Genomic DNA, 72,089 nt, shown 5'->3' with positions numbered 1-72,089 from the left:
TAACTTGGACAAGATCAGATGATAGGCCTAATCAAAGAGGTAGTGCAGGAAATAATATAAAACAACGCATTTGGTGGTTCAAAAGATGCGAGCATTACTTAATTTGGTTTTGTTTATTGAAGAATGGAGTTTCTGTTAAGTTGGGCAAAATGTGTCGGTATTTGCAACCCAATGCTGTCGTTTATCTGGGTACTGCGGGTTATATTGGAAATACTATTGGATGCGTCGCCTTTTCTTTGTTTGGGAAATGCAGCCGTTTAATTGCTCCTGTCATGTCATCTTCTCATTGGACATCTAAATTTGTTTAATTAAGTTTTTTTTTTTTTTTGTGGTAAACATTTAATTAAGCCTTCAATGGATCAAATATATATCTAAATCCGCAAACCCCACCCTGAGTTTGTGTGTTTGTGCATTGCATGTCTCAGAAGGATGGAGGTTGTATCTTTCTCACCAAAGAAGGATTTATCTTCCTTTGTACGAATCCACCGTTAGATTGCACAGTGGTCGTTTTAAGATATTTGTCGGTAGTATATTATAGTATGGGTCAGTTAGGGTCATTCTAGAGTTAACTATGGTGCCTGTAATTGGATCCTTTTGGTAGAAAATAAGCTCGAACATTTTAGTAAATATAAAGCATCCGAGCAAAAAGTACAAAACAAAAAGCAAGACATATATACGGAAAGCTCATGAACCATTAGACCTGCACTGTGGGAAATTGTGGGAGACATGTTAGACTATTTGATAGATTATATTTCTCACTGTTAAAAATAAAATTCATAAATGCAAAATAGATAATGGAAGGTAATCTCCATCTCTTATTTCCATATACTGCAACCATGTGATGCGTACGTCGATATTGTTATCATCAAGTAAGCATTGATCTCAATCCTTTTGGTTAGAGATAAAACTATCAATTGTTGCTATTGGGCACTTGAGAATGCATGGATAGGCAGCTTGGTGCTGATCCCATCTCCTATAACAATTGCCGTTTACCAGAGAAATAGCACCCTAATGTCCAAAGCATTATCCAGAATACATGCTCTAAAAATGTATTTAGTTTGTGATTCGAATTAAAATCGAAATAGATTGAAATGTAAATCAGAATTATCATATCTTTCAATATATTTGATTTACGATTGGAATCAAAATTGAGATCGAAATGAAATCTAAATATTATAAGAAAATAGATATTAGATTTTGCTAGTTTAGGGCATTATCATTCTCTCCTAGAATTAAAATAGGAATAGGACTTCATCCCAACCAAATAACTATAATGGGAGCCATCCATTTCCATTTTAGGATCCACCACCACTCCACCTTAACTAAAAAAATTAAAAAAACAAATATACCCTTAATGTTGCTTTTTTTTTTTTTGCTAAAAAAAAGGAGTTAAAGGGGGGCGACCCGGTGCATCTACCTCTCCTGGACGTGACCATTGTGTTCCAACCCACATTAAAGAATGTTCGATTCAGGATCGAGTTTAGATGAATAGGCGGCCTCCTCTCCACCATATGAAGGAATCCAACAGGTGAGTACATCATCCTACTACCATCGAGGACCAACAGATCAGATGTCATTTTATTTGCATCCTATTTTTTAAGCAAAGCCCGATATCCGCCGTGACTCGAATCTGGATCACGTCGTTGAAAATAAAGGTCCGTTCTGCTAGGATGCCACCTTAATGGCAATAATATTGCTTTGTTCAACAATGGCAAATATTTAGGTAAGTTTGAAATTGATGACAAATAAACTTTTGCATAGTGTCATCAGTTTACTAATCGGAATAAAAGAATTAGTAACTTTATTCTATCTAAAATGGGAATAGGCTGGATTATAGACTTACAAGCATGGAATCGAGTCAATCATCAGATTAAAAGTTCATTTCACACCAGATCAAATAGGATTAGGGTTACTTACATAACATGGTTTTTGATGTTGAAAACCCTATAATTTGCATAGGGTGGTAGACTTACATGGTACCATATTACAACACTTGGAATAAAAGATTACTATTTTAATATTTGAATTTACACTGTAACATCATAAATTCATTTTTCATATACATCTTCGTAAATTATTTCCCATTATATGTTTACCACCGAAGCCACAAACTGTTCTACGATATTGGTTTAAGCAGCATTCAATCAACAAACTTGCATATAAATATTTACAAACTGCATACATACCATTTATATATCATCTCTATCCTTATTAAGCATATTTCAATTATTTCTATTTTAAATAGCTTGTTGCTTCAAGAGATGGCATGTTGATTGGAGGTTAGATATGAAAAAAAAAAAAAATTTATGAAAATATATGCCAAAACAGTAAATTTACATGGATACATACATATATTTGAAAAACCCTAACCAACGGGCTTTTACCCAACTTGGCTAGTTCTCTCTTGAACTTTGTTAAGCTTCTTTTCTTCCTCAGACATCCAGGAATGTCGTAATTACCATATCCATACCCTATTAATTAAGGATGTATTTGATTAATTATTAAAAAAAATATTTTTTTTATTTTTTAATATTTAAAAAATAAAAATCAAAAAATAATATTTGATGATATTATGAAAAAATAAAAAATAAAAATAATTATTTTATATATAAAATAAAAAAATTTTATTTTTCAAAATTTTTTTTTATTTTTTTCCCTTCCACTGTATCAAAAAGTAAAGAATCCAAACCCTTCTTCCTCGTCAAACTCTTCACCTCCCTACCTCCTTCTCTCTCTTTCTAAATCTTTCTCTCTCATCAAGCTCTTCATCTGTTGCCCCCAAACGTTGCTTTTTGCTTTGTAACAACATAATTATCAAATATATTTTTTATTTTTTTATTTTTATTTAATAATAAAAATTTAAAAAAATAAAAAATATTTTTTAAAAATTAAAAATCAAAAAATATAACCAAATGTACTCTAAATAAATTTCGTAACGCCACATAATACATCATACTGCTTAACTTTCAATGCATAACATGCCATCTTCAGCTACACAAGGTGGGATGATAGTCCTAAGACGAGTTTAAATCTCCAAACTCCGAATCCAGCGCCATGCGCCTTGTAGCAATATACCTGTGAGGGGCAGGCTTGGACACTGGATCTACTTGACTATGGTTTTAACACCCAGTTGGCAAAGCAGTAATAGAAACTCATACAACCATTCACACACCACCATTTTTGAAGTCCAGTAAATAATAACCCTGCTGTTCTCAGGTGGGAGCAGATTTATATACAATAGGAAGCCTAAATAATTAGTACATTCAGATTTTCCTAGTTAAATGCATTTGAAGATAATATCCACAGAACCCAATCTCCTAAAACATACCAACTCAATTGACTGAACCTATATTTACCACACCAATCAATACTAACACATACCAACCATACCAACTGATATATAGTATGGAAAATGTACCATATGAATATTGCCGAACTGGCCTCCATGCTGGATGTACCTACACTGTAACAGAATGACAGAAGTATGGGTCACGATCGAGATGCCGAACCTTAAACTGAACCAAATGGTAGTGCCTGTTACTGAGTATGGGGTTTGGATTTGGATGAGTTCCACACACTCTGGGCTCACTTATGGCTATAACACAAGTAGCTGAACACAACATGAACCCTTGTTTTTTATCCCATAGCAAGCATCAGATATCCTTAAAAAATAATTAAATGTCCAACCATTGCTCATCTGACAAGAACACATTACTTACGCTAATTGAAAACAAAAATGAGGGCAACTAAATGTCAGCTAAAAAAAAAAATCGAAGCATCCAAAGGGCTGTCCTGTTTTCGTGAAAAGAAACAAAGGCACAAATTTTGTTCACTAACAAGGGAACTCTCCATTCTGATACAGCATCCAGAGGTAAATCAACCGCATTATAGGCATCCATCAGCCTGCGGAGATTAAAACCTAAGCCACAAGAGTGCTGGCGGTGGTAGATTCGCTGCAAGAAAGCAAACCAGCAGGTGTTAAGAACGCCACCAGCAGCAAGCGATGATACATATGATATGAGTGGGTATGATGTCACAAAATGCTAATGGGCGATCACATATTTATTATAATCAAGTCCATAACAAACATACACAGAAAGCCAGAAACAGCTAAATGTTCATGTTTGGAAAAGGACAAGAAAATTTGGTAATTAAGTCCTGTCATCTCAAAGCCATTAACTAAAACATTATGAAAGATGGACTGCAACAAATTGAGAAAACTTGCTTCCAATGTATTTAAACTACAAAATCATAACATGGTCCAGCTGTACATGTAAACATGGCATCTCAAATCTCAGACAAGGTGTCTACCATATCAAATTTCAAAACTCAATATAGCTACATTTCTATATAATGCAAAAGATATATATCTAATAATGTTGCCACAAGTTCATATATCTATATGATGCAAAAGCATGCATGCATGTTGGACATATAAATCCATATAAATGAAGGCATGCTTGCACATGATTCATGATGGATCAATAGCTGTCTCAAAGTTCCGACAAAATTTTATGTTGCATCAGAGTTTTTTCTTTTCATACGATACACAGGCTTGAACCCTCTACCATTGAGAGTCAGGTTTTGACCAGCTGAGCTAAAAGTGTGCATGAGGCCAATGCCAATTCTCGGGCTTTCAACAATTTGCCAAGGCCTCACAAAAAGACGAGCTAACTAGCACAATGGAAAACTGCACCAAATTTGAGTTCAAGAGTGTGTGTATGAGAACTTGCAAAATCCATAATTCACTTGCCTCAACCCATAGAACAGATAATTCAAGATCAGTATCAGATCTGATTATATGTTAACCTCTTCCCACCCATACCTTTTGTTCTTATCCTAGTCCCACATCCAGTGCAAATAGCTAGTGTGAAAAAGATGTCAAAACAACTAAAACAAACAAAAAAAAAAGGTTAACAAGGGGCACTTTATCAAAGAAAACTCTCAAGCTTTCCAACTAATCTTACACTGCAACCAGCTCTATCTAGCACAAATGTAATATAAACCCAACAAGCACCCTCTACCCTCCAATTTTTCAAGACACTAAGTGACTTATGATTTAATAGGGTTCTTCTCAGATAAAAAGTAATGAAAGGATCAAGATATTTTATGTCAGGTTGATCACAAGATGCTAATGTAATATTAGGATTTAGGATGGCTGGAGACATTAATATAAACATGTTACACACCAACAAATAAAGTAAGGTCGGCCAGTTGATTTTGAACAAAAAATCTCTTGTTATTTGATTATTAAAAACAACATTAGCCAGTCATAAAAAGGTTTTAAAAAACAAAACAAAGCCATGCAGCATTTGTTTCAAACCCACGATTATTAAAAACAACACTAGCCAGTCATAAAAAGGTTTTAAAAAACAAAACAAAGCCATGCAGCATTTGTTTCAAACCCACAAATGGAACAACAGAACAACAATACAGCATCTACCAAGTAACAAAAAATGTCACAACTATTTATGCCAAAGAGGGTTTAAAATAAATAAAAAATCATCCAGCTTGTATTTTAAGCAGATTAGGATCCAAATACAGATCTAAACAAAGTGAATAGATGGGAAGTGAGAAAACAAATATCGGCCATGGCTGGCAAAGAAATAAAGAAAAATCCAATTATACAGATGCACAAAATCAGTTTACAACATCACACCAATTCCTGGATAAAAATAAGTTATCAATCATCTTAACTCCTGCAATACACATAATAGAATTCTCAGCATTTAAAGTGCATTTGTAAAATCTTCATTGTTTCACTTTCTTTTTTATTTTCTTTTAACAGTCTCTATCTTTGGCACAATTCAAGATGCTAGAGGAGACAGTGCAAATGTCACACTGTCAATCATTGGAATGAACCAATATTTACATAAATATAGGTGAATTTTACTAAAAAACAGATACCAGTAAGGGCATGTTGGAAGCTTCTAATTCCAAAAATCATGATTATCGGTTTCTGAACTTAAAATTCAAATTTTAAAAATTGGAATTGTTCAGGAGATCTTTCGCAAAAAGAAAATGATAGGTAATGGGGAAAAAAAGAAAGAAAGAAAGAAATGTAATATGATAAGGAGACAAAACACAAATTTTATGACTTAGGAGCTTTTATAAAATTATATGATACAAATCAACATCTAGTATTATAGAACCATAGCATGTAATTCTCACAACGTTTAAAATCAAGAAACTTCATAACAAATATAGTGCATCCGAGCATGCACTAGGAGACCATTATCAATAAAAGGCTTATAAAGATTTGCTATCACAATATCAATGTTCAATTCCTAGCATGCTTGAATCCTGAAATGCAATAGTAACCTGAAATGCAATAGTAACTTTTTCTTGATTGAAAACACATGAATTCAAAACTATATCCTTCAAACACTAATTATGCCCATGAATTGATACATCAATAGAATGCTTAGAATACTCTATAGAGTAAAGATCATGCACCCCTTACCATGACACTTAGATTTCACATATCCCTGGACTCAGAGTTAATACCACATTTGTTTACTGCACTTCTTAATGCTTCTGCTTTCTAAGTAATCCTACTGTAAATGCACTTTTATAAATCCATTGCCATGCAGAACACCCAATAACACAGATCAATCACCTCCCATATATATTTATGTAAACAAATACCACAACTCTTATCACAATTAAATTTGCAAATTGAAAGCAAAGTAAACCAATTTTATCAAGTTGTTGCAGCAAAAAATTCCTCCTCTTTTTCACACAAACCAGCCAAACATAATACAATATCACGCAACACCAATTGCAATCGGGCGTAATATTTGTTCGCAAACCAATACAACCTAAACAGAATACCGCCTAAAGGAAAAAAAAGAAGTGAAGAGCGGAGAAAGAACTCACTATTTCCAGACGGGAGGGAGCTTCTTGGTCCTCTTGTAGTAACGAGCCAAGCGGTGGATCCTGCTCTCCACAAGGATCAGTCTGAACTTGGAATCCTTGTCCTTTCTGTTCCTCTCCAAGTGCTTCCTGATCGCCACCGCCTTCTTAATCAAATGGTACAAATCCTCCGGAATCTCCGGAGCGAGCCCTACCAATCACAAACATAAAAATCACAACTTTATGCCAAAAACACCATAAAAATCCAAACAAAAGCCCAACAAAACAAAAACATAATACCATGAGCCTTGAGAATCCTGAGAATCTTGCTCCCAGTGACGCTTTTCACCTGGGCAATACCATGAGAATCACGGAGAATAACACCGATCTGCGACGGTGTCAGCCCCTTCTTCGCAAACTTGCAGATGTTCTCTTCCACCTAGAAGATCCAACATATCCAAAACCCAATCAAAACCAACAAAAGAAAAGAAAAAGAAAAAAAAAACTAAAAATTGAGAGAAACAGAGCGCTTGCTCACGTCCTGAACCGAGATCTTGAGCCAGCTCGGAGGAGTCCTCTTGTACGGCAACGCCGACGATGAGATACCCTTTCTACAACCCAATAACAAAGAGATCAGGGAGATGATATAAACGAAAAAGGAGGAGACTGCGAGGTAGAGGAATTGGAAGAAGTAGAAGAAGAAGAAGGGAGGATACCCGCGGCTGTGCATACGACCCATGACGACGGCGGCGGTGGCGGAGCGCTCCTGCGGCTCTCTCGATTTGGAGTGAAGAAGAAACCTACCCGGCACCTAGGTTTTCTGGTTCTGGGATATATATATATATATATATATATATATATATATATATATATATATGGGAGGAGAAGAAAAAACCGTAACCGTCGGATCTCGGTGCCCACGGACCGTAAAGCACTGCCCGCCCTCCTATTCATCCACCTGCACAGTTCTTGAAGCCACCATTACGCCATCTGACGGTGGATTCGCGAGAGGGAAGGTGAATTCTTCTTTCGCGCCAAAGATGCAGAAACCCCAGTTCTACAGGATTTTCCTACGCGACCCGAGAGAGCTGAACCCAACTTGGGTCTTTTGACAGCCCAGTACTGCCAGGATCCGTTTGCTTGGATACGTTAGATTATAAAAAAACTAACTTAAGACTCCGTACGATGCACAATATATATTTATTTTTTTAAATAATATTTTTATAGATTAAAAATTTAATAAAATATAAAAAATATCACGAATGATATCAAATATTTTGGATGAAAATATAAATATTTAAAAATATTTTAAAAAATATAATATTAAAAAAATTATTTTATTTAATTATTTTATTTTATTTATTTTATATATATTTTAAATTTATGTCAATTTTGAGACATAAAAAGATTATATTTTTTAAGGTTATATTTTCTAAATCATCTGCCGTAATTTTCATCGGATATTCCCATCTTCAGCAAAAAGATAAGGCATGGAACAGGCCGTGTAAGTGCGTGCTTAAAATTTTCTCACCCATATGGAATGCCTTCGTTGAGGAATAATTACTATTAATAATTAACTTGAATATTAAAAGTTTGAAAATTTTTAAATATTATAAAGTGTGCCGAACGAAAGAAGCTCCTCGGTAGTGGCAGAGCGACGGACTTCTACTGGCTGACATAGGAGGGCTTCATCCGCTTCTTCCTCAACTCGATTGCCCTATTCTCCCCGCTGCCAGCACTCTCCATCACCATCGTGGATCGTGGATCATGGCGGCATCCACGTCGATGTTGACCCCTCTATGGACCCCCTCCAACCGGATCATAGCGGCATCCCCGTCGTCGGCCTCTATCCTTCCGTGGACCCCCTCCTACGGCTCCGTTCGCACATGCATAAGTGCTCCCACACTTATTTCTCCTTCCCATCTCTCTCTCTCTCTCCCCCCTCTCTCTTCTTTCTTCCCCTCCTCTCTCTCTCTCCACAAATTCCAGTTTAGTTTTCTTGCTAATGGTGGGGGCTGGTGGAATGAGCTGCGAGCTCCTCAAAACCCGATGAGGACCGAGGCCGAAGAAAATGGACGATGGCGGCGGAGAGAAGATCCAAAAATCCGACATCCTTCTCCTCTACAATGCTGTGATCGTCTCGTGGTCGATGGCGATCGCATCCGCATCCTCGGCCCCTCCCCGGACCTCTTCCACAAACTAAGTAGTTGCAGAGGGCGAAGGTGCTGATGGTGGGGGCTGGTGGAATCGGCTACGAGCTCCTCAAAACCCGACGAGGACCGAGGCTAAAGAAAATGGATGGCGGTGATGGAGAGAAGACCCAGAAATCCGGCATCCTTCTCCTCCACAATGCTGTGATCGTCATCGTGGATAGCGCCCTCGTTGTCGACGGCGATCGCATCCGCATCCTCGGCCCCTCCTCGGACCTCCTCCACAAATTCTCCCCTCTCGCCAACAACATCCTCGACCTCCATGACCGCTTCATCCTCCGCAGTCCGAACCCTCCCCCAAAAAAAAGCAGCCGGTTAGTTGCAGTTTGCAAGCACTCCCAACTCTCCGTGGAGCTTGTTTTCGTCGCACCGATCTGATTTCAAAATGTCGTCCCTTTCTCAGCTAATTCCCCCCCTCTCTCTCTCGCATTCTCTCGAACCGACCCAGCCATCGCCATGGCTTCTCCAAAGCCGCCACTACCCTCGTCGGTCAACAGCCATGATGCCGCCCCTCGCCCGCTCTCCCTCCACCGTCCTCCATGAAGGCTCTGTGAAGGAAGTAGAAAAGAAAGTCATAAGCTTCTTTGTTCAGCCGCTCCAAGGCTCCCACCCGATTGGACTCCCATGAATGGGAAAACTGAGGAAAAAATGAGAAAACATGGGAAAAATCAGTGAAAACGAAGAAAAGACCAAAAAAAATTAAGGGTAACACATTTCCTTTTATTTTTTTTCATCTTTTCTCTGTTTTCATTGATCTTTCTTATGTTTTCTCCTATTTTTTCTCTATTTTCTCCATCCTCAATCAGGTGGGAGGCTTGGAGCGGTTGAACAAGGAAGCTTGCAAATTGCGACTCTATGAAAGCGACTGGCGCCCCCTCCATGGATCCTCTCCGATAGCTCCGTACTGGTGGCTTCTTCTACTTGCCCATAGAGACGAAGCTCCAGGATGACCCTCTCTACCCTCTGCTCCATTCCATTTGAATCCTCTGCCTGCTGCATTGCTTCTCCAACAGCAGCCTCATCGCCGGCACCTTCGACGATGGCTTCAGCGAGCGGGAGATTCCGGAGTGAAGAAACCATCAAATGGAAAGCTTAAGCAATCGCTATTAGTTCCACATGGCTCCCTCTCCTTTTCCTAAAATTTCACGTGTCAAATGGAGACTTCTCCGTTGAGGGGCCTCCATTTTTGCTGCCACATGGCGGATGGAGGCTTCTCCGTTGAGAGGCCTCCATTTATATATATATATATTAGATGTGATAATTTTTTAAAATTATTTATTTAAAAAAATAATTATGAAAAAAATATATTTTTTATTATGTTTGATTGGTAAAAAATTATTTCGAAAAATAATACTAGAAAAAGATTAATACATTTGGTTGGAGGTAAATTTATATAGAAATATGATCAAATTTATAAATATACCTTCAACATAAAATAATTTTTTTAATACTAGGATAGCATTATCATCTCTAATTAATTTTTATATAATAACTATAATCATGTAGTCCTTTGCATAATGTCATTTTGCATGTTAATTTTGTTGTAAAAGCTCTTTATTGAATAAATTAAAAAAATAACAGAATAAATTTAATGATTATATATGAAGATTTATTGGGGATATTTTTATCAAGGATGGATTACCACCACTCAAGAATTTATCAAATACCAAATCTTTCTGATATTTGTTTTATATTCTCTCTCCAAAAAATAAATATGGGGTCTACTAATATTTTTACCATCTCTCTCTTCTATTTTTATATCAAATATGGTAATCTAACATGAAATTTATTTTTTCATACCAGATTATCTCCAACCAAATGACTTCTAGCATTTGTATCCATCAAAATTTCTATATCCTTTGGGCCTATAATGGTAGAATCCTTCTTGAACCATTTACATAAAATAGAAAAAGAGTATAATCCTCCACCCAAGTAACTAACCTCTCCATGAATTCTCACTTCACCTCACCTATTCTTAAAATACTCAAATATTCCCAATGTAATATTTCATTGTTTCGATTACCTCATATTTGTGTACATAACTAATGTGGGTACTATGATAGGTTTGTGTGTTTTTTCTTGGAGTATAAGAGCTTGGAAGACTAATCATGTCTAATCCAATAATAGTTTTATCCTCAACATACAATAATATTTTTCAAAATCGATCACAGTACGTGACCTACTATTTTATCAAGCTCTAATCCTTTCATGTTTTTGTAAACAAAAAATGATGTATGCACATTTGTCTGGATGTCTGATAGGTTAATCAAAGAAGAATGCAATTGAGTCTTGAGATGCTAATAGCCAGCAATGTGCTTTTATACTAGAATTCTTTTTATTGGGACTTGCCTAGGGTTTCTATCATCTTGGACTCTCTCTCGATGGAATCCTGGAGATTATTGGTACTTGTAGTAGAATTTAAGAATCTTTGTTTATCAACAAAGTATGCATGTTTGATAAAAGGAATTAGAGCTTTTTATGATGATGATTTTGGAGTTGATCTTTCTCATCGAGCTTTTCTCTATCTATTTATGAGACTTTTCTCCTCTCCGAGCTGTATATTGGATTATCAGATGACTAATTTGCTAAATGTTTATCAAGTGGCCGTAGCCTGTATGCTAATGACTATTATTTTTTGAAAATTATGTATTGATTTGCCTAAAGATGTGTATTGAGTCATTATTTGACAAGTTAACTAGAAGGATATATAGAGCGTGGTGATAAATCTAGTGGCAGAATATATAGGTACAAGTATGCTACTATTGTTAGATTAGTCAAAAGATGATGATCAAAGAAAGTAGATGAAAATAGTATTGGTCTAGATACTTTGACATTCAAGAACTTTTAGCACCGTCATACTATTGTTCGAATAAGATAGATTGGATACAGATAGGGATATAGCCTAGGCTATAGTGGTAGAAATTTAAGTTATCACTGCTCATGAGATAAAGTTCTACTAGTAGATTAAAATTTAAGAAAAGATAAAACTTATTGATTTAGATATCCAAAGATCTTTCTACAATAAAGTACAAATCCCTTATTTATATTAAAAAATAATAAATATCCACTCCAATGATTGTTACCACATTTGCTTCCACTTGTGGCTTTGATAACTGACATCAGTCATCCTCCCACTAGTCTATGTTCTGACCTTATATCACTTATTAAGCTAATAATCACAGTCAATTAGTTGAAATCCTTGTCATATCTCCATTTGGCTTACTTTGTATCAATACACTTTTCAGTCATTCTTTTGTATTGAGGTTGACCATTGCCATACCTTGAGTTTTCAGCTTACTTATCAATATCATGGATGCATTCTCCTCCTTTGGCCTCTGCCCTTGTATTTAGTAAAATTTATAATGGCTATATTTCATCAAGTATAATAAAGGTCTTATAACTACCATCCACTTCGACTTTATCCAAACTGGTCCGCATAAAGCATTATACTAAAAGTATTTTTTAACGACTCTTTTGCAGAGACAGAAAGAGAAAAGTGCCTATAATATTACTGTTTCAAGAGCAATATCTCAATATTATACCTGTAAAATTATTCTTCATACTCTAACTAATTATAAATACCGTCAGAATATAACATATATCTCTACATGTGATACTTTGTAGGAGCTATTGCTAATTTTTTGCCCCGAAAATGAATCCCATAGTGAGCAAAAATAATGGGATGGAGGAGTGTGGGACTTTTTGACACCTTAACTTTAGTGATGGTATTTCATTTCTACCAAAATACTTATAACTCCCCACTAAAACACTATATAGAACTTAATTTTAGGGACCTTTTTTTCCTCTTTTGTTTTTTACTTGGATAAAGATATAAATCAAGGGAATGAAACTAGGTTACTCTCATTTCTTTATTTGATGCTTGGTTAACTATTCAATATGATGGTTATATATTTTGCAATAAGTCATTATCTTTCTTTTGCTTCAAAGATTCAACTTACATATATTTCATGCTCTAGCTACTCATGTAAGATTACACTTAATTTTTACTGCTTCATCACTTATGAAAGCATGTTGTTTTAGCTTTTTGCATATGTTTGACTTTGATTTCTTGAACTTGCATAGACTCTCTTGGATGCTACAGGACTTGGTGAAAAATTTATCACTATTGTTGGTGCTACTTTTCAACTATACTTTCTATGTTGAAATAACAATGGCTTTCTTATAAAAAAAAAATGATAATGGCTTTATTTTTTGATATTTTTAAAATTTATCTTTTAGTTTTAGAATTTCACTTCTAGTTCTTCTAATTATATGAGTAGTTTTGGATTAAGAAAATTTTTTTCTAAAAATAAATTGGTTAAGAAAGTTGGATTTACAACAACTAAATGGGCATGATACAGTTACTAGTTGTCATTTATGGTACAATGATCATTTATATGAATCATAACTTCTCCAAATTGGTTGCTAGAGCAGAAGATTTATGAAGAGATATATTAAGCCCAAGTATTTTATATCTGCAAATTGAGTATCAACTCAAGAAAGAGAAGACCATTTGTTTGCTATGTGGGATTAAAAGATTCTTTATATAGTCATAATAAGATTGTTGTTATGCTAAATCAAGACTAGTAATCTGCTTTTTTATGATTCACAAAGAATAATCTATTTATTCTTAGAATTATTTTCACTCTTTTGCATTACTGCATTTTCTTTTTATGGTCTATAGTTGGCAATGCAGCAACACATTTGTTTTTTATTTTTTTGCTCTGAAGAGGGGTGTGAGGAAGCCAATGCATGGTTTACATTTCATATTTCTACCATAAGTTTAAGAGGATAGGAATTAATTTATACAACCTGCTTCTTTTCATTTTGTATATAGTGTATTTTTTTGCTTTATTAAGTGATGTAATTTTTTTCTGATATGTTTGATTTAGTATAATACATGCTTAAGATTAATACAGATTTTATTATGTCATGTTAGATAAGCTAAATAAAGCTAGAGACATCAATTTTACTATCATAATTATCCAATAATTAGTTATAACCAAAATTATTATATATGATTTAAATCTCATGTCTTTTGTGATGTGGCTACTTATTTTAGCTACTCATCTATTTCCCAGGCCTGATCAAAAAGTAGAATAATTCATTAACAAAAAACTTTTAGTTAAATAGAATATGCAGATAAGATGGCCTTTTACTACTTTAGAGATTTTAAGTATATTATATTTTAGCTAACCACCTAAAAACCAAGTGATGTTATCGGGTAGAATTGTGATTTTTTCTATTTACTTATGCAATTCTTCTTTATTCATATAACTCTGTAATATATTATGAGTTTATATATCAACAAATTGCAAAGAATGAAGGAAAGGAGCCAACACATTTAGAAATATTAAATAAAAACTCAAACTCCCAAAAATGGATAATATCTAAATCAAGAATTAGCAAACATAATTGTATGTCTATTATTTTAAATAATACAAGTCTCAAAACTATTTTAATTGATATATATATCTGGTTGTTATAGTGAGTATGTTAACCTTGTTAGTATTTATGCTGTTTTATAAAATTAACACTTTGAAAGAGCAACACAAGAACCAAAAAGCTTAAATTATCCGGTTTCTCAAAAGGATGTTGTATCCCAAGTCTGTAGTGCAGATAAATATGATTGGATTTGTTGTTTTGGTCAAGACCCTAAGCCTAAAGATGTTTTTGGTTCACTAACTAATAATATTGATGCTATAAAGATGTTGGAGGCTAAGAAGGCTATAAGATTTGCTAATGAAAAGAGGAATAATCAATTGCGAGAAGATATGAAAAACATGCGGTCCCAAATTGATATCTTAACATCAATTATTGAAATATTATAAAGGCAAATGAATAGATGCCAACAAGGTCATAGTGCACCTAGTATACCTGCTAGTGAGAGTTAGGATGCCTCTTTGATGGTGTTTAGTTTATAGATGTTCAAGTATGGGTATTAGAAAGTTGATATTTTTTGTATATAAGTTGATGCTAGATGGAATATATAGATTATATAGTTTGGCACCTTTTAGAAATATGATATATTTTGGATATAATTATTTCATGTGATGTATGTTTTGGTTATGTTGGCCATCTGCTAAATATTATTGCATGGCATTTTTTTTTAAAGATAGGAACATAGAGTTTTAGATGTATTGGAACATGGAATACACACGCGCGCGCGCACCCACAAATGTATGGTTTTGTTAAATCTAGATTTTAAATATTAGCAAGATTCAGATGGATACTCGATGAATGAAGTTAAGTGGCTATGAATGAATGGCTTTGGCTTTTTTTTTCTAAATATGATATCCATAGGTTTCTATTTTTACTGGCAAAATATTACTATCTCTATTAGATTTAATAGAGGTAGAATAAAATTGTTGCTATAGGTTGGAAGTCAAAAATTTTATTTTATAGAGGTAGATTTCTACTGTCTCAAAAAATATAAAAATTTATCTATAAAATATTTTAGAGGCAAAGTTAGTTTTATCTCAATAATTGATTTTTTTTTAGCGACTCGCCACCCCCTTCCTCTAGAACTATTACTAACCTTCCTTTATAGAGATAGAGTTAAGACAGATTTTTTCTATCTCAATTTCTTATTGAAGGCAAAAAATTGACTTATAGAGAGAATTTTTTTACCTCTATAAGCCAAAACTATTGTAGTGAAGCTTGCTCATGGCTGCCTACTAGGTTGTTGAGATAGGATGTAAACAAGCCTATAGTGCATTACTGAATCTTTTGATGAATAGGATAAATTAGTTGGTGTCTTTATTCCTACATAAGCTATATCTTACAATTCATTCCTCCATTATTCTAATGCCTCTATGACCATTAAGTACCACACCATATGTCTATGGCTTTAGGTTCTATATGTCTGACTATGTTCTTGTTCTAATATAGACTTATGACATTATGATAATTTCTATATTGGACAGCTTGATCCTCAATTACATCTACGTATAATAAAATATTGTGTTCCCTATTAAGGATATGGTCCACGCTATCATTATTGATATGTGGGTTTGGCTATAAACATACTAAACTCCAGAATGTGGTAAGGGATAATTTGTAAGCTCATGCACCTAGTTCACAATTTTATCCTTGATAGTGTTTTGTGAGGTAGATTGCCCTTGTTGATTGATCAGTGTGATATAGCACATTTAGTTATCAATGCAAAATTATTATCTATCTCGATAATCTTATAGGTTTGATACCAACGTTATCCATAGTTATGAATAAATATTAAGTATCTAGACATATCCAATTCTCCTTATAGATAATACTCCGTCCACTTGGATAAACCTTCTAGAGCACTTGTGGACTCATTTTTGGCTTTATACCTGAATTGTGATCCAAATCTTACACTATCGCATAGTCATGGAAAAGAAAAGATCCATGCACTGATCCAATCAATATTTATAATTACATGTAAACAACTTTCATGGTATACGCTACTATAACATCACCATCCTTCCCATTTTTTCTTAAAGCCATGGTCCAAGAAAGATGGTCATAAAGGGACCATATTTAAGGGTATGCATTTTTTGTCTATTCCAATTTTGCCTATACTTGTTTGAGTTTGACCATGTTTGACTTCCATATTATAAATAGTTCAAATCACAAAGAGTTCTTTGCTAAATAACTAGTCCTAAATATCTTGAGTTTCTTGAACTTTTTTGAAGCATGAGTATCTTGTAAGCACTAAGCTCTAGATGGAAAAAAAAGAAGTAGAATGGTAGATAAATTCTGATATTCATGTGAGAGAGGACAACTTTAAGCTTCAAATAAAGTTATATTAGAATATTCAGATATCATTTTGAGAATAAGTTGAGAAAATATGAAGATATTTGTATTAAAATTTTTACTTCTTATTCTCTATATGCACTAATGGAGATGCTCATAGTTGAAAAGAATGGAAAATAGGATAGTTTTACTTGATCTTAGTCATCGGGATCATAGGGTTAATCTATATATGAGTACCATAAGTGTATGGTATGTATAGAATCGATAAGTTTGTTATATATCGTAGAAGTATATGATATATGTGATGAATGCATGCGAATTGATTGTAGACATTGCATCTAGACACCTCCAATGTATATGGATAAAAAATGTAGTGCTCAAAAAAGTTAGGTAGATCTTCTTTCATAGTTGATTAATACTGGATCTTAGATAATGCCTTCTCTTAGTATCACTTCTTTGAATAAGGAGGAACATTAGGTGGTTGATTAATTTGATTTAATACATCTCGTCAAGCTGAACAAAGGATGCTCCATGTAGAGCTTGGATTTGAGCATCCTAGATTGGCAAAAGAAAGTTCTTTAATAAATCAATCAGCTATTCGATTTATTTGAGAGTCTGCTTGCTCGCATTTTCTCTTCTTTCTCATCAAGCCTCTCTTTATCTATTTATGATGTTTTTCTCCTCTTTGAGATATATAGTAGGTTGCTAAACAACTAATTTGTTAAATGTATATCACTTAACCATAAGTTGTATGCTAATGAATATTATATTTTGAAAACTATATATTGATTTACTTAAAGATGTGTATTGAGTCGTTATTGGATATACATCAAAGAAGCTTATACTATGTATCAGAAAGTTATATATATCAATTAACAAGATCCTCTGAACATTATATATCAATTTGTCCGGAGGTATGTATTGGGTCACTAAATGATTAATATGCGGGGTGTGCATGGTCATTTACTTTACGTATATTGGTGAATACTATATTCTGAAAATAGTGTATCGATTTACTTGGAATTGTACATTATGTTAATGCGGGATACATATCCAAGAAGCTAAAAGTATATATCAATAAACCATCAAGTATATATTAGTCTCAAACTCTATGCCATATAATTCTAAGTCCTGTATTTGCAAAAGAATGCAAAGTTCTGTAATCTTTAAAATAGTCCTATCATTTTCATTTGAATTAAAAACCTCATGGATGAATGGAGAGAGACTTGATAAAGAAGAAAAGAGGATGCAGGCAGGCGAACAGCCCTAACCCTTCATATGCGAATTGTGGTTTTCTTTTTTATTTTTTCTAAAGTTATAAGATGGATATACTTTGTTGGTAAGAGAAGTTTACCTAAATATCGCTCTTGAGTTTCTATATTAAGATGCATGTTAAAGAGAGGTGATCCAAAAAAAAGAAACTCACTCCATATAATTCTCTTTGGTGTATGCATGAGAGAATTTTTGCTCCTACCCTCATCTTTCCTTTGTGTCCTCCGATCTCCCTCTTTCTGGCAACGGCCTGTACTACCTCTCTCTCTATTTTCATTGCTCCAGCATTTATCATTGACCATGTCCCCTCCGCCTTTACTTAAGCTAGCACCACTCGCTTCACTGATACTAGCACCACTCTTTCCCTCACCTCCTTGTCACCGAGGCTAGCTCCATGAACCTCGCCTTGTATTGACTCCTTCCTCTCAACCATTCCCTCCTATCCCTCCCTTCCTCTAACATCAAGCACATCGGCAACCCTCCCCCTGACCCCCACCTCCATGGCTTCTCTTATCTGAGCCTTCTACCTCTTTAGGCCACAAATTTTCTATTGGCTTCGGTATCATTGCACCCTCCTGCCCTCAACTTCTTCCTCGATTAGACCATCATTGAGATGCTATAGACCCGAACTACAATCAAGTTGGTAGACTATATTTAAGGAATAATTGAGAAATTCTATCTTACACCACGTGCACCATATGGTGATGCATCACACTAATCACCTGTGTTCATTCCTACGAGCCCCATTCATCATGGGCTTGTCTCGATGATTAGCCACAAGAACAAGCAAGTGTGATTAGCATGATGGTGATGCATGTGGTGTAAGATATAATTTCTTGAAATAATTTTCTATCACAAAATCTCATATATCGCGAGAAATTATTTGATAGGCACAATGCACTGACTTAGCAATGGATCAGATCTATGATATCTCACCACGTAGAGCCCATATTTTCATCTAATATGATAGATACACTCTAATAAAAAAGCAAAAAAAACTAAACAAACCATAGCTAGCATCTTGTTGTGACCAGAGCTGCTCTGATATCGATTGCCGTCGCGATATCACTTGCTCTGGCATGACCTCTTGGAAAGATTCCTTATGCGGAATACAGATCTTCCAAGTCTAGGATCGGTTCTCAAATCTAAAATCGGTACGCCGATGATGATGTCGATACAACAGAAAGAAAGAAGAAATAAAATAAGAAACATAATCAAATACGTAGATTAAGCCAAGGCTTACATCCACGGGGCATACAAGCTTTACTATGAGAAAAAAAAATTACAAGAAGAGATCACACCCTCAACCCTTGTACACCAATCTCTCTCTCTCAACAAGAAGCACTCCCTCACAAAGAAGCTCTCAAAGTAACTCAAAAAAATTTTCTGCCGCTCTACCTAATACTTTGCTCTGCCACCGACCCTCGATGCTCTGCCTATATCTGCTCTGTCGGCTGCACGTTCTCTGCTGAACATACCACTACCACATCGTCTCTGTCTACCCACAGGGCCTTTTAAAGGCCTCAATCCATGTCCAAACTATGTCTAAATCCAAGTTCAATGTGATCTAAAACTCCTTACAGCACCCAAACAACCTTCTGGCCCGTTGGATCTCACTCGGACGTGTTCCAGACCGTCAGATCGCATGACATGCACCAAAACCATCCAAGATATCCTGTACACTACGTAATATAACCGTAGACCGTGAGAAACTTCTGAAAAACTAAGTTTCTACTGCATGGACCGCACGTGGACCACGGTCTCACCTGGCGTGGTGGACCATGCCATGCATCGCATGCTGCGCCTGCGCTGGGTGCGTGCGGGTGCCTGGGCTGCACGCCCGCCTGTACCATGCTAGCTAGCGGGCCGAGCCCATGGCCTGCTACAGGCCTGGCTTCTTCTGTGGGCCGAGGGTGCCTTCCTGGGCTTCTCCATGCCATGGACTTCACTGTAGGCTCTCTGTGGGTCGAATTCAATGCATTTTTCTCAACACATCCTATATAGCTTGTGTCTTGACTCCTCCATCGCCCCTTCCACTCTCTTTGATCTCGTGACCCCAGAATCATAATTCGAGAGTATGATAGTGGTCATATAATTATAAGACTGGCCCTATAAGCATGCAAGACATTCCACCTATCAATAAATTCAATATAACCTAAAAATTATACAATTCATGTATAAGAGATAGTGAATATCAGAATAACTAAACCAAAATACCTATCATATATATTATAAACACCACCATAAGCTATACTACATAGTTTCTTCTTTTACATTTTACAATCAAAAAAATCTAGTGTTTAAGTTAATTATACATCATCTAGAAAATATATAATATGTATATACTGATCAAAGTAATTTTACTATCTATAAGAACTACTTTGTCTTTAATATTTTTTGAAAATGTTGATACTACACTAACCTCTAGTTCGTAGATCTAAAAAAGAATAGATGAAGATTATGTGCTTTAAAACTAAATAAGCAACAAGTATATTTTATAAAACTAATTTAAGTCACATTAATAATGCAATTCAATTATATCATATAAGATGTGATACATCTTTATAAGTAATTTTTAAAATATTTTCTATCAATAATATCCACATCAAAATTAAGTGTCATTTTTTCAATAATATTGATATAAAGAATCAATGAATCCAATATATGTTCAATATCATGATCATACTCATATTTATATATTCAAACTTGATTATCTAATTCTTTTAGATCTACAACCTGACTTCAGTGCATTTATATCTTTATAACTCAGGTATCACCATGATTACTCTCGTGAGGGGTTACAAATTTACAATGATATCTCCTATGGTAGGGATCACCATGATCATCTTTGTGGTGGTGTCACTCCATTATATCCCTCTTGTAGGATATTACTACAGTCGCTACCATGGCTCGGATAACTATATATCAAGTACGAACACATACATGGGCTAAGAGTCGAATGATATATATATATATATATATATATATATATATATATATATATATATATATATATATATATATATATATATATATATATATATATATATATAAAATTTAAGTATTTCTTTTCTTTCCTAATACCACTTTGAAACATATAATCAAATATGCAATGTTCATGATTTTATATGTCTGATTCAATCATAACTTATATCATCATCCAATTTAACTAATAAAATTGAAATCACCAATTAATTATCCATATTTATGTAGATCTCATATATGTTTAAATTTGAATTAATCATAACATTTTGTACCATTTTTAATGATAAGATAGTTTTTAATTAGTTTTGATTAATTAATATAAAATATAAATGTTATCTTGCCTCGTAGATGCCAACTAGTGTGGCAATCTAAGCACTCCTCTATGGTTTCTTAGAATCTAACAATCTAAAATCATATACATATATCCAAGGATTCAGGTTCCAGTGAGACGTCACATGGGACATCGAGACAGGGTACCATCCCATATGTCAAGACAGACCATCTCGCTAGCGTCCCAGCATCTCAATCAAGATGCCTTAAGACATCCTCTGTCTTAAGTAGGGATAAAGTAGTATGGATATTATCCATTCGAATCCATTTTCGTATCCAATCAATTTACATATGGATAAAAATTTTAAGATCTGACTAATGTTCATATTTGTATCTATATCTGTCAAAGAAAAATAGATATGAATATGGATAAACAACTATCCGATCTGTATCCGAATATCCGAATCTATATATAATCTTATATAATTATATATATCATTTATTATTATTTTTAAAAAAATATACAACATATAAATATATTATTAACTTGATTTATCATATATTTAGTAATATCTTTGATTCTGTAGTTATAAAATTTAATTATCTAAATTATATCCATATTTTCAGTATCCAAATTATATTCATATTCGTATAAAATAAATATAGATATAAATTTTTTCATCTGAATAATATCCGTATCTGTATTTGTATTCGTCAGATAAAATAAATATAGATACAGATATGCTAGTATCCGATCCATATCCGATCTAGTTTCAGCCATAGTTCTAAGTGTCGGGACAAAGTGGAATGATGGTATAGAGAACTTTGGTTTGATGTAAATGGCACACCACAAAGGGCTGCACTGATATGTTTATATATAGAAATCAGATTATACTTGGGGCTTGATCTATAGCCTAAATTTATGGGATTATAATTGGTTACAAATGTAAATCCCAAGATTATAGCTATGGTTATAATAATTATAACATAAATACAATCAGTTACAGCTATAGTTAATACACAACATAAATACATCTGTTGCACATAAATCCCAATATTATAGCTGTTAGTTAATGATTAATTTAAATTCAAATGTTCTACGTCAATTTGAATTCAAATTATTTTTTGAATTCAAATTATCATTAGATTTCTCTATACGCCCCCACAAGATTGGTGAGCCATCAAGGATGTCAAGCTTGGTTATTAAGTAGGTGAAGCATTGTCTGGATAATGCCTTAGTCAAATCATCAGCTAGCCGATCTTTGGTGGAGATATGAGATACTACAACTTATCCTGTTTGAACTAAATCATGAACAAAGTGATAATCGACTATGATACGCTTTATTCTCGAGTGAAAGACTGGATTGGCAAGACAAGTAGGTTGCACCTGCATTATCATAAAATATGGTAGGAGTCTTTGTAGGAAAAATGTGAAGTTCAGTAAGTAGATTTTTTATCCAACTAAGTTCAGCTACATAATTAACAAGAGTCTTGTAATCAGCTTCTGTGGAAGATCTGGCTATAGATCTTTGCTTCTTAGAACATCAAGACACAAGGTTGCCACCATAGTAAACAAGATAAGCACTAGTGGAGGCTCGATCATCGATATTACCAACCTAATCAGAATCAGTGAATGCATGAAGTTCAGGGGATGCTCCATGTTTGAAGAAGAGACCATGATAAAGAGTGGCCTTTAGGTATCGAAGAACTCATTTGAGACAAGACCAATGGGTCTCGGTTGGAGCATACATAAATTGAGACAAGCGATTGACAGCAAAGGCCACGTCAGATCATATAAGAGAGAGATATTGAAGTGCTTCAACTAATTTGCGATAGTCACTAGGATCAGTTAAGGCAGAGCCATCATAAAGCTGAAGTGAAACTAAAGTAAAAAGAGGAGTGCAAACTTCCTTTTCACCTGCCATATGAAACTTTTTCAAGAGTTCACGAATGTATTTCTATTGGAAGAAAAATATACCCTTATTTGTAGAAATGACTTCAACACTCAGAAAGTAAGGAAGTGCACCAAGATCTTTAATAGAGAGCGCATTGCAAGCTGCTGTAAGAAATCATTAATTGTAATGATATTATTTTCAATAACTAAAAGATCATCAACATACACCAAAAAAAAAATTAAGATTTGGTCTTGAGAGAAGATGAAGAGAGAGATGTTTGCAGTGCTATTTAAGAAGCCATACTGAAGGAGAAAAGATTGAGCTCCTGGTACCAAGCTTGAGGGGCCTGTTTAAGCCCATATATTGCTTTTCCTAGCCTGCAAATATAAGTAGGTCGAGATTCATCCATAAAACTTGGAGGTTGGTGCATGTAGACTTCATCAGTTAAGATCCTTTGGAGAAATGCATTGTTGACATCAAGTTGGATAATAGGCCAACTGTGGTGGAGAGCAATGCATAAGACAAGTCTTATAGTGATGGATTTGATCACAGGATTGTAGGTTTTTTTTATAATCCAAGCCAGGATGTTGGTGAAAGCCCTTTGCCATAAGTCGAGCTTTGTATCACTCGATGGAGCCATCGAGATAATATTTGATTCAAAAAACCCACTTGCATCCAACAAGATTTCGAGAGGAAGAAGGGGGAACAAGCTCCCACATGTGATTGTGAATAAGTGCATTGAACTCCTCAGGTAGAGCAATATGCCATTTTAGATCTTTCATGGCTTGGGACACACATGTAGGCTCAAGAGGAGGTGGTAGTGGATGTTTTGTAGCAGTGCAGAGATGCTTGGGCTTATGGATATTATGCATTGATCTGGTAACCATGCTATGAGTTTGTATAGCAATTGGTGCAGTTTGAAAGGTCGAGGGGATAGATATCAGAATAGTGGTGGGTTCAGTGGGTAAGGATGGGGGGTAGATACTGGAGCAGTGGTGGGTTCAATGGACAAGGATGGAGAGGGGATAGGTGCAGAGTTGGCATCACCCATAGAAGAAGGGACCGAAACCTGATAAAATAAATTGCTATAATATTAGCATCAGATGAGTACCATTGAGAATAACTAATTGATGAGTGCAATTTTGAAAAAGAAAATACTATTTCTTTAAAACAGACATGTTGTGACAAAAATATTTTACAAGTCGAAGGATCATAATACTTATATGCACTTTGATTGTTAGAGTACCCAATGAACATATAAGGTTGGGACTTTGTTTCAAGTTTATGGTGATTATAAGGTTTAAGCGACGGATAACACAAACAATCACAAACAATCAAATTTTCTAAGTTTGGTGCTTTGTGAAAGAGTGCTTGAAAAGGAGAAACCATATTTAGTAGAGGTGTAGGCATCCGATTAATGAGATAGATGGTTGTTTGGAATGCAAAAGTCCAAAAAGTGAGGGGCAATTGGGCTTAGTGAAGAAGGGTTAAACCAGCATCGACAATGTGCCAATGATGTCTTTCGGTTGTGCCATTATGCTGAGGAGTGCATGGTGTTGTAATAAGATGTTGAATACTCTGAGACGTAAGGAAAGGGGTTAGTTTGCAAAATTCACCACCACAATCAGAGTAGAGTGAATAGAGGTGCTAAAAGCCTTCTCAACTAATGCTTTGAATTGTGTGAAAATAGAAAATATATTTGATTTATTTTTCATGGGATAAAGCCACACATACTTTGTGTAATGATCAATAAAAATTATGTAATAATAAAAGCCATCAATAGAAGAAAATCGAGCAGATCTCCAAATATCAGAATAAATTAATTCAAGAGGTCTAGTAGTACTAAGAGTGGAGTAGCAAAAGAAAGCTTGTGGCTTTTATTACATCTGCAAATGTTGATCCAAAGATTGATTTTGATGATGACAAAGAGTTTTGAATATAAGTTATAAGTAATTCAAATTTAAAGAGTTTTAATGAGAATTAAATCATTTTCAGAAAGTAAGTCTAGCCTAAAAATTAATTTGAAAAAAAAATATTAAAAAATAGCATTTGGCACGCTTGGCATGCCAGCTGAGTCGATCCAGTGAAAATCTGAGCCAATCTAGTCTGAGAAAGAATAAAAAATAAAAAATAATATTTTCAATCTAATGCCACTGAGCTGATCCAGTTCAAGATTGAGTTGATCCAGTAAGAAATTGAGCCGACTCAAAGAAAACTGAGCCGACCCAGTAATATGTAATGGCTAGTTTTCTATTTTATAACTTTTTATCCTTATTACCTCACAACAGCTACTTCAGCCCTTGCAACGGTTAGAACACTTTTTCCAACCTCCATCAAGCCTATTTAAAGGTAGAGAATCAAAGAAAAAAGAAAGAAAGAAGATTAAAAGAAAAAATCATTCAAATTTGAGAGCTTCATTGAATTTTCAAGAAAAAGAGAGAAAAGAGAGAGATTCAAGCACAGATTTCAGTGGCTTTCAAGAGCAGATTTCTCCAACATCTCAAGCATCATCTCAAGCATCAAAGAAGAAAAATTCAAGCTTCAAAGATCAACCTTGCAATATCTTCATCAAGCTTAAAAGAGTTTTCTTTTTGTTTTCATTTTGTGCTGCAATTTTGTTTTATATTTTTATTTCTTTACAAGTTTCTTTTGGAGAAAAAAACTTAAGATTGATTGTTAGCCCCAAAAAAATAATCATTGTATAGTTGTGGTGAGTGAGCCAAGGTTAAAATCAATTGGATTGATAGTGAGCTCGAAAAACTATCGGTGTAGGATTGTGGTTGATGAGCTCGAAAAAATAATTAAATTTATTTGTGAGTCCGAAAAAATAAACACACTGTAGTCAAAGGATTATAGTAAAATTTTCAAAGAGAGCTTGGAGAGTGGATATAGGAGTACGTTGCTCTGAACCACTATAGATTTTATGTATTTATATTGTGCTTGCTCTCTTGCCTTAGTTTTTTACTTTACTTATTTTTATTTCTTGCATAGCAACTTATATACTTTATTTCAGCTGCTATATATTATAATCACTATATAATCACTTAATTTAAAAGCACATTTATTTAGAGCTTTAATTTGACTTAAAATTTTATAAAATATCCAATTCATCCCTCCCTCTTGGGTAGCCATACCTGGGCAACAATTGGTATCAGAGCATATGAGTCTATTTTTGATATATTCATAAGGTTTATGAATATTATTAATATTTTGAATGGTCTTGAAAAAAATTATACTAATCTTGAATTTGTATGCAAGGTTTTGAGGTCTTTACCAAAAGAATGGAAAGCAAAGGTGACGACAATTCAAAAAGCTAAAGATCTCATCAAGCTATCCCTAGAAGAGCTTATTGGTTCACTCATGACACATGAGTTGAGCATGACACAAAAAGAAGAAGAAAATGAGCCTAAAAGAAAGATCGTTGCTCTCAAGTCATCGATCATTAAAGAAAGTTCAAGTGATTCTATCGAGAATATGGAAGATGACGAAGAAATGATGGTGATTACAAAAAGGTTCATGAGATTCATGAGAAAGAAGAAAAATTTTGAATCAAGAAGAGAAAAAGAAGAAAAGAGTCAACGTAGAAAATATAAAAAGGACTATCTCTTACTGAAAAAAGCTCAAAGAAATTAAGAAAGAAAGCTATATTGACTAATTGGAGTAGTAGTGAGAGCTCAAATTCAGAAGAAGAGTCATCCTTATATTAAGAAGAGACAAACATATATTTGATGGCTCACAATAAAGAGATAAACACAATTCAAGCTAATGATTTTACATTTGATGAATTATTTGATGTCTTCAATGATTCAATGGATGAGTTTAAAAAATTAAGGGTGAAAAATAAAAAACTTAAAAGATCCAATCTTTTTTTAGATAATGAAAAAAAGTAAATTATCAACAGAAAAAGAAGATATCTTAAATGAAAAGAATACTTTAGTTAAAAAAAATGATATTTTTTAAATATGAAAATTCTTTAGTTGAAGAAAATAAAAAGTTGAAAGAAGAATGTGAAAAATTAGTAAAAAAAAAAAATCTCTTTTGGAAGAAAATGCTAAACTAAGGAAAGAGATTGAAATATTGAAGCCTATTGCTGAAAAATTTATATTTAGTTTTCAATCAATAATAAAAAGTCAAAAGTTTATTTTTTACAAAATTGAAATTAGTTTAAACTCTTTGAGAAAATAGAAAATGATCAAAAATATATTTTCAAAAGCTTCATTTGAAAATCATTCCATTAAATACTTTAAATGTAACCAAAGTGGTCATAAAATTTTAGAATATAACATTAATAGAATTGGCCATACATTAGTCAAACAAATTTGGGTTTTAAAAGAAACTATAAGTTCTAACCTCTATGGATCCAAAATAGTTTGGGTATCAAAAGTTGAAAAATAATTTTGCAGGTTGACCAAGCATCTAATTAAATAAAAAGAGCTAATTCTTATGGATGGATGGCTTGAATTTGAGATAATGAATGATGATGTTTGGTAAAAGCTAAACCTTCTTTACATCATACCATCATTAATTATTGATTGATTTTGATGATTTATCAATATGTGTAATGATCTTATTATATGAATTAAATATTTTAAATATATTACTTATTTGCATATTATCTTAATATTTTATATCATGTCCTTTTGATTATTAATCATTTAAGAAATCTAAGATAAGCTTGATTGTATAAGGATATTTTTGATTGCAAAAATTTATAAAGTTTGTCAATCCCTAAATAAGATGCTTAACTATTGAAATTATATTTTTTTAAAAATAATTTTGTTTGTAAAAGAAAGGGGCAAAAAATTTGATAAATGGTGAAATCAAATCAAGTTACATTAAAATCTTGTCATATTGTGATATCTTTCATAATAAAATATCAATTTGAATATGAGATACAAAATTCAATAAGAATAAGAATTAATTTAGTTGTGTCAAGAGTAAGCAAAAAATAAAACTAAGAAATTTGGCATATAGCAAGGGGGAGCAAATTTTGAATAAGAATTGAACTCAACTGTTTATGATATTAAGGGGGAGTTTAATGTTTTTGGATTGTTAAAGAAAAAATTCATTCTCTTGATCTTATTGATTATTTCGTTTGAGTTATTCTTTTTGATGATGTCAAAAAAGGGGAGAGATGGTGAGTATATGCTTAAGCTTAAATTTAAATAAAATATGTTTGTATTATTTAGTAATTTTATACTTTATAAATATATATTTTTTTTAGAAATCTATTATATATTATTTTGTATATACTCAAAAATTTTGTCATCATTAAAAAAAGAGAGATTGGTGATCCAAAAATTGATTTTGATGATGACAGAGTTTTGAATATAAGTTATGAGTAATTCAAATTTAAAGAGTTTTAGTAAGGATTAAATTATTTTTAGAAGATAAGTTTAGTCTAAAAATTAATTTGAAAAAGAAAAACAGAAATATAGTATTTGGCATGCTTGGTACGCCAGCTGAGTCGATCCAGTGAAATCTGAGCCAGCCCAATCTAAGAAAGAATAAAAGATAGAAAGCAATATTTTTAGCCTAATGCCACTGAGCTGATCCAGCTCAAGACTGAGCCGATCTAGTGAGAAACTGAGCCGACTTAGAAAAAATTGAGCTGACCCAGTAAGCTGTAACAGCTAGTTTTCTATTTTACAGCTTTTTATCCCTATTACCTCACAACAGCTACTTCAGCCCTTGCAATGGTTAGAACACTTTTTCCAACCTCCATCAAGCCTATTTAAAGGTAGAGAATCAAAGAAAAAAGAAAGAAAATTAAAAGAAAAAATCATTCAAATTTGAGAGCTTCATTGAATATCCAAGAAAAAGAGAGAAAAGAGAGAGATTCAAGCACATATTTCAGTGGCTTTCAAGAGCAGATTTCTCCAATATCTCAAGCATCATTTCAAGCATCAAAAAAAAAAAGTTCAAGCTTCAAAGATCAACCTTGCAATATCTTCATCGAGCTTAAAAGAGTTTTCTTTTTGTTTGCATTTTGTGCTGAAATTCTGTTTTATATTTTTGTTTCTTTACAAGTTTCTTTTGGAGAAAGAAACTTGGGATTGATTGTTAGTCCGAAAAAATAATTATTGTATAGTTGTGGTGTGTGAGCAAAGATTAAAATCAATTGGATTGATAGTGAGCTCGAAAAACTATCGGTGTAGGATTGTGGTTGGTGAGCTTGAAAAAATTAATTAGGTTTGTTTGTGAGCTCGAAAAAATAAATACACTGTAGTTAAGAGATTATAGTAAAATTTTCAAGGAGAGCTTGGAGAGTAGACATAAGAGCAGATTACTTCGAACCACTATAAATCTTGTGTGTTTGTATTGTACTTACTCTCTTGCCTTAGTTTCTTACTTTACTTGTTTTTATTTCTTACATAGCAACTTATATACTTTATTTCAGTTGCTATATATTATAATTATTACATAATCACTTAAGTTAGAAGTACATATTTATTTAAAGCTTTAATTTGACTTAAAATTTTATAAAATACTCAATTCACCTCTCTCTCTTGGGTAGCCATATCTGGGCAACAGCAAGAATCACAAATAAGATCTCTAGAAGAAGAAGAATATGACAATGAAAACTGCTTGAGAGTGTGGTAGAGAATGCGACTGGATGGATGACCTAAGCAACTGTGCCAATCTGCAAGTGGAGCTTTAATAGCATGAAAGGTTTGGGGTAACACTTGAGGCTTGGGTGTGTTTGTGAGTTAATAAACACCATCAGTGCAGAGCCCTTCCAGAAGTTTCACCCCCCATATTTAGGTCCTAAATCTTAAAATGATTAGGATAAAATGATAATTTGACCAAGGGTCACACACACTCCTATAAGTGAGAAGAGGGAGTGAGAGAGAGTAGGGACGACAGTTGTGCAAATAATACTTATTTAGCATATCTATAAAGTTTGGGATTTAAAAGAAAACTATTCGAATTTTAAATTTATCTCTAAAAAACTCCGGATCTTTAGATTGTCTTGGCCTCTATGTTAACCAATGAGGCACAATTCAACTATAGTTATAAATTGATCGATCATATATTTATACCATTTAAACTCTTATATATATAAATATTAAGATAAAATGCTAGCCACCATCAAAGCTTCCCCATTCTACCACCTCTCCAAGCATCCCAACCGATTGACTCCTGGATGGAAAAATAGATGAAAAATTCAAAAAAAATATAGGCAAAATCAATGAAGGAAAGATGAAAAAAATTAAAAGATTAGGCCTTTTCTCACATAGATTGATCATTTTTTTTCTTTTTGCTTTTTTTTTTCTCCTTATTTCATTCTCTTTTTTATGGAGATATGTGAGGAAGGAGAGCACCTAAGACAGATCGAAGGGGTCTTTTGGTTTCTGCTTGGGATTTTTGTGTGAGCATATATTATATTATATTAGTTGTGGCGGTGTGAGTTGGTTTCGATAATTGATTTAACTATATGTCCATCAAAATCTTTCGATGCGGAAAAAATTATTGGTTAGAATAGTTTTATCACGTGTATCTTACACCATCTAATAATAAGCTAGCACATCATCCAAAACATAATATTTTTATTTAAAATAATAAAAATAATTTTTTTATTTAAATTTTTTAATTATATATAATAATATATTTTTTTATTTTTTAAAAAATATATTAATTTGTTATTGGATGGCATAAGATATACATCGTAGGATTGGTGGTACCAGATATATGCGGTAGAACTATTCTAATCTCCTAATGCAGTGTGCAACTTCGTGACATGGTCCAGGCGGCAGGATGTTACAGAGTCGATCTATGGCTGAGCTGTCGGACCGGGTGTGCTCAATAATTTCTCCGCGCACATCCTCATCTCTGCTTCTCGATGTGGCCTTCAGCCACCTCTGCTCTCCGCGTCCTGCGCTTCCGCCCTCCCCCACCACCGCCTCCTATCTCTCGCTCTTCTTGTTCTTCTTATCCCAACCTTATTACAACCTTATTCCCGTCGACTCTTCCCTTGTATCCTCGCCGCCTTCTTCGCATGGCGAACCCTAATCCCAAGCCCACCGCTCCCAATCTCTCCTCGTCCTCCAAACCCTTCTCTGCTGCCTCCATCTCCGCTTCCTCGACCTCCAGAAGAAGGTAGGCGCGAGGTACTGCCTCGTTGCCCCAACTTCTGTTCTCTGATTTAAATCCGTTCGGTGGTCTCAGTTGAGTTTCTTGTTTCTTTGCAGCGGGAGAGGGAGAGGGAGAGGGAGGGATTCCGGCTTCAGAGAGGACCGGCACCGCGGGAGAGGAGGTGGGGCGGATGGGGATAGCAATCGCATTGATGCTCTTGGTCGGCTTATGTAATCTACTCGCTTCTTGTCTTTTTTCTCTTGTTTTCTGCTTCAGTCATTTTATTTGCTTCTTTAATTTCTTAAAGTTTGGTTTTTGATAAGTATATTGGTTTCTGTCGAACTCTAAATGAGATTTAGAGTAGTTTAGGATGGGGAACTGAATGGTAGGAGGCATTATAATGCATGAACTCTCTGGATGATTATTATTTTCCCAAATCCAAGGTAAATTAATTCTGGTCAATATCTTTTAAACTACAACTCTGGTTGAATGGCTCTATTTTCGATTATTGAACCAATAATTATTCACAATGCTATTCGATATCTGGACACTTTGAATGAATTTCTCAAGAATAAGAGATGGTAAAACCTGGTTTTGGGTTTACTATTTTCCAGAGAGCTAGTTCAAAGAAAGCTTTTCTGTTCAACTATTGGTGCAAAACTAGACAGACTATGGCAAATGCTTAATGGATACTTATTTTGATCGAACAATTACAGGACACGGATATTGCGCCATATGGCTTCTGAGTTGAACCTGGATATAAGAAGTGATGGGTATGTCCGAGTCCGTGATTTATTAAAGTTGAACATGACAACTTATGCAAAAGTTCCATTAAGATCACATACTATTGAAGAAGTTAAAGAGGTCAGTTCTGTGTTGCCTCCTATCTGATAATTGTTTCTAAATGCTACAGTATCTTGTCAGCTGCATTAAACAGAATTTCCTTTCAGTGGAATCTAAAAATGTGATTTGGTGCATGATTATGCTAAATATCTCTATTGAATTCAATATCTATGTAACAGAATATGTACCACTGTTTAACAGAATATGTACCACTGTTTGATCTTTGTATAGTATTATTGGCTTACATCTGATTATCCTTGGATTTCCAGGTACATGCCACCAAGTTTAACATCCTCTATCTGTAAGGAATTGCTTCATCCATATTTGGATAGTCATCCTCATCTCTTCATTCCGAGGATAAAAAGCAAACATGAATATTAATTCATGATTTAAAATTTGTATAGTGTGAATTACTTAAAAACAATAAATTAACCCTTAATTAAGATTTTTTTTTTTCTAATTATGGTTGAAACTATGCAAGTATTTTGTTGATATTGTCATATAACTTTTGTATGGGAAGGTGGTTGTCTCTTTAGACAAAGCTACATTATGTTATGTATGCATATACATATGTATTGGTGCAAGTATATGTTGTTTGCGATTCTTAAATATTTAAACCTCAGAGTGTTCAACATCAAACTCTGTAAAAGATGCCTATTGATTCAAAATCATCAATCCTTGGTTTGAGGTACTATGATAGCCTTGTTTTGGAGACTCTTTGCTGACAAAATTCAAGCATGACTATAATTTTTATTTTATTTTTCATCGATGGATAGTTGACAAATCACTGAATTAAACCATACAATTAGTTGCTTTGTTGGTTTAGAGTATTGCTTATAGAATGGACATGTTGGACCGAGAATTAAAATACAAAATGCATAAAATAATCTCTACAAATTGCTATTGTCTAATCGTGTATCATTTTCTATTCTTTCATCTAATTAGATGTTTTCTTGTTTAAGTTGCAAATTAGATTTAAACTCTTGGTGGAATGTACTTCTGTTACGTATCAACGGCAGGGAATATCTGCTGCTGTTTCTTCAGATATTTTGTTCATCACAACAATAAATTATTAGTTATTTGAGACCTTTCATTATATTCTATTAATAAGCAGCAGCTTTCTCCTCCATGATTTTTCTTTAACAAATTGTTTATGGTTGCCTACTACACTTTCAGGCAGTGAAGAGGGATAATAAGCAAAGATTTAGCCTCTTGGAAGACAATGGGGAGCTTTTGATTCGTGCAAATCAAGGCCACACAATAGCGGTGGATTTTCTTCTCTAATTAAGCGGCTGCCATTTTTTTTAATGATGGAAACTCATAGAACTCCCTTTATTAGTAAAATTGGAGCTCTTCTTGTGGTCCTTTTTATCTTTGTATGCAGATATTTTAAAACTGATGCGGATCATCCTTTTATTTCATCGTATATTATATCTAAGACAATGATCATCATTCTTTTCTCTAGAGTATGAAATTTAGCTGAGACAAATGGATGCTACAGAGATATTGATATTACTGCATGTGCGTAGTAGCTAAATAATTTTTAGAAATTTTAACATTCATAAAAGTTAACAAAGGAATTTACAAGTTATGCATTTCAAGTTCCTCTTTGAGACATCTATATGGATATTTTGAGTTCTGTGCACATTTTGTGGAAATGAAAACATTAGGATTTGGATCTTGTTAGAAATGTCCAACCTTTCTGCATTCACCTCAAAGTTTGTTTTTCTCATGCCGACCCTGCACATAGCATTGGCTGAAACTCCTGTTCTATATCTTTTGGATCCTAACTTCTTCCAAGAGGCGGGATAACCTAGAAGATTATATGTACATCATCCAAAGAATGGCCTGAGGGCAGAGAGTTTTGCTTGGAAGATCTGTCTGCATATTTGATTTTTATTTCAAATGGAAATTAAAAGCTAATAATGTATTGAAGTTCATTATAGGCAGGGGCTGCTTTCCAGTTACACATGTTAATTTAGGATTTTGCACGTTTTTGGATAGGTAAGAGTGAGGATTTTTTTTTTTTAATTTTATTTATTTTATTTTTTTTTGAGTTTGTGCAATAAAATGTTCTAAGAGTGAGTAGAGTCAGTAGACTAGAGAAAGGATGGATGAATATGGGAATTTGTGTGATGCATGCAAGCAAAAAGCTAATATAGATATGTAAATATGTAAATCATCATGACATTGATTTCTTATTTTTAGACAGCCCAAACATGGAGTAACCTTATGGTAATTCCTTGGCCAATTCCACAGACTAAGTCAGCATGCACATAGACTCTTTTTTTTTTCCCTCTGCTTCAGTAGTAGTTAGACGTCTGTATTTTCTTTTAGTTTTTGGAGCCTGTTATTGCTTTTGTTATTTCTAGTGGATTTTGAAGGCTAGGAAAGTTTAGCATCCGAGATCAACTGTAAGCTAAGGCTCGGTTAGAAAATTTGTGGTCATTAAGATTTTCTTTAGAAAATAATTTGATGGCTTTCTATGGCCACACCATTCTATGTGTGCTTTTTTTTGGCAAACAGGTGATGTGAATATCTGGTGAAGATTTTCAATTGATACACAATTGCTTGGATGCATTTGAAAGCTTGAACTTAGGCTCTGTGTTAAGTAAATACATGAAGATATCTTATTTCGATGTCTTGTTTCTTTCTTAGATAAAGGGTCTAGGGGTGTTCTATTTGATGAGTCTTATCCAGCAAATGTTTCATTGTTCCTTTCACCATAAAATGAGAAGAAGAAGAGTATAATCGGTTCTGTTGATGAATAATAAATATTACTATCTGCCCATCCATTTTTTTTCTTTGTGTCAAACTCTTTGATTGTGCTTGTGGAATCTCATAAATCATGGAACAATCACTGTTGGGAGTGTATAATTGTTTCCCCTTCCTGATTTTCTCGACAAATATCTGAATAAGTTCTCGGGTTTTGTTTTTGCATGAAGGATATGCTCAAAGTGTGGTTGTTCCAGCCTTGGAAGGCTGCCAGATGGGTATTGGCGTTGGAAGCCTGGTGGCTGAGCTTGTCCCAGTCGCCCATGGTATCAAGATGGGAGTTGTGTGGCTGTCTGCCGCAACTGTTGTGGGAGTGTTGGGATAAGGCTTGGACGATGAATATCGCCTTGGTGGTTGAATCTCACTCAGGGTGGATCTTTCACCAAGGCTATGGCTATGGAGCTGTTGACAAAGGCCCATCATGCTGGAGTAGCAGTGCACTTGGATCTCATGAGTGCGCTCGGATCTTACAAGCCTGCTCGTTTCCAGTATCCATGTTGGGTCACAAAATACTACGGTGTGGCAGCCCTTTGTCTGTAGGAGTTTATGGATAGTTTGTTTTGGTTGCAGATATATTGGCCCTGACCATGTTGCCTGTCCTCTCCTGGGGGATCAGGTTAGCAAGGTGATTACTCCTAAGAATATCCAATCAGATGATCAGAATCTGGTGGGCTATCCTCTGCTCCCACCAGTGTTGGCGACTGCATTGTCAGGGCCATGGTAAGAGACACTAGTCCATCGGCCATGGTTGCTGGCAATGCCTATCCATGTGTGATGAGCCAAGGGCTCACGATGAAGAAGCGCTAGTTTGTTGGTAAGCTGGAGTCTGGGGATGTGCAGGGGTCCTCACCAGCAATTGGGGAGAACCCTAATGGAAGTTGAGTGAGTCATGCATAATGCGGCTGTAGATAAAGTGCAGGCAGCCCTTCTTGGTTGCCCATCCACCACTTTTGTTAATTCAGAGTAGATTGAATGATCTGCTGATGACATGCTTGCCCTTGCTTCCAGTCAGGTTCATGGTTTTGTATTGTGCAACAGAATCCTGCTGACTAGAGATTGTCGGTGTCCTAGGCTGAGCGGGCCCCTCAGGGCCCTCTTTGTAACCCTCTCCTCTACCTTGCTGCAGCCACCAGGTGTATTCCACAGTGTGGACTTGTTGCATTGATGTTGTTGCATGATCACTGTTGGACATTGCATGGTTTTTGCATGAGTTTGGTTTCTGTGTTTTTTGTGCATTTTGGTTGGCTCAATTGGCATTTCATGCCTTCTTTTGTTAGTCTATGTAATCTGGCTTTACAACCATAGTATATGCTAATCTCCAATATTGGCTGTTGAGTGGTATCATTTACTACTGTCACACATAAATAAAGCACATATTACTTACCAAAAGAATTATTTCACATCCCCACTTATCATGGGTTCAATTTTTCAATTTCAATCTACATTGTCATGCTAGTGAAACTAAGCATTTGATGCAAAGACTGCAATGTAGGTGTGAAATCAAGCCTAGCATGTGGTTATGAATATGTCTGAGGAATAAGATCAAATAATACAAGGCTGTTCAATTGGCTACTTGCCAATTGCAATTCATAGGCAACCCTTTGTTTAGCTTTGTTGCGTGTGATATGTATTTGTACCATATGAGAGAGCAAACCAGAAAAGTCCATTATACAATTTTCTTGAGTGAGTTATAAAAAAGGAAAACTGTGAACTTTTGATAGTTTTTATTTCAAAGTGAAAGTTAGACTAATTGTAAGAACAAAACTATTATGATAGTTTAGGACCTAAGAACTTGCCAAATTAGAAAGCTAATAGTGATAATGCAATTTGTGCACTGCACTTGGTAGTAAAAACTTATAGTCTGGATGCCTAGATATAAATATGAAATCATATTGTATCAATAGCAGATGGAGACCAAAATAAGATCCTCCCAGAGTTGTTGCTATGAAATTTTTTAATGAGAGTGGTCCTCTTATTGAAATCTTTTATAAAAATGGATAAAATGATAGACGAAGACATGTCAGATTGTTTAAGAATGGTGTAGATGAAGCGATGAGCTTTTCAAAGACTGTTATGTTACCAATGCATGCCTTAAGGGAAAATTTGATTTGCTAATAAGCTCCATAAAATTGTGTTGATTGTTTAAGAGTGGTGTAGATGAAGTGGTGAGGTTTTCAAAGAGTGTTATGTAACCAATGCATGCCTTAAGGGAAGATTTGATTTGCTAAAAAGCTCCATAAAATTGTGTTGTTAAGAATGTTGGGCAATAGAGTGGGCAGGAGAACAAGATGAATGTGAAATGATAGGTTTAAGAATAAGTCTAATAGAGGAGGCATACAACAAGATGGATGTTGTTAAGATGAAAATGTTATGTTGAACAAGTAGATAGAGAAGGCATGTAAGTTGCTCCATTTGAGGACACAATGCTGGAGAAGCCCTTGAGATGGTTCAGTTATGCACCCAATGAAGAATTCAGCATTGTTGGTAAGGAGAGGTGATCAAGTTATTTCTGAAAGGTTAATTAAAAGAGGGGATTGCATACGCTTACCTATTACATGGATGGAAGTTGCAGAAAAAAAGATTGTTTGGAAAATATTGCAGTAACATTGGAGGTAGTCTCTATTGGATGATGGACTTATATAGTAAGTAAGTGATTGATAATCAATTGTTAAAATATTTTCTACTTGCATAGTGTATTCTAAGATTTTATTTTTATATTTTTATTTTTATTTTTTGGTGAACCTACTGCTTTAGGATTATTTTATTGTAAAACCTGTCCAACGCCTACGCCTACTCATGCATCAGTTGCTTATACTTTTTATAGTGCTCTTTTTTTTTTTGCAGTTATTCTTAATATATTTTGATCAGTGATTTGCATTCCCCCTCTTTGCAGACTATTAGCTCAGAAAGCTTACTAAGGCCCATCCTATCTGCTGATGAAATACCAGGTAAAGTGCTACACAAACAATGTCGTGACTAGGTTTCCATCTTTTGAAGCATTTGAAATATTTTTCAGAAAAAAAAAATAATGTATGATACAGTTTGTGTGCATGGAACTTATAAGAAGAACTTGGAATCGATCTTGAAGTCTGGGCTTAATCGCATGACAAGGTTACATATACACTTCTCAAGTGGCTTACCTACAGATGGTGGAGTAATTAGTGGTATGTTTTATAAGATACTCAATTTGAGCCCTCTAAAAGTAACGCCAAATGGGGTGTATGACAAAACACACTTCACAAATGGTGCATGTTTGTCATCAAGCCCTATTTTTGCAGTATCCCTTTTATTTATAACATGCTTTCCTGCATGTATTTTATTACTAGTTTATGAAATTATAGTTGTCAATTCAATATTTGGCTTGTAAAATTGGGCTTCAGATATCTTGTTTTTAAGGGGTTACTTTCAAGCTATAGAACCTCATAAGACTATAAGATACATATTTTAGTGCTTTAAGCTACATTGAGACTTTTTCTAAGCTAATAGAATTATGCTCCTCTAACTCTAGAAAATTGTCAATATGAATTATTGAGTTGTTCACCTATTTTATTTATATGTCCATTTTTTGGATTCAATCAAAGGAAATGCAATAGTTCTTGGGTTTGCTCTTGTCTTCCAACTTTTAGCTTTACCTGTAATTATTTCTTAAATGTTTTAAAACTTCTACAAAGTTTAGCAAAGTAGTTTGCTTTAGTTTTAGCTGAAACATTGAGAAGTTTATTGTTACTGTTTGAATGACTGGCCATCTTACTGATGAGGATCAAGGATTCCGCACTTATTTTAGGTGGAGGCGTCGTAATTTAGGAATTATAGGATTTTGAATATTTGAGAGATTTTATCTCGTTTTCATATTTAGAGAAAATCTTGTTTTCATCTTAGAGAGATTTTATCCTGTTTTCATCTTATTTGAAAAATTTTAGTTCGTTTCCATATCGAAAGAAAATTTTGTTTCCATCTTAGAGAGATTTTATCTTGTTTCCATCTTATTTGAGAGATTTTATCTTGTTTCTATATCGAGAAATATGATTATCACTTTTATTAAGATGTGATTTCATTTCTATCTTATTTGAGGATCTATTTAAAGACTCCTATTGTATTGAAGGAGATAACTTGGAATGACAACTTGAAAATCCTAAAGTGGGCTATTTTTCTTCCTCTTGATTTCTTTTTTTTTCTTTCATTTTATTTTTCATTTCTATTTGCCATCTTGATTTTTCTTGGTGCCGCATCACTTACTCTTCGTTTAGTCTCATTTTTGGGTTGTTGGGCCCTAGGAAAATAATGAAAACAGATATTGCAAGTATCAACTAGGTTTGAAAGCTAAAATCTAAGCACCTCTAAATCCTCGAGTGTAGGAATTGCTCTTGATTTTGAACCACATGCCCATGTTCCATATCAGGTATATAGAATTGCCCTTCTTGAGATCATTATGGATTGAAGCAACCTGGCTGGCATATTGTGCTTTAACATCCTCTCAATGTGACTCCACAAAAAAATTATTTCTCCTGCCATAAAAAGACTTATTTCTTTGAATTTGTAAATGCAGTTGTTTATCATCATCATAGTCATCACCAGCACTAGACTCTGTTGAAGAGATGGATATCAGAAATGAGCTTTTCCTCCTTTTTCTATCTTGCCTTTCTTTTATAATCTTTATCAAACAATCATTCTTGTTGTACTTTTCATAATATCCTATTTTATCCTGATATCTTTGGAAAAGATATTGTAGTTTTCTGTGCCAAAACTCCCTCTCCTGTTTTTCAAAGCTATTTTCAAGTCTTGTCATATCTAGGATGGTTGCCTGGTTGCATGAGCTTCAACTTTGTAATTAGCAAGGCAAATTTTCATTTTTGGTACCTGGTTTTCTAGGTATCATGGCAAGCCACTCTCTCTTCCCAAATTTACCATGGCACAGTCCAAAGTTTGACATCAAGTTGAGATCTAGCATAAAATCTCTCAAGGTTAGACTGTTATCCACATCACCAATCCTGGACTGATATGATAAGAGATTCTTCACTAGTTAGTTTGAAAGTAACATTATGCTCATTCTATATGAGGTGAGAACTGTAAATGTTTTGCTTGGTGGAACCGAAGATCAGAATAATATCAATACTCGCAAATTTGATCCTAAATTTCTTTGCTTATGCAAGCACTAGATTTGGTCCAACTCGATGACAATTAAGAAATTACTCTGAGCGTGGCCTGTGGTTGATGGTGACCTAATGTAAATTATGAAGTCATTCCCAACAAGTGACTTTAAACTAGTGTTTGAATTTCTGGGGGAACAACATTTGTGGATTAGTAAAACTTGCATGCGAAGTGAATGGTGTAGAGAAAATATGGTTCACATGTACTGCTTTTTGTCATGATTATTTTGTGGTTCTCTCCTATTAGCTACTATATGTTGCTGATATTTGTGTTAGCTATTTACCATATAGTGGAAATTAAAATGGTCATTGACCAGTTGAGCCTTCTTCAATTTTACACATTGGTAGTGCATTTTGCAGGAGGAGTATCATAGGTGTCTCATTCATCTCAAACTGGATAATTATGTTGCTAGATTTGGCACCAATTTTTTTAATCATGTTACGAAATAATTGTGCCTCAAAAGGATTAAGATCCTCTTTCATATCTGCCTTATTTAGACATTTTATGAAGCATCCTCCTCCTTTCCTTCTTCACATTTGAATGAAGATATAACCATCCATTTGATGGAAACTTTACACAAACTTCTTGTGGGATTAAGATCCTCTTTCACATCTGCCTTATTTAGACATTTTATGAAGGAGGATCCTCCTTTCCTTATGCACTTTTGAATGAAGATTTAACCATCCCTTTGAAGGAAATTTTACACAAACTTCTTGTTTTAATTCTTCAACACAGAGGACCTATCAGAGATTGAATTAATTTCTTGTAATAGTAGTTTGTTGTCCAGTAACATTCTTATATCTAACAGTTCAATAATAGCACAGATCAAGTCGTGTAGTATTCTAATTTCTCACAATCCAGATACCGACGTACCATGCATCCATTTGTTTAATTCTCTATGTTGCCACACCTGCATTGTTGTTTATATCCAACATCTATCAACTAATGCTTCTTTCTTTTAATTGTTTTATTTAGGCATGCGTCGAGATGTCAATGTCTTGATTCATTTGGATGTTAGGAAGGCACTGGAAGGTATTTATGCTATACATAACTGCATTTTAATTCCAAAGAACCTTTAAAATGTAAGCTAACATGTGATACATGACTGATTTGCTTCTCAGAAGGAATGAAGCTTTACATTTCGGATAATGAGGTGATATTAACTGAGGGACTTGATGGTGTTGTGCCGGTGAGATATTTTGAGAAGATAGAAACATGGCCAGGGAGAGAGACAGTACCTTTTGAAAAGTAGGTTTTGGATTATTTTATGAAGCATCTCTGGTTAACCTTTGTATGTTTGATACAGTGGACCAGGCCACTCCTACCAGATATTGGTTTGTATCAACATATATTTTGAGCAAGATAGCAAATTACAGCTGAAAAAAGCCCATGATGATTAAATGTTTGAAGCCTCTGTTTCACAAAGTTTTGAATTATCTACTAACATTGATATTTAATTCATCCTGAATTGTGTGCAAACATGTTGTCATTCTCTAGTATTTGTATATTATTATGTAATATGATTCATAATATGAAAAATTGGATGTGTTCACCTTTGGAGCTTCAATCAACTTATGATGGAAATTCACTGGCCTGTGGTCCAAGTTTTACATCGTAAGGTTGGGTTTTTTGGGGGCCATGTCAGTTGAAAAATTGAATGTGATTACAAAGAGGGAAGTTTTCATACAGCAGTAGTAGAATAGCAGTAAAAATTATGACAATGAATGGTGCTGCTCATGCTACACCTAGAACCACCATTGTATGAAACAAAATCTAACAAGCTATCTCAAAATCCGTGAGTAATCCACCAACAAGAAAGGGAGAACAATATTGATCAAATTGTCCTCTCGATATAATCTACTACGAGGGAACCGATATAATCATCTTTTGTTTGTTGCTAGCTCCATCTTATTTGTCCCAGAGACCATTAAGAACAATAAAAGAACTTGAGGCTTGTTTTGGAAACTCTTATCAGATCTAACAAGGAGGGCCAAAAAAGGGTAAAATTTTCTCTCTCGCTCGCTTCAGACCGGATCTTTACAGGATTTTCCCAATTAATGCGCCTAGAAGGTTCAGTTTACTTCCCTATCTACCTGCCAAGCTTCTTTCCTAGTCAATGTCTGTAGGTATTTTATGTCTTACTATGTCTACCGATTCAAATTTCTATTACAAGGCCCTCATTTTCTGGAGTTTGTAATGTATAAAAACTCTATCTTTTATATTTATGCATTTAGATATATACATTCATGCATCGGTGCAACTCTATATATAATTTCGATTATGGCAAGCAAACATGGCTTGATAATTCGGGATCTAGTAAGGTATTGATCTTGTTTTCAAAAGTTGAAGAAGAAACTTCATTTAGACTGAATAAATTTGTACCATGAAACTTTTTGGTAGAGAAAAATGTGTGCCCACGCGCACACATATAAAGGGGGAAAAACCTACTAACTACACCTATAATTTGGGTTGGGTGAAGAAGCTACCAGCTTTTTTATCCAAAAAAAAAAAAAAAAAACTACATCTTCATTGTCAATAATTCTTTTCTTAAGAAAATATCAAATAGTAACCTATTTTCATCTTGCATTTTCCTTTATTTTGGGGCTTCCGAATCTGTTAGGTGTCCCAACTTAATCTACATATGCAATCTAGTGATCGCATCCGGGACTTGTAAAAAGACATACTGATTATGATATGAAGTGAGAGCTACAAATAGATCAAGTTGGGACTAAGGCATGCTTAATCTAGACCTAATCCACATATGTTTCAGGTCAGGATTGTGGATCCAAACCTAATACATTGGTCATTGATTCGAGTTGAATTGGTTTTTACCAAAGCAATTTTAGGCCTAAAGGTTCAATGGGGCTGAGTTAGTGTTAAGCATGACTAGATACAAGCTAAATATTTAGATCTAGGTTGAGGGAGGAAATATACCCTATATTGTATATACTATGGAGACATGCACATCACAGATCACAGCTGCTTGTTCTTATGAACTTTATTTATTAAATAGTTTTCTCGATACCCCACTTCTAAGATGAGTGCATGACCAACGACCTATAGGATATAATTTCTCGTGTTGAGATCGAATAAACATGGATCTAAATTTTGGATTAATCATTTTGTAAATTCTTATAAAAAATTAATAATATGATCTAAAAAATTATAAACATTTTCAAATTGGGTCGCATCCGTATTGGCCAACGGGTCGAACCCCAATTGCAGCCCTAGATCTAGGGCACCATCAGGATGCAGCGCAAATATGTATAACAGGGTGAGAGAAACCCTAACCCTCGTCCTCAGCACGTAAGGTATAAACATCGGGAGTTCGAATCAGCAGCAGCGCCGCTCTCAAACTCCTCTGCTCTCTTCGCCTCCGGTTCGAGGGTTGAGTTTTAGGGTTCTCTCTGTGAACTCCCGTCGGACGATACCAGGGGAGTGCTATTTGCTTCAGAGATGGCGTTTGCTGCGATGAAGCCCGCGAAGCCGGGACTGGAAGAGTCCCAGGAGCAGCTCCACCGCATCCGGATCACTCTCTCCTCCAAGAACGTCAAAAATCTCGAGAAAGGTACCCCTCGATCCAACTTATCTCGTATATTCGATTTCGTTTTTTGGTCCGTTTTATGATCTTTTGATCGATTATGGGTGCTCTTGGTTGTAGTTTGTGCGGATCTGGTGAGGGGAGCGAAGGACAAGAGGCTGAGGGTCAAGGGACCGGTGAGGATGCCCACCAAGGTTCTCCATATCACCACCAGGAAGTCCCCTTGTGGTGAAGGTGACGCCTTTTCTCCCGCCTTTATCTCTTTCGCTTCTTCTATTATTCCTTTTTGTTAGAAGATATCTAAAGGGTATTTACCCCCTGCAAAGTTTCTTCCTTTCTGTTAATCTTTAATGGGTGTCACCTTAGAGATCGAATTTTGTTCAGTTTAACCAACAAAGGCGTCGTTGGTTTTGGAGAATTGACATATATCCAGTGACAACTATCTCTATCATGGTTTTTTTCCCCAACAATGATAATAGCTGATTCCATTGTCAAGCTACTTGTTATCATGCTCCCACTTCTGCTTGTCCTCTATAAGAAAGCCTAAGGTTGCGTTTGGTAGCTGGCAATAGATTGCCGGCAATTTAAATCGGGCCCATCTGATTATTGTGTTTGGTATGCTTTTTGAGTGGCAATCTCGTTTGCCTCCTATCCAGATTATAGTAATCTTGCAGTACAATTTTTGAACAAAATTACCCTCATAAAAAAAAATCAAACAAAACTCCTCTTTTTCTTCTTGTGAAGCCGCTCCTCTTTTCCCCTCAACCTCTTGCATCACAAAATTTAGCCCCCTATTTTTTGTTATAATGAATTCATTTTTTACTTGTCTCCATATTTTAACATGCAATTTAATGAATATTTTTACTAAAATATTTTGCTAGATTTCTGAATACTTGAATAAATAACTACTTTGGTGAAGTGATGAAGGACCCATCCTGACAAGAGAATGAACGAGCCGAAGTGTCCGACCTTTTTCGAGTTTCAGAAAGAGCAGACCAGAATTGCGTCGTAGCTTGGAACTTGAGGAAAAGCGAGTTACCTTTTCTCTCGCACCCGAACATCAATGCATTTAGTACAGTCAGCTAGGAAGCACCAGCTAGGCAAGTCATACTGGGAATGCTGTTCCACACATTGGCTCAATTCTACCTTCCACATATTTTGCTCAATTTAATTTTTTATTAGGATGATTTTGAGTGCAAGTCATGGACTTTTAATAGATTTGACTTAGGGGCATTTTGAAAATTTGATTTCACATTACGAGTAATCTAATTGTCGTACCAAATATGTCAATCAAGATTTTCGATAATTTTACTGCAACATTACTTGTCTGTACCAAACACAGTAATCAACATTACTGGCAATTTAATGATGGCAATCTATCTTACTGGCAATCTAAATTACCTTCCAAGATTGCCTGGTGATGCACTAAACGCAACCTAAGGATTTTTAGGAGGTAGTAGTTAATGCTGGTTTTAGTTTTAGAGTGTATTTTGTCCTAATTGTATACCTGATATGTTTTTTTTTTTTTTATGTGGCATTTATTTTATGTAATATCTAACAAACAAGGCAGACCACCAGGAAGAATGAACCATTTCAAGGAAAAAAAATTAATGATTTTGTGGTCAGCTTACAACGTAAGTTGTATCAGCTAATTTTGTAGAAATCATTATTATATTTGTATTTTTCTTGCACATTAAACTGTTACAAGATGTATTATAAATTGACAGATGTTTTACATGCCTTGATAAGGTAATGTAAAAGAACATCTCAACTGTTCTATACCTGTTGGACAAGTAAAGGAAGATTCATTAGTTATATAATCACTGCATCATCTGGACTAAAGTTCGTAGTGTGTTTTAAGTTGATTAATTTGGTGGAATAGTTTTATCATTAAATAATGGTGGAAGATATGATCAAGTGCGAATAGATGTTTCCACTAATACACAAAGTAAGCTGCAACTATATAGGTTTTTAGAGCTCAATGCTTGGATGATTTGACTGAGCAAATGATGATATAAAGATATAGTTGACACTGAGGGGGTGTTTGGTTGGGGGGAGTGGGGGTCTGGAATCGGAATTGGAATGGGTGACTTCCATTCCAACCATTTGGGTGGGAGGAGTCCCATTTCGATTTCGATTCCAGGATGGAATGGGAATGGCTCAATGTATATAGAACTCAATCCTTACTCTCCTCTATGGATTCAAATTTTCATTCCGATTCCGATTCCGGTCACGAACCAAATGCTTCGGAGGATTTGGCCATTCCGATTCCGATTCCACGCCATTCCGATTTCCATTCCCATTTCGATTCCCATATTCATTCCGATTTCGGTTTCGAACCAAACACCCCCTGAGATCCGTGTCCTTGAAGTCTCAAAAAATCGAGCTTTTTAATGCTGATGCTCGGTCAAATTTTAGCATCCAATTAAGTTTTTAAAATTTGGTAAAAGTCTTGAAAGGAGCTAAATATATGGGGTACACAATGATGAGTCATGTCGCAGTCTTTCTGGCAACCATGCATTTGGTCTGATGCAAGCATATTGTGCCCATGTCACCTAGTGCTGGCATGGTACAAATTGTGCCATACCTGAGCTCGCTCTGAGTATTTGCAAATTTGTGGAAAAGCTATTAGAAGCATGATATGAGGTAGAACATTTAGAAAATATTAATGCAGCATCCAGGATTAAATATACCAGTTAAAATTTGTAAATATAGTTTTATGAGTTGTCTCTAGAGTGAGGTTCCCTCAATAGACTATATTCTAAATCTACATTTGTGTCTTCATGAAGTGACATAAATTGATTTGCAAAACTGATTTGCTTAAATGCATGCTATCAGTTGTGCTGATAAAAAATGATGACATCTTCTAGATAGTTACTGCTTATTACTAAATGGAGTTTTTATATTTCTAAGTACGTTTAATTTGATATAACATAGTTTCATTGGTTATGCTAAATGCAAATGAAAGTGACCAAATAAATAAACTATTTACATATGTAAAGAGTGGCGCTTATTTCTCTTTGGTCTCTTTAAATACATCTTATTTATGTATAGTAATAGTTGCATAAATAATAAAAGAGGCACTTCAGGTATTATCACTGTTTGGTTGATTTGAGTGAGGATAAATTTATGTCTATGAAATGTCAGAAATCAAGCATTTGAAAACTGATGCTCTGTCTAATTTAACCACTAATATAAAAACAAATAAAAACTTAATATACTTCAAAAAGAGCTAATGCATGTAAATGTATGCGACAATTTGTAATTATTTTTACCTATAGCAATTAGTCTGATTTCATATGCCTTGGAGATTATTTGATGTTTTTGTTTAAAGCCGTGCTCTTCAGTTATATATGTCTGTATTTATGTTCTGGAGGTTTTTCTTTATTTTTCTTCATTGTGATAGTGGTGGTTGGATAAATTGGCTGAGCAGATGATGATGTGTAGACACAATTGATGCTGAAATTTAAATTCATGAAGTCTCAAAAAATCGAGCTTTATAAAACTGATGCTCAGTCCAATCTATCTAGAACTGAGATCCTTAACTGAGTATTCTTGTTTCCAGAAAAATGATAATGTAATTAAAATATAAATTATAATTACTTAAATCCAGACCCATGCATTAATTTTTTTTGTATGCCTTTGAGGAAACCTATTTTTTTGGGTTCCGAAATCTATCAGTCAGGTCTTGTTTTTATTTTATTGATCACACATATGTACATACATATTCATATATATGTTCATGTATGTTTCAATTACAAATTGACTGATTTCGAGATATGTTCAAAGCGTTGGAACTGATGTCTTCATGCCAGCCTGTTCATAGACCATCATGCTTGTCTAGAATAATGGTTATGTTTTCTGAGAGGGATTTGTTGAGTGATGGAGATGATTAGAGGGTTCTACAGAGCAGGTGACTATAAACTGTATATGGTTGGTTGTGGGGGTGGGGGGATTATGTCTTCAAAGAGTTATAGGACGAGTCTCTTCTTTTAGGGGGTAGTATATGCGATCGTTTGATGTTAAGTATGTTTCTGCCAAAAAAAGAAAATTAAAAGGTAACTGTATGTTTGTTGTAATCAATGTCTAGGAACAACCTCCTTACAGCCTGGTATTTTCTTCTGACACAACTGTGAATGAGATGGTTCCAGATGACAAACATTTTGAATGGTTTCTTGATCTTTTTTTACCCACCAAGGGGGGAAGGAATTTTGTGTTTCTTTAGATATAGTTAAAATGGTGGACCACAATTAAATTTTGCAATTTATTATTTGCTGGTCTGGATTGCAAGGTGGAGGTAATTCTTTATTATCTAACTCAAATATGGAGAGATGGTGGACCTATAAACCTACGGTATCCCTCAGTAAGAATTTGTTGGAACCTTGATTTCAATCTTATTTCTTTAACAACTTTCATTGAGGTTAATTGAGGGATATAGGCAATTTTTGTTTTCGGTGGAAGGAGGGACAAATAACTGAATTCAGTTATGTTTCAGCAAATTCTTGCTAATTTAGACATTCAAATTAATTTCTTTTTCTTAGTTTTTTTTTTCAAGTTTTTAATGGGGCAAGTTTTTGTTTGCAACTTCTGTCGTTTCAGGAACCAACACCTGGGATCGGTTTGAGCTCCGTGTACACAAGAGAGTGATTGATCTTATGAGCTCTCCTGAAGTGGTTAAGCAGATAACTTCAATCACAATTGAACCTGGTGTGGAGGTCGAAGTGACGATTGCGGATGCTTGATTTTTATTTATGTAGATTTGTTTTCTTGTTCAAGGATCCTCTAACAATCATTTATCATTTCGTTATATGTTGAGGAAGACTTTTACCATTTTAGGCTTTTATTTTTAGCATGTGGCTTTGGACTCACTCTTGCTGGGAAAATTTTTTGGAGTTGCCTCTGCTTATCATTTTGATGATGTTTTGCTTGGGATGCTCAATGAGATAAATTTAATTTGCACAAAAGCTTACCATCATTTTATGGCTTATTATTTCAACTGCAGGGATGTGTTATGATCCAGTTCACCAACTTGTTAGGTATTATTTCCCATGATGAAGAACTTGGAGCCTGTCCTTTCTAATGATGAAAGAGTGCATCTGATGACGGCAGATTAAGGCTGAGAATGCAAGACCATGGCAAAGATGGTTTAATTGAAGATTGCATGGAATTCCTTCAGAACTAAGTGCTAATAAATCAAAACTTTCGTAGCAAACATTAGAATAATTATATTTCCAATATATATTAAGCAGGGAAGTCTCTAGTTGTAATGTGGCAAGCATGGGTAGCGGTAATCAGCAATGGGGATTCAGGTGGATTGGAACTTTAAGACATCATTCCACAAGCTGGGAGGTGCATTGTGTCAGAGGGTATGCAAGCTTTATACTTTCTTGAGGCAGGTAAAGCCAGGCGTTGCACCTGGCTAGATTAGCTTCTAGTCTATTACAAACTTGATAGACAAGCTAACCAAGCGAAATTATGACTCCAGTTGGTTATGCAGAGCCACAAATTTAAGTTGTCATACTCAGGGCTATTCTCATCCCTCTGATGAAATTGTGTATGGTTTCCATACACAAGTTTCCTGCTTTCCATCCATCCTTGTTCAGGTTTCTTGGGATTCAATGTCAAAGCTTAAAACATCTGAACTCATGGGTGAGATGATGTGATGGTCTACGGAATCTGTGGATCCGGCTTTAAGCAATTTGTGATATTCTAGATTGAGAAGATGAGAAATGCTTTCGCTTGGATCATGCAACACCAACGTCCAAGGAAGGAGAAACTTGGATAAAGTTGCTCTACCACGTATACTATTGATAAAGTCAATGAAGAATTGCTATATCAGTATTTTGAATTGAAAAAATCTGCAACCATCTCAATGAACCGCTGCTTGGCCATCTCAACACACTGCTATTGAGGTGGTTGTAGAATGTTTCAATTCAAAATAGTTTCATCTACAATGCAAGTGGTAGACTAGGTCTATCCAAGAATTTTTTCCAAAGAAGTTGGGAACACAGTTTGCGGGTGGTAAATGGTCCACAGCAAGGCCAGTTGAAAGACCAACCAGTGTATATATCCAGTCAGATTTAGATAAACATAACTAGTTGTATCCGCTTATTGCTAGACCAGGCTATGCGGCAGGAGCCTACCAAATGGAGATCTGGTATGGCGACCATCGAAACTTTTTAACACGGACAGGGCTTGGATTCGTGGTACTTAGATTCCAAGGGAGTTCTTTGGACCAAACCTATAAATATGATTGATGATGCATCAAGCCAAGGAACAGCTTCGATCGGCTGCCTTTCATATAACTCTTCATAATTCGACGTTTAAAGAGAGAGAATTTCATAAATTGCATTTCTGGCCACAACATTATTAATTCAAATTTGTGAATATGGTTATTAGGCTATATTATCGGTGAATGCTGTGAGGTTTTGTTTAGGAAGAAGCCTGTCCAAAATATTAGGATGGTGTTTCTTTCCACTGAGCAAATTATAGTGCTAATAAATATTTGAAATTATTGTTGCAGTTCCATAAATATAACTTTTCTATGTGGGCTGGTTAAATGCTTATGTTATCTTCTTTGACATAATCAAGTCGGTACCGTGCTCCTTAGTTATGCCTTCCTGTATGAGATATGCTTTCAGTAAAGTGTGATGTTTGTAGTAAATATTATCAAGAGCTCTAGTTTTGTGGGGCAACGGCATCTGTTTGAAAGATTAACCCAATGCTTATACTCTAATCATGGTTGTAAGTTCGAGAGTATGATGAGGTTTACAGCATTATTGATTTTAGGCAACATCCTCCTCCCTGTGCTGGTAATTTTATTTCTATCAAGGTTGGAAACTCTATATCCTCATTTTGGTTGTCTTTTATTCATTGCATGGTCAAATTTTTTGTTAGGTTATTAAGCTTGGTTTTTTCTGTTGCTGGGCATGTCTTTGCTCCATGACATTATTATCTTCAAAGTAGAGACCTTTATTTTATGGTACACTTATCAGGTATCAGAGCTTAAGCGCATAAGACAAGTACATAGAATACTCAAAATTCTATGTTGTTTAGCCAAGTCCAAAGATTTGTACCAAGCATGATCATCGCATTAAAACGTGGGAATGCTGCAGTTGGACACGGATATGAGAGGCATGAGAACCATTGGGGAGTTTTGATCAAATATAAATAATTTGTGGATGAATCATTACTGCAGGTTTCTTAATGTTCAATTCTTATTTGCATTCTTTGGTAAAACCTGTATCAATACAAGCATATATTAATTCATTCCCCCAACATCTAACTTACACTGGGCTATTCATCCTTGTAGCTTCAACACAAACTACAAAATTTATCATGCTTGAGCATCGAGCTTGTATTTATCTCTGCAGTTCTCCATATCACATAATGTTGCTCTCAATCTAATAGGCCGACATAGCCAACCAGCTCTTTATGTCTCACCCCTTCACATTGGGTAAGCCATGATCTGATAATCACCAGAAAAGAAAAAATAAAAAACTTTAGGAACATTGAAATTACCTGAAAGAAACTATTTTTTGGTTTAGATTATGGCTTCTATGATCCGAAAAAATACAAGCCATTCCCATCTTCAGCATTGGATTTCATCTTGAATATGAACCACAGTCCCTTTGAGAAAGTCTATATATTAAACTTATTCAATAGATCTATTTAGTTATACTGGGCTACAGGCGTAGCGTTCTTGTGATGGTGCTCGTACAATAGACTAGAATTAGAGGAGACTTTTGGCTAAGATTAGCCAACTGCCAACATGATAATGTAGCATGACAATGAACCAGATGTTGATCTAAATCAGTCATCAACAATGGGCATGCCATACCTTAAAATGGAAGCTTTTATGTCTTTGATTTGACAAGAGAGTGCATGGAGGACCTGTCTTTTAATATATGTAGATCATGAATTCTGGTCCCAGATATCCTCCAATTAACATTCCATTGATGCTTTTTTCCTCATTTGTCCCTTGCTTCTTGACATGTCCAATTTGAGCTCCATGCTAGCACTGTTTTAAAAATTAAGATCTTGATTCTATCTCAAAGATGCAGGGATGATAGAAACTTGAAGAGCAATATGACTAAGCTAGAACTCTCATATGAAAGTGAAAAAAATGAAAATAAACAAATTGTTTTTTTTTTGATACAGAACAAATTAACCATTCACTATGGCTTATGCAAAGTTAAATTTGGTTTTACTGGATAGTTATTGGGATAAGGGAGATTTTAATATGTTTATATGCAAATAATATACAATAAGAGGTGTTATACACAAAAAAAATTCAAAAAAAAAAAAAAGGCTAGAGCTTAATATGCTTCTCCGAAATAAGTTTCTACATTATTGTTTCTCATCAGTGTAGCTAGAGCGTTGCAACCTGAGATCTATTATATTTTTCAAGTGAATGACCACATAATCACTCATCAAATAAAACCACATCTGAGAAAAAGAGCCAATATACCCTACAGTTGTTGCTTGTAGTTTTTTATTTTGCACTTCAGGAACATCAACAACATTAATTGTAAATATGTCTTCTGTGCTTCACCTTTTTAATCTAATGGAGGATCCTGCCCTCTTTAAATGCTTAAAGTTAGAGCATTGGACACTGTTCATCCAATACGCGCACACCATTTACAAATTATGCAAGCTGTAGGCCATAATGATTTTTTTTTTTTTTTTATTTTTTTAAATCTTTCGTACATTTTCTTCTTTCCCCTTTCTTCTTCATTTCCCACGTGGATGGGTTTTGAAGTTCTGAACTCATCACACTCTCATTTTTTCATAAGAACAGGAAGAAACGGTCAGGATGCCCTCCATCTCATCAGGACATAAAACCTTGGAAGAGAGTAAGAAGCATCAGGTAGAAAAAAAAATGCAAAAAGCTATTAATGCAAGGAAATAGCAATGGCAAATGGGTTGCCACGAAGGAAAAAGTGAATCCCCTTGATTCAGTGTGACAGTTTTTTAGACTGTTGATTTAAATTGGGATGGAATGGATGAAAACGAAAAAAATTTTCCAATGGGCTTGCACTTGTCACCTAACAGCATGGATATTTATAGAGGAAAAGGAGCAAAAAAAATGTCAAGTAAAAATAAAAACTGAAGCTACTAATGGAACAAAAAGCATCGATATGTGAATTGGTAATGTTGTAAGACAAAGTGAATTCCCTAATTTTTAAAGTGACATTCTATTACAATCTATTTGTTTTGGCGTTAGATGGACAAACAATAACTAAAAAAGATTTTTCTGTAGGCATGAACTTGTCATGTAACATCTTCGTATTTATAATAGGAAAGGAATAAAAAATAGCAAGTAAGAAAAGGGTAAGATACTAATGCAACAAATTGATGAAGACAAGAGAGCAAAAAGTGGAATGGCATGGTGTAGGAAAAGAGTGAATCCTCTTGGTTTTAGCATGATAGGCGGTTAGAGTTTGTTGGTTTTGGTTATTATTGGTGCAGAATTCCATCGACGTCGGAGAAGCTGGAGTTGAGATGACCGCGGCCGCCGTCGGGACCTACAAGAGAAGTCTAAACCGGAGTTGGGGGAGCTCCGGCAAGATCCTCCGACGCTCAAGTCAGTACTCTGCTTCAACAGAAATGGAGTGCTCAAATGGGATTTTGGCAAAATTTCGAGATAGAGTTTTGAGCTTAGAGAAGAAACGTATCTGGGGGTCCCTTTTTATAGATGGAGAGCATAACTGATTGACAGCGACGTCTGTAACCGCCTGGTAGTGGGCCGTTCAGGGCCACATGGAGTTTGTTATGGAGAGTAGTGGCGTCAGGGGTCGTTCAGAGCCACGTGGAGTTTGTTGCGGAGAGTAGTAGCGTCAGGAGCCGTTCAGGGCCACGTGGAGTTTGTTACGGAGAGTGGAGTAGTGTCCGTTGTCGTGACTTGTCAAAAAGTGGTGGAGCCATGCAGAATCCGTTACAGAGAGTGGAGTAGGATAGTGGCCATTGTCGTGACTTGCCAGAGAGTTCGAATCTATCGGCTGAAGCTCGGCTGGGATGTCTGACGGAGCGGAATGGCTCTCTGTCTCGTCGCTCCAGGAGAAGCTCAGATATTTTCGAGGTTGCTGACGGGTTTACTGTTGTTGGGTGCCTAGAGCGCTAACGCTGCAGGCGGGAGTCATCTGTTGTAGAAGCTCGGATGGAGACTTTCTGTTGGGAAAGTCCGGTTTCATGAGGAATCCGACAGAGGGTCGGTCGGCAGTGGACTTCGGATGATGTTGGAGAGGTTCGTCCGCTGGAGGGGTCTGGAGGATCCTGTGGAAGTCCGGTTGGCGTTGTTGAAGTCCGGCTGACGCTATTGAAGGTTGATGGCTAGGGTGGTACGACAGATATCGGAGGTGGTCGGTCGTTGTAGAAATCCAGCTGTTGGAGCCCGTCTGTTGTAGAAGTTCGTCCGGAATCCATCCGCTATGGAAGTTCAGACGGAGTTCGATTCTTGTAGAAGGCTAAAAGGAGGCCGCTTATTGTAGAAGCTCGATCGAAGATCGGTTGTCGTGGAAGCTCGAAGTAGTGATCTGGCCGATGGAGCCTGTCCCGTTGTAGAAGCTCGTCTGGGATCCGTCCACTATAGGAGCTCGGCTGAAGTCTGCTTGTAATAGAAGTTCGGAAGAAATTTGTTTACAGTAGAGACTCGGATGGAATTCGCTTACAGTAGAGATCCGGAGTAGACCGCCTGCAGTAGGAGTTTGGAGTAGACTGCTTGTGGTAGAAGTTCGGAGTAGAGATCCGACTAGTGGAGCTCTTCCGTTGTCGAAATTCATCTGGGATCCATCTACTGTAGGAGTTCAGCTGAAATCCGATTCTCGTAGGAGCTCGGATGGAATCCGGAAGGTGGTCGACCGTCGTAGAAACTTGGATGGAGTCTGGTTACTATAGAAATCTCATTGTCGGAGAAGCTCGGATATTGATGAAGTCCGGAAGAAGTTCGGAGTAGAGTCGTCCGTGGCCGGAAGAAGTTTGGAGGGGATTCGGAGAATAGTTGATCACTGTAGAAAATCGGCTGATAGTGAAGCCTAGAGAGCATTTGGAGCAGTCCGGTAGATGAATGGAGAAGCTCATTGTCGGAGAAGTCCGGATGGTATTATGGAAGCTCGAACGGTCGAGGGGGTTCAGAAAGATGCCACACAAGGTCGAAAGCCGAAAAAGCCCTGGAAGGGTCGGCCTTTTTTACAAACTTCGGCTGGGGGTATTTTATACCCAACACCAATCCTCCTACTTTCGAGTTCGGGTTCCGAATGAAGGAAGTACAGAAAAATTTTTACAGTCGAAGTTGCCTCCCTTGATTTCCGCACTCGGTGGTTTCCAGATATTTTGGCGTTTGGCGCGCTGGTGCCGGAGCCTTTTCAAATCGAGACAATCCGAAAAGATTTTTTCAGAATTTTCGCTGGAGCGTTGCTCTAGATATGGTGCAATAATGATTTTATCAGCTGTCAGCCGTTTTCAGCCGCCTGCCATGGTGAGTGGGACACGCGACGAGTGTAGGTCGGCTAGAGGAGATCCGCAATCATTACTGCGTCGGGCCCTGTTGCCTATTTAAACCTGCTCCCCCCTTCTAGGAATTTCACTTTGCCTGAGAGTCCTGTTGGTGCCCTTCTTCTTCCCCGAGAGTTTCATCCTGTTCGGTCTTAGGCGCTCTTCGAGTCGATCCCCATCTCCACATCTCTGCACTTCTCGGATCAACCTAGGTTAGTTTCAAAACTCTCTTTTTCACTTTTTCTCTTGCTGTTCTTCTTCCATTTTTCTTCTGTTACATTCTGCCTGTTCAGTTTTTCACGAGCACCCCTTCTCTTATTTTTTTCAATTTTTTCGAGATTTTTAGGATTTTTGCTCGGTTCATAATGCCCTTCAGCACTTCCTCCTCTAGCAGTTCTAGAAGTTCGTCTGTCCCAGCTCCCCAAAACCTCAGTTCTGTAGATGAACCTTGTCCGATCTTTGTACCAGACACCATCCCCAGCTCTCTGACTCCGAAGGAACTCTCACTGATTAGGATTCAGTACGGAGTTCCTCCGGAGTACGAGCTGGAGCTTCCTGGACCGACTGGTCGGGCCAGCGCTCCTCCCCCTGGCTGCTTCTATTTATACTAAGAAGCTTTCCACGCCGGGCTTCGACTTCTGCTCCCACCTTTTGTCATCGCTCTCTTCCGCTTTTTAAATATTTCTTTAGTTTCTGTAGCACCGAACTCCTTTAGATTTCTAATAGGGTTTCTTTCCCTCTATTGCCTAGCTGAAGTCTAGCCAACCCTTTCCCTGTTTAGGAATTTCTATACTTTCAAGCGTCACCCTTCGGCAAAGGACTGGTGGTATTTCTCCCCCCAGTTCGGTAGAAAGGGATTATTGAAAGGCGCCCCCTCTTCTATCCACAACTGGAAGGAGAAGTTCTTCTACGTCCAATGCCCGACCTTGGAGCTGGGATTACCCCTCTGGGGCTCTCTGAGGGATTCCGTTCGTCGGGCTTCTAGCCTGGAAAGGGACGATCTCGAAGCCTCCAATAAGCTCGAGGCCTATCCAGCCCCCCTCCTCTCTGAACTTCTGAAGGAATAATTCTTATTCAACGTCGGCCTGAGCCCTCTTGACCCTGTCGGTACTATCATTATTATATATATATATATATATATATTGCTTCTCCTTTCTCTTATTCTATTTCTGAGTCGTGTCGATCTTCTTTTATTGCAGACATGGACACAGGCATGGCTCGGAGGTTAGCTTAGAGTCTCAAGACCCATAAGAGAAAAGACGCCGCGACTTCGGGGTCGGTGAAGAGAGCCAGGACAGAAGAGACGAGCTCGACCGCGCCTGCTCAGGTGGCCGTTGCCGTCGATGCCCCCTCTGACGTCGAGCCTGAAGTCCCTCGAGCCTCTTCACGGAGCCCCCCGATCGAGGTTCCCGCTCCAGAGGCTCATCCCGAGGGGGCACCGAGGGCCGAAAGGAGGAGGAGAAAGAAGATCCTGGCCCGCAAGAGCCGCAGCCGTAAGGCTGCCATCGAGGAGGCCGACGGCTCCGAGGAAGATCTATGGGAAAATCTCTTCAACAATAGAAATTTAATAAAGAGGCTGGTCGAAGGGTGCATTCTGTCCGAGGTCATCCACAGGATCGTCCTTGCTGATCCTGAGTTACGGGTCTGGGACTCTTTGGGATCTTTTCTCGAAGTAGGTCAATTCACTTTTTCCTTCTTCTTGCTTCTTTACTTAGTTTACTCCTTAGTCTTTATATTGACTCCCCGGCCTCTCTTGCAGATTGGACACCAGCTCATCGCCAACGTCGAGGCGATGAAGATCGCCAAGAGGGAGGCAGCCCGGGCGGAGGAAGGTCGCCTGGCTGAGGCCACCCACCTCGAGGAGAAGATCGTCGAGGTCACAAGTCTCCAGGAGGTGCTGCAGAAGGAGGGACAAACCTCATCCGATCTGAGGGCCGCCTTGGAGGAGGAGAGAAAGAAGGTAGAGGCCGAGGTCTCCGAACTGAAGGCGCAGGTCTTCGAGCTGAAGGTGCAGATCCCGTCCCTAGTCTCGAAGGCAAGGGCCCGAGCAGTGGAGGAGTTCAAGACCTCCTCCGAGATGGAGGATCTGCAGGTCCAGTTCGGTCAGGATGCCTTCATCAAGGGTTTCGAGCTCTACCAAGAGAAGGTGGCCAGAAAGTTTCCCGAACTGGACCTCGACTTTCTGGATGAGGCGTCCGACGATGAAGCCGGACCTTCCGAAGCCGCTGCCGGTCCTTCTCCAGCCGGGACCTCTTCGACCGCTGCGGCTGCCGCTACCGACTTTCGGAGGCACCGAGCTCCTCCACTTCTGTCCCAGAGGTCCGAAACCTCTAATTTTGTATTTTTCCTTTGTGGCGACTTTTCTTTGTTCTCTTGTACTTAAAAACTATTTAATCAATGAAATCGGATTCTTCTTTACAGAGAGCTCCTTTTTCTTCTTCTGCATTCTTTTCCTTCTCTTTTATCTTCTTGCACTAATTTGAGTTGTGGCGCTCTTGACTCCCAACGATAGTGCTCTGTCGAAGCCCTTCCCCTACCACAGGAGATTCCTCTGAAGTCGATGATCCAGGATCTCAGGAGAAAAGTTCGTCACTTGACGAAGAAATTTAAGAAGCTGGATGACGAACTTCACCAGCTGAGGAAGAGCCATTCGGAAGTCACTGCGGAGGCTACTCGGTTTCGGGACCTTCACAAAAAGGGTTTCATGGAATACACCCGGAGGAAGGCCGACTTCGTGGCGGAGCTTGAAAAACTCCGAAAATGCACCAGCGATCGATCTTGGACTCAGGCTTCCAAGATCAGCTCCCTTGAAGTCGAGCTGGCGACTGCACGGGAGAAGATCGGCCAGTTGGAAGGGAGCTCATCTTGGCTCGCAACTCAGACCGATCGCGATCGAGACTGGTCAAAAAAACTCTCTGACCTTCAGAAGCAGCTGCAGGATGCCGAGGCAAACTACAACGCCTACCGAGTCGGCTGGTGCGGGCAAGTAGAGGACTACCGAAGAAAGCTCAAGACGGCGACCGACGAAGTTGCCCGCCTTCAGAGGCAGTTGTCTGAGAGAGTCCAGCCTGCCTCTGCACAAGGCTCTGACGAGCTCCGCTCCTTGAGGGGGACCATGGCAGAACTGTTTGTGGCCCTTAGACGGGAGGAGGCCGAACTGCAGTGGCTGAAGATTCAGCTGGCCCACGAGCAGCAGGCGGTCAAGGATGCCGAGGCAGAGTCCGAGGTCCTGAGGAAGAGGCTTTGGGAGTCGGAGGGTGAAAGCCGACGGTTCCACCAGATGTACTGGGAGATGCTGCTAAGAAAGATGGAACTGGAAGAAGAAGTCGAAAACTTAAAGCAATCCCTAATAAGGACTGGAACCGAGAGCTCGAAGTTGGAAGAAGCCGAGCTTCCTTAGAGCTTCTTTTATCTTTCGTTCTTCTATGTATTCTTTTTCTTTTCTTGTCGTTTTTCTTTTTTGACTTTCAAGGTTTTGTAATGTACACTTCACTAATGAAATAATTTTTTTTTTTATTACCTTGTCCATTCTTGCATTAAGTCATCGTTTACCGAACTTCTTTTGTCTTTTGTCTTGTTCGATGCCGACGTTGTTTGAAGGTTTTCGATCATCGCTGTATTGATTTGCCTTTTTTGTTCATGATCGTAGGTCTTTTCGAGGCCATTTGAGTTTGATGCTTCCTCCCGATGCTTGAGCTTGGAGGCCCGAACTTCTCGTTATCTTGAGAAAGTCGATTTTTCCTCGGCCTGTGTTGAGTTCCCTCTTAGAGAATGAAGGTTCTTGATAAGAGTCTCTTTCCTCATTGAGATGAGGTCCCTTGTGTCTTTGATATAGTTTGTTTTTTACTTGTCACTGGTATAGTTTGTCGCTTTCTCCTTTTATCTCCTCCTTTTTTTTTGTGTTCGAGTGACGGTTTTCCCTCTGCTCTTAACGAGGTCGTGGGAGTGTAGAGGAGCCGTTGAGGAGGCTTTCCCCCTCATCCGATCTTGATCGATCGGGTCTTCGTTTGTGTCAGGACGAGGTTCTCCTCTTATTTTCGATACAGTCAATTTCAGCCCATGTTAGGATGAGGTTCTCCTCCTGTTCCTAACAGGACTGTGGGGGCACGTAAGGGCCGTTGCAAGGGCCTCTCCCCTCATCCGGTCTCTAGATAATCGGGCTTTCGACTTTGCTCATGTTAGGACGAGGTTCTCCTCCTGTTCCTAACATGACTGTGGGGGCACATAAGGGCCATTGTAAGGACCTCTCCCCCCATCCGATCTTTAAATAACTGGGCCTTCGACTTTGCTTATGTTAGGACAAGGTTCTCCTCCTGTTCCTAACATGACTGTGGGGGCACATAAGGGCCATTGTAAGGGCCTCTCCCCTCATCCGGTCTTTAAATAATCAGGCCTTCGTCTTTGCTCATGTTAGGATGAGGTTCTCCTCCTGTTCCTAACATGGCTGTGGGGGCACATAAGGGCCGTTGTAAGGGCCTCTCTTCCCATCCAGTTTTTAAATAATCGGACCTTCGACTTTGCTCATGTTAGGACGAGGTTCTCCTCCTGTTCCTAACATGGCTGTGGGGGCACATAAGGATCATTGTAAGGGCCTCTCCCCCTATCCGATTTTTAAATAATCGGGCCTTCGACTTTGCTCATGTTAGGATGAGGTTCTCCTCCTGTTCCTAACATAACTGTGGGGGCACATAAGGGCCGTTGTAAGGGCATCTCCTCCCATTCGGTCTTTAAATAATCGGGCCTTCGACTTTGCTCGTGTTAGGACGAGGTCCTCCTCCTATTCCTAACACGCTTAGTTTCGATTGTCGGAAGGAGCTACTCCCTATCGTTATGAGCTCATGCCAAAAGAAAAGATATGCAAATATGAAAGAAACTTTTATTTAAGGCAAAGTTATTGGTAATACATCCGTAGATTTTTCGAATCCCATAGCCGCGGAAGGTCTGCTCCCCGTCGGGATCCTCCTGAGATGGAGTTGATAATTCCAATCGGAGGCCGATCTTCAGGCTGCTCCTCCCTCCTTGGTGGCTCCGATTGCGGCAGGGCCCTCGGCCGATCTTTCCTATCTTCAGGTCGGCGTCGAATGAATCTGTCAAGCCGACCTCATTTGATGAGTTCTTCGATCTCGTCTCGGAGCTGAATGCACTCCTCCATGTCGTGGCCGTGGTCACGATGATAGAGGCAGAACTTGTTAGGGTTGTGCTTTTCGGGGTGTGTGCGCATCCTTTCCGACCTCGGCAGCTGCTCCCTACCTCCATCTGCACTTGAATTTTTGATGCGTTGAGAGGCGCGTAGCTGTGGAATCTTTCTGGTGGAGAGCCCCTCCAAACTCTGCGGTCTGGGCTTCTCTGCCTACGAGCCTGGGGAGGAGTCTGGACACACTTGTGTCCGGAGAGAGTTCGAGAACATGGTCGAGCTTCACTCAGTCCTTTTTCAACTGCGGGCTTGCTGAAGTCTCCCGCCTGCCGCTCCTTTGCGGCCTCCTCGTCCTTCATCTTAAAGGCTTCTTCTGCTCGGGCATATCCTTCGGCTCGAGCCAGCAAATCCGCAAAGTCCCTGGGATACTTTTTTTTCAGGAAAAATAGAAGATCGTTCTTTTGAAGACCGCCCTTCAGGGCGGCCATCACGATCGATTGGTCCAAGTTCCGGACCTCCAATGCAGTGACGTTAAAATAGTTGACCTAAGCTCGGATGGATTCTCCCTCCTTCTGCTTGATGTTGATGAGGGACTCTGAACCTCTCCGGAGATGCCGGCTGCTGACGAAATGCGCAACGAACTGGTGGCTCATCTGATCAAAGGAGAAGATAGTATCCGGCTTCAGTGCCGAGTATCAATTTCTTCCTGCTTCCTTTAAAATAGATGGGAAAGCTCGACACAGGATGGCGTCTGGCACGCCATGGAGCAGCATCATTGTCCGAAAGGCCTCTAGGTGATCAACCGGATCCGAGATCCCATCGTAGCTCTCGAATTAGGGGAGCTTGAAGTTCGGCGGGATTGACTCCTGCATGATCATTTGAGAGAAAGGAGGGTCAGTGCAGATGTCCTCACCGTAAGCAGTGGGGGCATGGCGGAGCTCTTCGATCCGTCGGTTCATCTCCCGAAATCTTTGATCCAGGAGGTCCTCTCGACTGCGAGTCTCGAGGGTCTTCTGGTGGAACGGAGGTAGGGACTCTCCGGGGGTGGAATCATGATCGGATGGTGGGCTCTCCGCCTTCTGCTTCCCCTTTTCGGGGAAGACGGGGTGACTTGCCCAAGTGGCCCACCCGATCGTCGAATTCTGAAACTCCGGCGATCTCTTTCCTGCCGCACTGATGCCTGCGGCTACTGTGGCTGCTGCTGCATGGCCTGCACTGCTTCGGTGAGGCCCCTGACCTGCTGAACCAGCAAGTCAAACTGCTCCATACCGACTGTCATTGCCGGAGGAGGAGGAGCTTGAGAAACTGAAGATGAGGCTGGAGCTTACGGAGCCCACTGAGATCTGGCCGCGGAGGCCATGGATCGCCTGGTGGATATTTTTCGGGGAGGCATCAGGTGAAGATCTGACAGGAGAAGGAGAAGAAGATGTTAGAGAAGATGACCGAAGACAGTCCCGTTGGGCACTCCTTTAAGAATAAGGGTACTGCGAAGACACGCGCCCTCCTTCTAGCGTCAATTCTGTTGGTGCAGAATTTCGCCGACGTCGGAGAAGCTGGAGTTGAGATGTCTGCGGCCACCGTCGGGACCTGCAAGGGAAGTCTAAACCGGAGTTGGGGGTGCTCTGGCAAGACCCTCTGACGCTCAAGTCAGTACTCTGCTTCAACAGAAATGGAGTGCTCAAATGAGATTATGGCAGAGTTTCGAGATAGAGTTTTGAGCTTAGAGAAAAATGTATCTGGGGGTCCCTTTATAGACGGAGAGCGTAACTGATTGACAGCGACGTCTGTAACCGCCTGGTAGTGGGCCGTTCAGAGCTACGCGGAGTTTGTTACGAAGAGTAGTGGCGTCAGGGGCCGTTCAGGACCACGTGGAGTTTGTTGCGGAGAGTAGTAGCGTCAGAGGCCGTTCAGGGCCACGTGAAGTTTGTTGCGGAGAGTAGTAGCATTAGGGGCCGTTCAGGGCCACGTGGAGTTTGTTACGGAGAGTGGAGTGGTGTCCGTTGTCGTGACTTGCCAGAGAGTGATGGAGCCACACAGAATTCGTTACAGAGAGTAGAGTAGGATAGTGGCCATTGTCATGACTTGCCAGAGAGTTCGAATCTGTCGGTTGAAGCTCGGCTGGGATGTCTGACGGAGTGGAATGGCTCTCTGTCTCATCGCTCCAAGAGAAGCTCGGATGTTTTCGAGGTTGCTGACGAGTCTACTGTTGTTGGGTGCCTAGAGCGCTGACGCTGCAGGCGGGAGTCATCTGTTGTAGAAGCTCGGATGGAGACTTTCTGTTGGGAAAGTCCGGTTTCATGAGAAATCCGGCAGAGGGTCGGTCGGCAGTGAACTTCGGATGGCATTGGGGAGGTTCGTCCGCTGGAGGGGTCTGGAGGATCCTGTGGAAATCCGGTTGGCGTTGTTGAAGTCCGGCTGATGCTATTTAAGGTTGATGGCTGGGGTGGTATGACAGACACCGGAGGCGATCGGTCGTTGTAGAAATCCAGCTGCTGGAGCCCGTCTGTTGTAGAAGTTCATCCGGAATCCATCCGCTATGGAAGTTCAGACGGAGTCCGGTTCTTGTAGAAGGCTGAAAGGAGGCCGCTTATTGTAGAAGCTCAGTCGAAGATCGGTTGTCGTAGAAGCTCGGAGTAGTGACCTGGCCGATGGAGCTTGTCCCATTGTAGAAGCTCGTCTGGGATCCATCCACTGTAGGAGCTTGGCTGAAGTCTACTTGTAATAGAAGTTCGGAAGAAATTTGTTTACAGTAGAGGCTCGGATGGAATTCGCTTACAGTAGAGATCCGGAGTAGACCGCCTGCAGTAGGAGTTCGGAGTAGACTGCTTGCGGTAGAAGTTCGGAGTAGAGGTCCGGCTGGTGGAGCTCTTCTGTTGTCGAAATTTGTCTGGGATCCATCCACTGTAGGAGTTCAGCTGAAATCCGATTCTCGTAGGAGCTCGGATGGAATTCGGAAGGTGGTCGACCGTCGTAGAAACTTGGATGGAGTCTGGTTACTGTAGAAATCTCGTTGTCGGAGAAGCTCGGATATTGACGAAGTCCGAAAGAAGTTCGGAGTAGAGTCGTCCGTGGCCGAAAGAAGTCTGGAGGGGATTCGGAGAATAGTTGATCATTGTAGAAAATCAGCTGATAGTGAAGCCCAGAGAGCATTTGGAGCAGTCCGGTAGATGAATGGAGAAGCTCATTGTCGTTGAAGTCTGGATGGTATTATGGAAGCTCGAACGGTCGAAGGGGTTCAGAAAGATGCCACATAAGGTCAAAAGCCAGAAAAGCCCTGGAAGGGTCAGCTTTTTTTACAAACTTCGGCTGGGGATATTTTATACCCAACAGTTATGTTATGTGGATGAAATTGAAAAGTTTTCCAATATTCTTAGTTCATTTAATGAGATTATATCCAAGTGAAGATTCTTTTCTTTCTTTTATACTTTGTCTGACACCATTTTTTAATTTATGTTGGTGTAATATGGTTACTTATGATAAAATTTACTTTTGATAATTGTACAGGTTTAGTTCAAGATAGTATTAGGGAAAGAATGCAATATTGAGTTTTGAAATGCCTAGGACAATGGAATCTATGTGGTCTTGGACGGTCCTAATGAGATCAAACTATGAAGAATATTTCAGCTAGTTACGACCAAGATAACAGGTCTCATCCAAAATGGATCAGTTTTTTGGCTACAATTCAATCTGCTCAAAATGTTTGGTTCTAGTTAGCTACAAGTAGTTTGCCAAATCTGTCAACTTAACTGCTTTCAACTGAAACCAACTAAAACTTTTTTTTTTTACTTTTAATTAATAATTACATTTACTTTTTTGTAAGTTACACTAGTACTGTTCAAAATTTAACATTAGTAAAACATTTGTGTTCCCTAAGACGGACCAAAACTATTGTTTTCCTTTTTATTTTTGTTTAATAGGTAATTGTATTTACTTTTTTTATAAGATACAGTAATATTATTTAAGAAATGATTTCATTGATTACTATGTTTGTTGAAACACTATTTATCCACTAAGGCATCAACCATATATCAACAAGTTTATGTGATTTCAAATTTGAAACATTGCAACAAAGCTTAGTCAGTGTAGTTTTTTAAAAAAAAAGCAAGAGAGGGAGTTTGATAATTTAAAACACTTGCTTTTTACATATCCAGTTGTGTTCCTTTGCTTGTTGATATGATGTAAAAACTGATAAAAAGAAAGGACAAATTCTAATGAAGATTAAGGATTTTCAATATTGTGTGCAGTCTGTATTCCAACTGAAAAGATTGATATAATTTGGACATTGAGTACTTTATATTGAAATACTATTATAGCTTAAATGCACATATTATTCAAACTTCAAAAGAAAAAGAGAGAGAGAGAGAGAGAGTGAGAGAGAGAGGAAATTGTGCATGAGTATCATTTTTTTTATGCTTAAAATGGCCTATGCAACTTAAATAATTATTGTGATTAATTCATCACATGATAAAAAGATGTCAAATAACTTGCATTGATTTTTTTTTTCTGATTTTTTTTTTTATTTTCTAACTAAAACTCTAAAACTTGGAGTGAATTGCCAAAATGGCTAAAATTGCAAAGAGCAAAACTCTAACCGAGCGATAGAAATCAATGACATAGAGTTTCGAAACCTTGGTTAGAACTAGCGGTATATTGATCTTAGATTTTGCGGTTGATAAAGAGACAATATAATAAAAACTACTACTCAAAATTATTTTTTGTTGAATATCGAGCTTTCTCTTTCTTGATAAATAAAAATTATTATTCAAACTAGAAAAAGACATTTCAATTTATCCACATGTATCGAGTGAGTTATGCTTGCATGGTTTCCCTTTCTCAATTGTATAATAATTGATGGCTTTCTTATTTTGCTTTCTGTTGATATGGAAATCATCAACCTCATGAGCCATGGATTACTTAAAAAAGTTTTTGCATCAATAACTCTCACTAAGGCCAATCAAAAATATATAAATCTAGCATGGGTAAACTAGGCTGATTAAAAGAACTATGACTGAGTAAACTAGTATTCAAGTAAAAATGGTTATGGAGACTCGCCATTTCTCATATGCATGTGATTATTTTATGTTAGAGCACCTTTTCAGGAGTGTGGAGACCTGGAATCAATAAGAAATCATAGAAAAGAGGGGTGGCACAAAGGTTGGAGGTGCCGGAAACAAGAGGGACGCCCAAGACCTTGGCGCTTGGGGTTTCTTGATATGGCAGGTAAGGGGGTGGCAGCTAGGGTTTTTCTCCTTGGGAGGAGACGTCCACAAGAGAGAGGAGATGAGAAAGAGATTAGGGAGAAAAATGATTCTATTACTCATGTAATCAGATTACATCACATATATTTATATGTGTACAAATTGGTCTAACCCAAGACCAAACCCGAATAATTATCATGGCTAATCCACATGTGATTGCACTCATCCAAGTCCATGTATCCTCATGTCTTGCATGCTCTCACCCTCTTTGGGTCCAAACCTAGCCCAAAAGTAGATTAGCCTCTCAAGGTCCATATCTCTTGGGTCTTAAGACTGTGAAGGCAGTCCACCTCCAGTCTAGGATCCAAAATCAATCCTAGAACCCCCATGAATGCTTCATGGGCTTCAAACCTTGGCATTTTCTTTAGCCATCAAAGGCTCAGGAGCACCACACAAGATCTTACAATCTTCATTTTGGTGCCCCAAGTCCTCAGCAAACTTCATCTTGTTCATCAGCCCCATCAGTGCCACACATCTGCGAAAGCTGTCCCGTGGAAGAGTCTTTGTAAGAGATTCAGCTGGGTTCTCTTTTGTGTGAACTTTCACCAGCTCAACCTCGCCTTCTTCCATAAGTTCTCTGATTCGATGGTATCTGATATCGATATGCTTTATCCTCGCATGATAGACGGAATTCTATGCCCACAACAGTGCACTCTGACTATTGCAGTGCACCTTGACAACTTCTTGTATGAAGCCCATCTCCAATGCCAATTCTTTTAGCCATAGTGCATCCTTCGTTACCTCCGTGATGTCAATGTACTTTACTTCAGTAGTGAATAAAGCCATAATAGACTGCAAGCATGATCTCCACGAAATGGGACCTCCATTCAAGCTGAACACAAATCTTATCGTTGAACATCTGGTGTCCACATCTCTACCAAAATCTGTATCTGTGAACCCTTCCATCTATCTCCGAGCCTCCTTGGATATGTTGGAACATCCCTCAGCACCATCTCGCTATCCGTAGCAGATGCCGACTTCAATTGAACCCACCAGGTACCTGAAGATCTTCTTCAATGCTCGCCAGTGCTCCCTGCCAGACTGCGCCATGAACCTACTGATCTAACTCACTATATGGGCAAGATCTGGCCTACAATATACCATTGCGTACATTAGGCTTCCTACTCCTGAGGTATAAGGTACTCTCTCCATCTTCTGAGCCTCCATCTTAGTCTGTGGTGATATGATCTTTGAAAGGCTGATATGCTCGATAAGTGGCACCGCTGTCGATTTGGCTTCCTTCATCTTGAACCTCTTCAAGATCTTTCAAACATAGCCTCCCGGAGATAAATGCAGCAGCCCCTTGGCTCTCTCTCTGAGAATCTCCATGTCTAGGATCTTCTTTACAGACCCTAAATCTTTCATCTCGAACTCCCGAGATAATGCTGCCTTCAGTTTCTGCACAATCTTTCTACTCTTGTATGCTATCAACATGTCATCTACATACAAGAGTAGGTACAATCTAGACTCATCTTCTAGAGCCTTCACAGACACACAAAGGTTGAATTTGCACCTGAAAAGCCAAATGCTCCTCACATAAGAGTCGAAGCACTTGTATCACTGCCTCCATGATTGCTTCAATCTATAGAGAGATTTTTCCAACAAACAGATTTTTTCTTCAGATCCCGACTCTCTGAACCCCTGTGGCTGCTCCATGTATATGCTTTCCTCCAGATATCCATAGAGGAAGGCCGTCTTGACATCCATCTGCTCTAGTTCCAGATCCTATGCTGCTACGATACTCAATAGCACGTGGATGGATGTATGACTGATGATCGGACAAAACACTTCACTGAAATCGATGCCTTTCTTTTGGGAGTATCCCTTGACCACTAACCTCACCTTGTACCTGATACCTTCCTGCTCTGAAAGCCTTTCCTTGCATTAGTAAATCTATTTGCAACCAATGGGTCTCTTCCCCTGTGGCAGCTGCACCAACTGCCAAGTCTGATTCATGTGGAGAGATTGCATTTCTTCAGACATCCCCTGGACCTACCTATCTCTATCATGGCTTTCTACCACCTCCTCATAGGTGTAGGGATCCTCGTTCACTATCACCAGGGCATATGACACCAATTCTTTGAAGCCATATCGATTCGGTTGCCTCATGTTCTTTCTGGGCTTGTGCAGTGTAATCCTGATGTCTGTTATGGGTCCACCTTGTTCCTGTTGAACCTCTTGGCTTTTATCTTCCATCTCAGTCCTCTCCACCTATGGAGACATCTTTGGAGAGTGCTCTATCTAAAAATTGTGTCCTCCAGGTACACTTGCAAAAGGCAAAATAATGTAGGAAGTTAGTTATCCACCGCTAGCCGACTGGACCTCCTACTGCTCCTGCTGTTCCTTCATACCTCCTTGCCATTGAAAAACTGAGTTTTCATTGAAGACCACATCCCTATTGATGACGGCCTTCTTCTTCGAGGGATTCCATAGTCGGTATCTCTTAACATCTCATGGATAATCAAGAAACACCATCTTCTGTGATCTGACGTCCAACTTGCTCCACTCACTAGCACCCACGTGCACATAGGCCGTGCACCCAAACGCTCTTAGTTGGTTCCGCTCCACCTTCTTTCTAGATCATTTCTTCTCTGCAATTCCACCATCTAACTTGGTGTGAGATGACTGATTCATCAGATAACAGACTGCATCAACTTTATCTATCCAGAATGCCTTAAGAAGTCCTACTTGTAGTCTTATGCATCTTGCCTTCTCCATAAGCGTTCTATTCATCCTTTTGACTATTCCCTTTTGTTGAGGAGTTTTCCTCATCGAGAAGTACTTTTTGATGCCACACTCCTCACAAAAAATTTGAAACTCTTTGCTGGTGTATTCTCCACCATTATCTAACCGCAAATACTTCACACTGCAACCCTATTTTTTCTCCAATTTGGCTTTCCAGACCTTGAACTTTATGAAGACTTCTGATTTCTCCTTCATGAAATAGATCCAAACCTTTCTAAAAAAATCATCTATCAAGATGAGGAAGTATCTCATCCTGTTTCTGACTGAAACTAGGGCCGGTCCCCACACATCAGTGTGGACTAGCTCTAGTGGGGCTACATTACAAGCTGTACTGATGGCAAATTGTACTCTCTTCTGTTTGTCCATCTAGCATTACTCATACACCTCTATAATGCTGCCATCTAGATCTGCGATCAATCCATTCTTGCTCAGCATCTTCATCCCTCAGTCTTCTATGTGGCTTAGGTGAAAATGCCATAATCGATATGCTTCCTGCTAATCCTGTGCTGCAACTGCTGTCTTGGATCCTCCGATCACCACAGATCTCTCCATCCTATATAGATTATTCTCCAACCTCCTACCTCTCATCACGACCACTGCTCCCTTGAAGATGTTTAGAACACCACTTCTGGAATGACTACTGAAACTGTAGTCACTCCACTCCAAGTAGCCCAGTGACATGAGATTCTTTTTCAGTTCTGGGACATGCTTCATATTTATGAGAATACGCACCATCCTATCAAACATTCTCATCCTAATGGTCTCTATACCAGCAATCTTACATGGGTGATCATGTTCAAGTATCACACTTCCCTCATCGATCTTGGTGTATGTAGTGAATCAAGATCGATTTGGAGTGTAATGATGTGAACAGGCTGAATCCAGGGTCCAAACTTTTATGCTATTCTTGTGACCATCCGACACCACTAAGAGATTATCCTCTACCTCGAGATCAGCCACCGTACTCAGTGAATCAGATCCTCCCTTTTCTCCTTACTTCTTCGAAAGTGAACAATTTTGCTTGAAGTGGCCGATCTCATTGCATTTGAAGCACTTGGCTTCCTTCTTGCCATTCCAAGACTTTGACCGTCCCCTTTGCTTGTTTTTTTTTTTTTTTCCAGATCTCTCCCCCACAGCCAAGCCCTTCTGAAAAATAATTTCTTTAGTTAACTTTTTCCTCTGCTCATTGGATCTGAGTATTGAGATAATATCTTCATAGTACAATGTCTCCTTTCCATAGAGTAGTGTCGTCACCAATGGATCATAGAAATGGGGTAGCGAGTATAGCAAGAACAATGATTTATCTTCCTCATCCATCTTTACCCCAAAATTTAGCAAATCATTGCTTATTTGATCAAACCTCTGGATGTACACGATGATGTCTCTACTTTCTTGCATCCGAAGGCTATACAATCGCTTTTTAGCATCAGCTTGTTGCACATGTTCTTTTTCATGTACATGATGTACAACTTTGACCATAATCCCTTAGAAGTTTTTTCTTCCAACATCAAATATAGTGCCAAGTCCATCAAACACCCTCTAATTGTTGAAAAATATAGACGATTTTATGCATGTATTTCAAAAATTTTTTAAATAAAATACAGCAGAAAGCATCTAGATTAATCATATTAACCTAACATGCATATGATCTAATCATCAAATCAACCTACTCTAGGATCTATGACATGATATGTTGCATATAAAATCTGAAAAATATAGAAGATAAAATCTGCATGCATGGATGTAAGTAGTAGATCAAATCTACATCTATCTGAGTTCAGAACTCGATACTTAAGCATGGGTCAACGATCGTCACTGCTGAGAGACGTGATAAAAATGATCCTTGCTGGTTGCTCGTAGCTGCATGTGTTCAGCCTCTACGAGAAGTCCACTCGAAGCTCTGATCTGATCGGTCTCCTCGAGAATGCTAGTTCGCGTGAAGGCCTTCTTCTTGGCTAATCTGAATCCTTTCTTCAAATCTCTAAAATCTTTTCAGAGATTAAAGATGGACTTTTGGAAGAGATGAGGATCTGAAAAAAAATGGAGAAAAGACTCTTCTCTTCTTCTTTTTCTCTTTTCCCAAATCCATATGAAGAAACCCTAGAAGATTAGGTTTTGCGCACACCCAAAGAGAAAGGACTCTCCTCTCTTTTTTTTCACGACATGAACCATGCCCAAACCCCTTCACTTCGGAGAGCTATTTTCCTTCTCTCTTACACACACAAAACCAAAATAAATCTCTATTTATTTGGTGTGTAAGAATGTGGGGTGAAGAGTCCAACATTGTTTGGACTCTTCTTTACATTGTTGCACCTTTCCACAATTCCACACCCCCAAAAAAATATGTGACACCCCTCCTCTTAATTTTCTATGATAAATCAGATCTTTATCTGATTTACCACCCTGAAAACTTCCTCATTTTGGTCACACAAAATAAAAGAATAAAAAGAATGCCATGGAGGGTGATTTGGATAAGAACAAACACCACTTGATAAGGAATGTTTTGAAATCCAATTTCAAACCTTTTTATTTATCAAAATCAAACCAAATTTGATGTTGAGAAAGGAGCATCATCAGATGTTATTAGCATAGAGAAACCTCATGCAAAATATCTTTTGGCATGAGGAAAAAGTGGCGTTAAAAATAGGTGGCACATGGGACGAAGAGTCCAACATCTAATGGACTCTTGGTTTCTTTATTTGATTCCTAACCAAATCACATCTGATTCAGCCCAAATAAATAGATGAAATCCAATTTAGTTAGGTTCATAATTTTTTAATCAAATTAAAAATTGATTGAACCAAAGTTCTGATCAAATCAGAGATAATTCTTCCTTAGCGATTAGGTCATCTCATAATCTAATCGGATCAAACCTAATTGAATCTAATTGAATTAGATTTTATTTAATCTTTTTTGCTCAATCAAATTGAGCTAATCAGCAATCTAATTGCTAATTAATCTTTCATAAATTTATTTACACTCAGTGAATAAATCCATTATAATTTTTGTATAAGATTAATCATCAATCGAATTGACGATTAAGCCCTTGAATGATTCTCAATCGTTGATCAGCCACATGATCAGTCAGAATTTTTTTTTGAGTATGACCCCATAGGTTCAAACCTAAGCTGGTAGCATAGAAATAAATTTTAAAATCAATCGATGTAACCATCTAGCAATGGGATCCGACGTCCGGATAGGTCGAATGATGGCAAAATAATATTCAAGAACTTACTGACGTATAGTTACCGTATAATTCATCCCTCTGACCCTAATGCTCAAAAACGACCTAGGATTTAACTGTCAACCCTAGATAAGTCATCCACATTGTATTTCAATCTTTCAAATCCATCACATGGATTATCCGAGTCCAGATTTTACTAAATTGAAATACATTGATGCATTAACTCTTACTAATTCAGAAAGGTCAATCCCATCTTGACTCATGCACCGACTTGACAAGTACTTGACTGTATCCAAAAATCTTCCGTCACTGAATTATAAATTCAGATAGTCCGGCACCAAAGTACAGTGAGTTACTTGTAAGTCACCATGATGATCTCAGATCAGAGAGACACTTATATCCATACCCTTCGCGAGCTACTCTTGACAGCAGAGTGCTCCATAATTGATCATATTTCGTGATGATGTACTCCTATATCTCACTTGCATGCCATATCAGTGTCTCCATATTATTTGGTTATGAGAATAACCAACGTATAGGATACACAACGACCTACACTTGATAGCGCTATCATCCTAATAATAACGTATCATTTGGTCATGAACTAGTTTAAAGACTATGCGATAAATTCTTCTTTATCGATCAAAGTAATCCTAAGGACTTCATCACAT

General features: G+C 37.5%; 3 protein-coding genes and 1 non-coding gene across 6 annotated transcripts; 3 read left to right on the top strand and 1 right to left on the bottom strand.

The window, feature by feature from the left end:
* Nucleotides 1-3,658: 3,658 nt before the first annotated feature.
* Nucleotides 3,659-7,686, bottom strand: LOC105054775 (small ribosomal subunit protein uS15). The gene is made up of 5 exons (XM_010936365.4): nucleotides 7,572-7,686; nucleotides 7,394-7,466; nucleotides 7,156-7,294; nucleotides 6,880-7,066; nucleotides 3,659-3,953 (listed from the first exon to the last, which is right to left on the bottom strand). The coding sequence occupies exons 1-5, from the start codon at nucleotides 7,592-7,594 to the stop codon at nucleotides 3,920-3,922; spliced, it is 456 nt and encodes a 151-aa protein (XP_010934667.1). The 5' UTR covers nucleotides 7,595-7,686; the 3' UTR covers nucleotides 3,659-3,919.
* A 23,274-nt stretch (nucleotides 7,687-30,960) lies between these two features.
* Nucleotides 30,961-41,542, top strand: LOC105054773 (uncharacterized). 3 transcript variants are annotated; one of them, XM_029267514.2, is made up of 9 exons: nucleotides 30,967-31,321; nucleotides 31,414-31,527; nucleotides 32,014-32,161; nucleotides 33,317-33,406; nucleotides 37,809-37,863; nucleotides 37,957-38,079; nucleotides 39,785-39,876; nucleotides 41,039-41,095; nucleotides 41,185-41,542. In XM_029267514.2, the coding sequence occupies exons 1-8, from the start codon at nucleotides 31,065-31,067 to the stop codon at nucleotides 41,063-41,065; spliced, it is 906 nt and encodes a 301-aa protein (XP_029123347.1). In that variant the 5' UTR covers nucleotides 30,967-31,064; the 3' UTR covers nucleotides 41,066-41,095; nucleotides 41,185-41,542. The 3 variants fall into 3 exon arrangements, 2 of the variants coding, with proteins under 2 accessions (XP_029123347.1, XP_010934666.1); XM_010936364.4 differs by lacking the exon at nucleotides 39,785-39,876 and having other exon boundaries at nucleotides 30,971-31,321; XR_012135702.1 differs by lacking the exons at nucleotides 39,785-39,876; nucleotides 41,039-41,095; nucleotides 41,185-41,542 and adding an exon at nucleotides 35,086-36,048 and having other exon boundaries at nucleotides 30,961-31,321; nucleotides 37,957-38,021.
* A 1,805-nt stretch (nucleotides 41,543-43,347) lies between these two features.
* On the top strand, nucleotides 43,348-48,513 carry LOC105054772 (small ribosomal subunit protein uS10z/uS10x). The gene is made up of 3 exons (XM_010936363.4): nucleotides 43,348-43,631; nucleotides 43,725-43,838; nucleotides 48,204-48,513. Exons 1-3 carry the CDS (start codon nucleotides 43,520-43,522, stop codon nucleotides 48,344-48,346), a joined length of 369 nt encoding a protein of 122 aa, XP_010934665.1. The 5' UTR covers nucleotides 43,348-43,519; the 3' UTR covers nucleotides 48,347-48,513.
* On the top strand, nucleotides 47,032-47,119 carry LOC114914721 (small nucleolar RNA SNORD36). The gene has a single exon (XR_003802334.1). It is a non-coding gene; the product is annotated as a small nucleolar RNA SNORD36 (small nucleolar RNA).
* Nucleotides 48,514-72,089: the final 23,576 nt, after the last annotated feature.

This window comes from Elaeis guineensis, chromosome 12 (genome assembly GCF_000442705.2).
Source record: "Elaeis guineensis isolate ETL-2024a chromosome 12, EG11, whole genome shotgun sequence".
Lineage (NCBI taxonomy): Eukaryota > Viridiplantae > Streptophyta > Magnoliopsida > Arecales > Arecaceae > Elaeis > Elaeis guineensis.
This window is presented reverse-complemented; position numbering and strand designations above follow the sequence as displayed.

Bases quoted from the DNA above. Each gene is read 5' to 3' on its own strand.
- LOC105054775 (XM_010936365.4), bottom strand. From the start codon at position 7,594: ATGGGTCGTATGCACAGCCGCGG. The intron at 7,067-7,155 runs GTATTATGTTTT...TGTGATTGGTAG, and splicing joins CAGGATTCTCAAGGCTCATG to GGCTCGCTCCGGAGATTCCG. The intron at 3,954-6,879 runs GTGAGTTCTTTC...GCTTTCTTGCAG, and splicing joins CTCCCTCCCGTCTGGAAATA to CGAATCTACCACCGCCAGCA.
- LOC105054773 (XM_010936364.4), top strand. From the start codon at position 31,065: ATGTGGCCTTCAGCCACCTCTGCTCTCCGCGTCCTGCGCTTCCGCCCT. The intron at 38,080-41,038 runs GTATGTTTTATA...TGTTTTATTTAG, and splicing joins AGATGGTGGAGTAATTAGTG to GCATGCGTCGAGATGTCAAT. The intron at 41,096-41,184 runs GTATTTATGCTA...TTTGCTTCTCAG, and splicing joins TGTTAGGAAGGCACTGGAAG to AAGGAATGAAGCTTTACATT.
- LOC105054772 (XM_010936363.4), top strand. From the start codon at position 43,520: ATGGCGTTTGCTGCGATGAAGCCCGCGAAGCCGGGACTGGAAGAGTCC. The intron at 43,632-43,724 runs GTACCCCTCGAT...TCTTGGTTGTAG, and splicing joins CGTCAAAAATCTCGAGAAAG to TTTGTGCGGATCTGGTGAGG. The intron at 43,839-48,203 runs GTGACGCCTTTT...CTGTCGTTTCAG, and splicing joins GAAGTCCCCTTGTGGTGAAG to GAACCAACACCTGGGATCGG.